This window comes from Schistocerca nitens, chromosome 2, assembly GCF_023898315.1.
Source record: "Schistocerca nitens isolate TAMUIC-IGC-003100 chromosome 2, iqSchNite1.1, whole genome shotgun sequence".
Classification (NCBI taxonomy): domain Eukaryota; kingdom Metazoa; phylum Arthropoda; class Insecta; order Orthoptera; family Acrididae; genus Schistocerca; species Schistocerca nitens.
Genome location: NC_064615.1, coordinates 240341719 through 240413807, shown reverse-complemented (window position 1 = coordinate 240413807; position 72089 = coordinate 240341719).

Here is a 72089-nt window from a genome sequence, read left to right as displayed (position 1 = left end):
TGGAGCATACAGCAAGCAATATTTATCCTTTCTCGTTCTGTTCTATCACAAAAGAAACAAACCTGCAAGCTAATTTGAGTCACAAGGAATTAAATATCTTATGAAGTGGCAATGTATACGTGAAAGTATGTGATAGTGTATAATTCAGATATGTTATTGTTCCTAATGACAATACATTAAGTATATGTATAAACATTACATATTGTAAAACAGCATCACCGGAAGATCTTTGCTACAAAAACATCTTTAGTTGGTATTCCATGAAACCATCAAATAGCACAACAGAATTAAATCTTAGGACAAACTTCGAGTCCACGTATTTAGGTTGTAATATGTCTCATTTTGAAAGCAGACATACAGATAAAAAAGTGGGAATACTGCAATAAGTGTGAGGCACAATCATTAGAAATTTTAAATAAGAAGGCGGACGCAGAAACAGAAACGAAGTTCTATGAAACAATAGCGCCAACCAAATAACCCGCCCAGACAGCCGTGCACGTTAAAGTGCCCCCTTCGGCGACGAAGACGCTCATCGGCCCCAATTGGAATCTACTCAGTTGATTAACGAAGAAGGATGGTGCGCCAGCCAACCTGGATGTGGTGTTTTCTTTGTAGTGGGTTTGCCACATGCAGGTAAATGAATATCTGACTTGTCCCCTCGTCCATCCTCAGGTGCAAGTTTTTCAAATATTTGTAACAATTTACTCTAGACGCAGACAGATGAGGTAAACTGCTTCCATGCTGGGGAGAGGGGCAGTGGGGTAGTGAGTAGCAGATTGATGACCTCAGATGTTTAGTCTTCTTAGACCTGCAATCAGCAGCTGCAGCAGCCACTAAAGTACGAAGGTGAGACATCGAAAACCACGAAAAATTAGAAACATCGTACACACAGTCATCTGAAACAGATCCCAGACGAGAGTTGCAGGCGTACAAAGACTTGACCAACAGAGGTTAGGTTAGGTTAGTGTTGTTTAACGTCCCGTCGACAACGAGGTCATTAGAGACGGAGCGCGAGCTCGGGTTAGGGAAGGATGGGGAAGGAAATCGGCCGTGCCCTTTCAAAGGAACCATCCCGGCATTTGCCTGAAACTATTTAGGGAAATCACGGAAAACCTAAATCAGGATGGCTGGAGACGGGATTGAACCGTCGTCCTCCCGAATGCGAGTCCAGTGTGCTAACCACTGCGCCACCTCGCTCGGTCTTGACCAACAGAGAAACTAAGATATCAGAAGACACTTCCATACAATAGCCGTTCATGGCATAACGAAAAATTACGCAGAAAACTGACCGGCACTTGTGAGATGAAAGAGAAATATGAGACTATAGTTACAGCTAATTAACAGAAAGAAGTCAGAACAGGTCTAAGACGGAATACATGCTTCATCATGACGATTTGATGATGATGATAATGAGGATGATGAAAATGATAAACATAAAGACTGCTGTTTTCGAAGTAGAAGCACATATACGGCTGGCTGGCAACTGCTGCTACTTTTCAGGATTAAAAAATGGTTCAAATGGCTCTGAGCACTATGGGACTCAACTGCTGTGGTTATCAGTCCCCTAGAACTTAGAACTACTTAAACCTAACTAACCTAAGGACATCACACACATCCATGCCCGAGGCAGGATTCGAACCTGCGACCGTAGCAGTCCCACGGTTCCGGACTGCGCGCCTAGAACCGCGAGACCACCGCGGCCGGCCTTTTCAGGATTAAACTACAAGTTTTAATCTACAACGTAATTGTGCATATGAACATGTAAAGAAAAAATGCCTTCTGTATATCGTAGTTTCCTTTCGACTTATGAATATTTTTTAATTGATATATTTGTGCAGACATGCTTCAGAGAAACAACCAACGTTCACTGCAGTAGCTTTCCAGTGCACATTCGAGTCCTGAAGACAATGTTATTTCCAGGTCACTTCTGAGGTCAGATTATACCTGATGCAGTTCAGCTTGTTATCTTCAAGGTCACCTGCCACCATGCTCCCCCAGTCCACTATGTCTCCCCACCCTGCTGATACACCTGAGGCAACTGTATGTGGCACATTCAAGGTTCCCCTAACTCTACCCTTCCCCCTTTTATCTCTGGACCAATAGGAAGGCTTAAAAATGCGGCAAAGCCCTGCAGCAATATGAACCAAGCTCCCCTTTCCGCTCCCCCCTTTTAATGCTAGAGCAATTGTGTGGGTCTCATTATTCGATGCTTGTAGGTTGTAATGAGAGAACTTGAAAGATTGTAACTCTAATTTACTTTGCTGAATAGCGTAAGATTGTGACTTGAATTTGGTATGCTGAAATCGGGTGCTAATTAGACCATGAAAGCGGGTTACAAGCCGTTGAGCTGCCTGGGGAGAAGTTAACCGTGCGTTTACTGGGCCACTGTTTCACGACTGGGTAACTAGTCTAGGTTTACCACCTTACCAATCAGACTAGCATTGATTATAATCTTTTACAGTCATACAACAACCGGTAATATATCTATATAAAAGGAGAATTTAAGTAAAAAGAAAGAAATCAGTTTATATTTGCAAATTTATTTTAAAGATTGTTCATTGAAATTTCAGCATATTATACGTGAGTTATAACTGAGCTGGTGCCTTATTTACGATTGTGAGACTGTGAGATTGGAATATTACGGAACACATAAAATATGGAGCCAAGACTGGGAGACTGGGTACAACACTGCATTCATAAAACAACACACAAAGAACATTGAAACACATGCAACAGAAAGTTAACCACAACCAATAGATTCAAATTTTCAGTTAAAGAAATTACTTTCGTAGCACAATCCTGTCCGTCTTGTAATTACCCTTCACGTGGTCAACTTGGTTTACAGAAAGCGTATAACTCCGCAATAATTTAGATAATAAAAATAAATTAGATCAAAAACCAAATTACCAAACAAAAACCTCGAACTGGTTACTAACGTCTTACTATTAACCTGATGGGTCAAACAGTTATATAAGCACGTGGTACTGGTCTCACAAAGTACACGCCACGTGGATTGAACATAAAGAAAAGTTGGTATATTCAAAGTCTTTTCAAGACGATACGTTATAATCACACAAGCATTTGCATTTAAGATTGATCTTACTTAGAGTTACTGACCAACACGTGGTTCCACTTTACTCACAAAGTAGTAACAAAGCAACTACCGCCAATTAATCTGAACTGGACACGAGAATTACACTCCGCTGCAATTAAAGATAACCTTAGCTATTTTAAAGCTAACCCGAAATAAAATGATTAAATTCTCAGTTAAGCTGAACTTAACAAATCCATTGTCCTACGGACTTAACAGACACGCGCTTAGCCGGAGATCTTACCACTTCAGACGCTCGCTACCGCCAGACTGCTACTGCTGGACTGCCCTGCGCTACTACTGGACTCCAACTGCCGACTACCACTGAACTACCCAGCGTGCTCCTGAGAGTCGCTCACAAAGACCAACGGAAGGCGCCAGAGGGGCAGCTTCCTATACCAACATGACAGGGGACGGACCGGACCATACTAAGAATGGAAACCTCTCTGCTTTCAGGAACCGTAGCTACCTGTTTCAACGTTGGTCCTACTGTTCTCTAGCAGACAGCCTTGTCTGCTACCCTCAAGCATGCAGCTACAAACACATTTGATCATTCATCCTCTCACACAGAAGGGAAGGGGGATGACAGTATCTTATCATACACAGTATATAAAAGAAAGCGGATGTAGGTTCCGTATGAGACTGTGTGACATGAATTACATATAAGAATTACATATAAACTGTGCTTTAAAGTGTAGTAGTGTGAGAGATCGTTCTTGTTTACATGTAAAAGTAACACGTTCCACTACTCAGTCTCCTCCCAGATAGTCAGAAACGCCACAGTAAATTTAGAAGAGGAATTTATTCCTTAAAAGACAACAAATTTGAGAAATTAAACATGAAAGGAATCCAACAGAGACCTTTCAAACTATTGGCAGAAGAGTTATCCTACTTAAAAAATTACGGCAGATAATACCGTAATTTACGAGGTAGGACACTTTCACATTACAATGAGTGGCTGAAATACTATAATTTAATGGTATGCAAAATGGCAGAATATATAAGCCCTCTAGGCGAACTGTGTGAAACGGTGTCACCCTACTTAAAAATTAAAGCCAATATTACCATAATTAACGATCCAAAATGGCCACCTTCAAGTTTCATATCTTAATTATCACAATTGGGGCAAATTACAGTATGACCTTGATAATCCAGTATGCTCAGGGATCTTCCAATGCCAGATTATGAAATAGGATTACTATCAAGTTCATTTTTAAAAACTTGGTTAAAAAAATGGTTACAACAAAGATACAGTTTTAATGTACAAACAAATAACTATTATATACTGTTACACATAAAAGGGGAGATTAGAGCATAAAAAATTAAAAGTGAGTATTACTTTTCTGTAAAAACGAAATGGAATTGAAAATCGAATACTGCATACTGCTCTGTTAGTTCATTTCTAGCCTCGAAGTCTTACAAAAAATCAGTACATACACAAATAATTTTTTGTCACCAGTTATGAACTAAAATAAGCATCGTTGATTTGAAAGCATCAAGAACAAACTAATTAACAAAAATTATTACCTAGAATTTGGTGCAGTTTAATTGGGAGCATGTCTTTAGGAATAGCACAGATATCTGAGACTGTCGAGGGCATGGAACATGTTGGACTACTGTCTATCACTGATGGTAGATGATGCAGATATGCTAATGTTTTTCTTGGACTGTGCTTTTTTTCGACATAAATTGCTTTATATGGTGTACAGTTTCAATCTTTTTTTGAGCGTTGTATTTCTGACTACTCTCAGCGAATTTCTCAAAATTGCATAAGTATTCTCAAGTCCCGGCCCAAGAAATATGGGTTTTAGACGCTTCTTCTTCGTTACTCTCAGTTTCTGCTGCCTTCTGTGGGTAGAAAACACTTTGTAATATCATATCGTCAGTCAGATAGTTAAATATCTGCCGAAGCCGATCCATTTGTCACCTTCTCCTGCTGAAAACACACTTAAATTTATCACTCATACCATTTCAGAGCTGTCAGTTATCGACTCGTCATCATTTACATCGCTATCCATTTCGGCTTCTTCGACCAGTTTAGGCCATAGTTTTCTCGAGGCCTACTTCAGTGTTTTATTTTTGGCAGAGGTCCAAGCAATTTCATCTGTGACAACAGCGTCTTTCATGGTGAAATCGCATTGGAACTCTTTGACACTGCAATCTGAGCTTAGCAGCTTTTGTACAAACGTTCCTCTGTAGCAGCACCTGAAATTGTGTATGAACCCTTTATCCACGGGTTGAATTAGTGAGAGCCGGCCGCCGTCGCCGAGCGGTTCTAGGCGCTTCAGTCCGGAACCGCGCTGCTGCTACAGTCGCAGGTTCGAATCCTGCCTCGGGCATGGCTGTGTGTGCTGTCCATAGGTTAGTTAGGTTTAAGTACACTACTGGCCATTAAAATTACTACACCACGAAGATGACGTGCTACAGACGCGAAATTTAACCGACAGGAAGAAGATGCTGTGATATGCAAATGATTAACTTTTCAGAGCATTCACACAAGGATGGCATCGGTGGTGTCACCTACAACGTGCTGACGTGAGGAAAGTTTCCAACCGATTTCTCATACACAAACAGCAGTTGACCGGCGTTGCCTGGTGAAACGTTGTTGTGATGCCTCGTGTAAGGAGGAGAAATGCGTACCATCACGTTTCCGACTTTGATAAAGGTCAGATTGTGGCCTGTCGCGATTGCGGTTTATCGTATAGCGACATTGCTGCTCGCGTTGGTCGAGATCCAATGACTGTTTGCAGAATATGGAATCGGTGGGTTCAGGAGGGTATTACCGAACGCCGTGCTGGATCCCAACGGCCTTCTATCACTAGCAGTCGAGGTGACAGTCATCTTATCCGCATGGCTGTAACGGATCGTGCAGCCACGTCTCGATCCCTGAGTCAACAGATGGGGATGTTTGCAAGACAACAACCATCTGCACGAACAGTTTGACGACGTTTGCAGCAGCATGCACTATCAGCTCGGAGATCATGGCTGCGGTTACCCTTGACGTTGCATCACAGACAGGAGCGCCTGCGATGGTGTACTCAACGACGAACCTGGGTGCACGAATGGCAAAACGTCATTTTTTCGGATGAATCCAGGTTCTGTTTACAGCATCATGATGGTCGCATCCGTGTTTGGCGACATCACGGTTAACGCACATTGGAAGCGTGTATTCGTCATCGCCATACTGGGGTACCACCCGGCGTGATGGTATGGGGTGCCACTGGTTACACGCCTCGGTCACCTCTTGTTCGCATTGACGGCACTTCAAACAGTGGACGTTACATTTGAGATGTGTTACGACCCGTGGCTCTACTCTTCATTCGGTCCCTGCGAAACCCTACATTTCGGCAGGATAATGCACGACCACATCTTGCAGGTCCTGTACCGGCCTTTCTGGATGCAGAAAATTTTCGACTGCTGCCCTGGCCAGCATATTCTCCAGATCTCTCACCAACTGAAAACGTCTGGTCAATGGTGGCCGAGCAACTGGCTCGTCACAATACGCCAGTCACTACTCTTGATGAACTGTGGTATCGAGTTGAAGCTGCATGGGCAGCTGTACTTGTCCACGACATCCAAGCTCTGTTTGATTCATTGCCCAGGAGTATCAAGGCCATTATTATGGCCAGAGGTGGTTGTTCTGGGTACTTATTTCTCAGGATCTATGCATCCAAATTGCGTGAAAATGTAATCACATGTCATTTCTAGTATAATATATCTGTGCAATGAATACCCGTTTATCATCTGCATTTCTTCTTGGTGTAGCAATTTTAATGGCCAGTAGTGTAGTTCTAAGTCCAGGGGACTGATGACCACAGATGTTAAGTCCCTCAGTGCTTAGAGCCATTTGAACCGTTTTGAATTAGTGAGGTGACATTGGCACGAAGCTATAGGCAAAAAATATTACGTGACACAAGATCCGAGTCTATGGGGTGAACTCAATTGTCAAGGATGAGAACCGCCTTACAGTTAGTCATATATTTCGCGAAATTTTCTCTCACAGCCGGAACGAAATGGTGAAAGAACCAGTGTTTGAGCAACTACGGTTTCATCTAAGCATCACTCCGTGCACCAAAAATAGCCGTGCTAAAATTCCGGAACACTTTCTGACGGATGCTGGGCTATCGCATGTGACGGATTATCGAGAGTGTGGTTATCGCGGTCTTAGTGCAGTGAGCATTTTCAGCCTATGCTACAAGACAGCGGTTAGTATTATCATAACTTAATAGATTACACACCTCCATATTACAGTGTGTGGTTGGAATACTAAAACTTAATGGCATAATGATATATTACGCAAAAACGCGGAAAATGTTAGTCCAGCTGATGAACTGGGTGACACTGTGTTATCCTGCTTAAAAATGATAGCCAATATTACCACAATTAATAGTCCAAAATGCCCACCTTCAAGTTTTGTATCTTAATTAACACATTAGCGACGAAGTATTGAGCATTATCTGTTAACACTCCACCTCTACAATTTTAGCCAATTATTCCACAAATACCGACTCTCAGTACAAGACTGACCATTCGTAAAAATGCAGTAAATAAGCTATTGATATGAGGAACAAGTCCCTGTATTATTAATGTGTGATGTCTTAGTTCGTTAAAAACAGTGGCATAAGTAATACACATCCCAATGTTGTTTACAGTTCTGGTCTACTTTTCTCTAAAGACACGAATTTAAGAAAACAGACTGATCAATTGCCACAGCACATTACTTAAAAAATTACATCAATATTCTGGTGAGAGTTGGTTACATAAGTAGCAGAACAGGATATTTAAACCAATAAACTCTTGTTATACACTCCTGGAAATGGAAAAAAGAACACATTGACACCGGTGTGTCAGACCCACCATACTTGCTCCGGACACTGCGAAAGGGCTGTACAAGCAATGATCACACGCACGGCACAGCGGACACACCAGGAACCGCGGTGTTGGCCGTCGAATGGCGCTAGCTGCGCAGCATTTGTGCACCGCCACCGTCAGTGTCAGCCAGTTTGCCGTGGCATACGGAGCTCCATCGCAGTCTTTAACACTGGTAGCATGCCGCGACAGCGTGGACGTGAACCGTATGTGCAGTTGACGGACTTTGAGCGAGGGCGTATAGTGGGCATGCGGGAGGCCGGGTGGACGTACCGCCGAATTGCTCAACACGTGGGGTGTGAGGTCTCCACAGTACATCGATGTTGTCGCCAGTGGTCGGCGGAAGGTGCACGTGCCCGTCGACCTGGGACCGGACCGCAGCGACGCACGGATGCACGCCAAGACCGTAGGATCCTACGCAGTGCCGTAGGGGACCGCACCGCCACTTCCCAGCAAATTAGGGACACTGTTGCTCCTGGGGTATCGGCGAGGACCATTCGCAACCGTCTCCATGAAGCTGGGCTACGGTCCCGCACACCGTTAGGCCGTCTTCCGCTCACGCCCCAACATCGTGCAGCCCGCCTCCAGTGGTGTCGCGACAGGCGTGAATGGAGGGACGAATGGAGACGTGTCGTCTTCAGCGATGAGAGTCGCTTCTGCCTTGGTGCCAATGATGGTCGTATGCGTGTTTGGCGCCGTGCACGTGAGCGCCACAATCAGGACTGCATACGACCGAGGCACACAGGGCCAACACCCGGCATCATGGTGTGGGGAGCGATCTCCTACACTGGCCGTACACCACTGGTGATCGTCGAGGGGACACTGAATAGTGCACGGTACATCCAAACCGTCATCGAACCCATCGTTCTACCATTCCTAGACCGGCAAGGGAACTTGCTGTTCCAACAGGACAATGCACGTCCGCATGTATCCCGTGCCACCCAACGTGCTCTAGAAGGTGTAAGTCAACTACCCTGGCCAGCAAGATCTCCGGATCTGTCCCCCATTGAGCATGTTTGGGACTGGATGAAGTGTCGTCTCATGCGGTCTGCACGTCCAGCACGAACGCTGGTCCAACTGAGGCGCCAGGTGGAAATGGCATGGCAAGCCGTTCCACAGGACTACATCCAGCATCTCTACGATCGTCTCCATGGGAGAATAGCAGCCTGTATTGCTGCGAAAGGTGGATATACACTGTACTAGTGCCGACATTGTGCATGCTCTGTTGCCTGTGTCTATGTGCCTGTGGTTCTGTCAGTGTGATCATGTGATGTATCTGACCCCAGGAATGTGTCAATAAAGTTTCCCCTTCCTGGGACAATGAATTCACGGTGTTCTTATTTCAATTTCCAGGAGTGTATATCAAATCTACGTCACCCCTACATTACTAGTGTGTAACGTAATAGTGAATGTGTCAAAATGGGCACGTTGTTCTACTGGCGTTTACCGTAGGCACTATGCACTATCCAGTATTTGCAAAACAGGTACATAAATAATAAAGAATTTAAATTTTAATTAACTACAAATACGAGAACGCACCTCCCATTACTGTTTACAATTTTAGCTGATTTTTCCACCAGTATCCACCCTAATTACGACACAGAACAGTTAACACCGTGAAACGAATAAAATGTTGCTTCAAGTAACATGTCCCTGCATTATTATTGTGTACTGTCATATGCTACATACAATGGTATGAACAATCCAATGCATAACAAGTATGTTTGCGCGGCTATCCTCCGCAGCAAGTACAGATTTTTTTTTCGTAAATAAAACCGCTTTTTCTTGCTGAAACTTATTTTTCCCAGACGCGTCTCACCTTTTTCTTACTCTAAGGCATCTTCAGTAGGATTTAGAACGATACAGTTTTTATTTTTAGATTCTCAAACAGTTCACGTCGCGTTTTTATGTAATTAAGTAATTACTTACAGTGTTTTGGCATCTGCGTTTCCTTTGATCTGGTATGGAGATCGCACCACCACTTCATTTCCGAAACATAAGCACAACCTTATATTCTGAACTTTGCCTCTCACATTGTTCACTATGTCTCTTCTTATTCTTTGTGGTTCAAGGTCGAAAGGCACAGAAAAAAAGTTCAAGGAATGGAAACTGCTTTTTTTTGTACCACAAAGGAGAAGGAGAAAAATGGTGAACAGTGTGAAAGGAAAAGTTCGGAATACAAAATTGTGCTTAGATTTCGGAAATGAAGTGGTAGCGCGGCCTCCAGACCAGATGAGAGGAAACAGAGATGCCAACAAGCAGTAAGTTATTACTTATTTACACAAAAAATGCGACGTGAACTGCCCACTGAAGATGCCTTAGAGTAGGAAAACGACGAAAAGCATGTGGGAAAAATAAATTACCTGGCAGCAAGAAAAGGCGGTTTTATTGGCAAAAGAAATAATCCAAAACATGATCGCCTCCTATTGCAATTTAAAAAAAATTGCTACATTTTTTTGCTGATATTCTCCCACCAATATTCTATAGATGCACACAGATACGGAAAAGAACAATTACCACATTAACTATTGCTTTTTACCGAGCCTACAAGGAACTGCATTGCAAACGTCTCTGCAGGACCTGCCACGCCCACCACCCATGCCACCAACAGCCCCCGGGAAAATTCTCCCATGGCTGTGACCAAATACTTCCTACAAAGCTGTTATTATGTACGTATCTGAGACAGTTAACGACTCTGAACCTCTCTGTACCTCACATATGCACAGTCTAGCCCGCGGAAGTACCTTCTCGCCTACATCTGCAATCAGCATGATTGACAAATTTTTTGATTATATTCATCCAAGCAGTCAGTCCATTTTAATGTCAACCAGTCCTACTTCGTGGAAAGAGTGTATTCGTTTATTTAAAGTAAGATGCGTGACAATGAATGTTAAATGTTAGACTACGTGGTACCGACAGGCGCTGCCTGGCTGTTACAAAAAAAAGTGGCTCTGAGCACTATGGGACTTAACATCTGAGGTCATCAGTCCCCTAGAACTTAGAACTATTTAAACCTAACTAACCTAAGGATTGTTGAGGCTTTCGTGGCCACTTGTTGACAAACTGCCTGTTGGCTTCTGTCTCGGGTTCTTCGGCCGACGTTCATCTAATGATTTTTCTGACGTTTCGCCAGCACGAGTGGCTGGCATTGTCAAAGCTTCACCCTCCATTGCCGGTGGTGAACTGGAGCCGAGCTCGCGGGCGCAGACTATATGTACCTGGCGCGCCAACGTCCGAGGGCTTCTCCGCGGTCATTTCCGGTGCGGTTCTCCTCTTGCTACCTGCGACGGTCGTTCGCTGCAGTACGGGAAGGCAGGATCCGTTTACCTTAAGGCTTTCCTCTTTCTTGTTCAAACTGTTCGCGTGTTTTTGTATTTCTACAGCTTCTCTGAACAAGCGCGAGTGATAGTGGTTCTCTACAGCCAGAACTTCCGTGTCGGCGAATTTTATTACGTGGTCGGTCTCATTCAGTGCGTGTTCTGCCACAGCCGATTTCTCCACCTGCCCCAACCTGCAATGTCGCTTATGCTCCTTGATCCTGGTGTTAATGGATCGTCCGGTCATTCCGACATAAACTTTTCCGCATGTGCATGGTATGCGGTATATTCCCGATATTGCAAGTGGGTCTCTTTTCTCCTTCGCCGATCTAAGACACTCTTTGATCTTCCTTGTCGGTTTGAAAATCGTCTTTACGTTGGCGTGCCAGGTACATATAGTCTGCGCCCGCGAGCTCGGCTCCAGTTCACCACCGGCAATGGCGGGTGAAGCTTTGACAATGCCAGCCACTCGTGCTGGCGAAACGTCAGAAAAATCATTAGATGAATATCGGCCGAAGAACCCGAGACAGAAGCCAACAGGCAGTTTGTAACCTAAGGACATCACACACATCCATGCCCGAGACAGGATTCGAACCTGCGACCGTAGCAGTCGCGCGGTTCCGGACTGAGCGCCTAGAACCGCGAGACCACCGAGGCCGGCTCCTGGCTGTTACAGATTACGTTAGAGAGGAAGAGTCCTTCGAGGTAAAGAGGCATCAGCTGTCATAGAGCGCAGAAACTCAGTGGAGAGCATTTGGTTACATTCTCAGGAATATTTTGAAAGATGTGTGTGACCCAGATCGGTACCTACCGATAGTTCATATGCTAATTGTTCTGTTCCCTGTTTACATGCATCTTTGGAATATTGGAGGGCTGTTTCAATAAAAATGTTGTACTTTTTTTCAAATTGCAATAGGAAGCGATTACATGCTTGTTTGTTTATGGCATTGTTTTTATACTTAGAGTACGTATTAGTGGAAAAATTGGCTAGACCTGTAATTGGCTGAAATTGTAACCAGCAATATGAGATGGAGTGCTTACAAATAATGCCCAATACTTTGCGAGTAATTAGTTTAATTAAGAAACAAAACTTGAAAGTGGTCATTTCGGACCATTAATTGTGGCAATATTGGCTACCATTTTTAAGTAGTGTGAAACCCTGTCCCATAATTCACCTGAAGGACTAATATTTTCCACCATTTTGCAGAATATGCCATGGTGTTATTAAATTGTTATAATTTAGCTATAAAGTGTAATATGAATGTGTGTTATGTCACAAACTATGGTATATTTCCCAACGTTTTTTAAGTAACTCTGCTGCTGATAGTCTTCTTACTACAGCGTTCAGACTTCGAATGATGAGGTCAACGCAATTGCTGTGATAATGAAAGGGGCCGGAAAGAGGGTGAAGCTTGTTTCTTACTGGTTCAGAGGCTTCCTGACTTTTTTGGCCTTCCTACTGGCCCAGAGATGAAGGGGGAGGGGAGCAGATATGCGACAACGCCACAAGAAAAAGAAGAATATTTTAAAGTCCACTTTAAAACTTGCTCTCTTAGCTCCCTGTGTTTTCTGTACAAGTTGCAGATAATCTGTTGGTCTTTGTATTTTATCCCTGATTCCTTTACAGGTACAATATTCTGAGCAGAATCAGCATTGAAATGCCTTCGAAATTAGACCTAGTAAGCAGATTCAACGACGCATAAGTAAATTCCGTTTTCACTGTTTCCCTGAGACTGCGACACAATCAAAAGAAGTTACAGGTTTATATAATTTTACTCCAATTCGCGTTATTGTAAATATATTAATCTTATGCCACGGATCATTACCTGAGGAGCTCTTTCTTTAGGTTAGGCATAGTCTTACTGTAGTTTTTACGGCACAATAAAAATGGCTCTGAGCGCTATGCGACTTAACTTCTGAGGTCATCAGTCGCCTAGAACTTAGAACTAATTAAACCTAACTAACCTAAAGACATCACACACATCCGTGCCCGAGGCAGGATTCGAACCTGCGACCGTAGCGGTCGCTCGGCTCCAGACTGTAGCGCCTACAACCGCGCGGCCACTCCGTCCGGCTACGGCACAATACAACGGTTGCTAGTTTCCAGTAGGGTGTCTGTACACTATCGTCCTCTAGTATCGAGGGAGGCATACGAATAAATCCCATTTCTTTGAAAATTAGAAATAACAGGGGAGTGTCGGCATTTAACTACCTATTCACGCCATGGCCATTAGAGACAGCGTAATGTCTCATTTTTCAGAAAGTAAAGACATGACGGGAAACATTAAGGGAAACTGTAGTAAGGATGGCTGTACAACGATTTGTACACCTCTCCTTCCGGACAGGAACCGAGGAAGAGGTGCCGAGTGGTGGATATAAATGGAATAAATAAGTTTCAAGTAGAAGTGCTTATCTACACAGTGAAAATACATAGAAAATCATTTTTTGCTAACAAATTAACAGAGACACACAGAACGCTCCTCCAGCTGTAATAAGTAAAAATAAAAATATGTGGGAATAGCAAAACTGTGCTGAAATGGAATAATCAAATCATAAAGAATTATCAATAAGGACGTGTCACTTGCACGAAGCATAAGGTAAAAAGCTAAACTATCCTTACTACTACTTACTGCAGCACTGCAGAAATGTCGTTTCAGACGAGTTCGGTTAGCTCACCCATTTGCAGTTCACTCCAAAGTAAATTCACGATTCCAAGAGCACCACGAAAGCAATGTCACTTCTACGACTACAGCGTTGAAATATTATATACTGAGGCATTGAGGGCGTGTTATTCGTTGTCTGCTAATCGATTAAATCCTCTTTCCATGTGAGTTTGCCAACGTTAACTAATTTCCCACGTCGTTCCTAACTGCGACGCTTAATCCATTTCGTCAACGAGGCAATTGTTCTTCCACAGAGTTCTACCAACGCCGATACTATATCACGCACGCACGCGCTCGCACGGACATGCTCGCACACACACACACACACACACACACACACACACACACACACACTCATACACACAAACACAATCGCGCTCGTGCGTGCTCCAGGGAGCACATACTTTCATGAATAATTGAATTTCCGACATCTATCACGTAGAGTCGCCTTCTGCGGCGATGTGTCGTGGTGTGACTGACCAGGAGTCGCTGAAAGCATTAGGAACGGCTAAACTTGCGAGACGGCTCGATCGCTTTCTATATCGCACTGAACTGTACGTCTGCATCTAAATACATGGTCCACAGTCCACTAGCCGCCATACGGTGCATGGCGGAGGGTATCTTGTATCACTGATAGTTATTCCCTTTCTTGTTCCACTCGTAAATGGAGCGATAGAAAAATGACTGTCTTTATACCTCTTTTTTTGTCTTACTTTGTCTTCGCCGCCCTTGGGCGAAATGTATGTTGGCGGCAATAGAATCATTCTGCAGCTAACCGCAAGTGCACGCTCTCTAAATTTTCGGAATAGTGTTTCGCAAAAAGCAATTCGTCTTCGCTCGAAATATTCCAGTTTGAGTTCACGAACAATCTTCGTAATATTCGTGTCTTGAAGAAACCTACCGGCATAAAATCCAGCAGAACGCCATTCATTACCACATTTTTTCTTGATTATCCATTCCAGTCCACTTTGGTTCTAACACAAATGTACCGCTGGAAGTCACATTCACGTTTATGGTCCTTATTTCACACATGCTTTAGATGGCTACATGCACGCTAATGTAAATGCAGTTTTACTAAAATATATCTTTCCACACCCAGTCAGATGTCCTTTACCTTTTACAGCAAAAGAGCAATGAGTTTTCGTTATGTTCATTCTGTTCTCTCTGATTTTATCATCACGTTTGTCACATTTTACTGTTAGCTCTACTACGTATACTAAACCCACATACTGCTACTACTGCTAGTATTATTATTAAGTATTATACAAAGTAATTTTTTTAACAGGACAAGAGAAATTATAGTAACTAAAATAAAGGAAAAAATCGGGTATTGCAGTAAGAGGGGTAATGCACAACAAGGCCTGGGTAATATTATGAGTAGTATCTGCAGTTCAAATTGATGAGTAACAGAACTGTGCCTGGTCATTCAATATTAAGCTTGGGCATGAGGACATACATTAATTTCCATTATTTCAAGATAGTTCATCTTTTCTCCTTCATTAATGTGTTGTAATACTTCATGTTGCACCTTGTAACTATGACCTTCTTCAAGCAGGTGGAATGAAAAAGTACAGTCTCCTTTTCTATATTTCCTACTTCTGCAATTCTCCTTCAAGCGGGTGCATATTGCCCTGCTAGAGTGACCTCTATACAATTTGCCACAATAACAAGTGATTTTGTATTTTCGCAAAGCTGGAGTACTGTCTTTACCATCGGGCAAATAGGCCTCGAATATTGTTGTGCACTTCAAATAATGCTTTAAAGTTTTTCGTTTTAAACTTTCTGGCTACAACGAGTGAAACCTTTCCTAAATATGGAATTTTTGCACCAATTCTTGCTTTCTTGTAGTGGTGATTTGAGAACAGGCTAAAGAAGAGAGTACACGTATTGTTTCTGCTTTTTTGCCGGCCGCTGGTGGCCGAGCGGTTATAGGCGCTTCAGTCTGGAACAGCGCGACCGCTGCGGTCGCAGGTTCGAATCCTGCCTCGGGCATGGATGTGTGTGTTGTCCTTAGGTTAGTTAGGTTTAAGTAGTTCTAAGTTCTAGGGGACTGATGACCTGAGATGTTAAGTCCCATAGTGCTCAGGGCCCTTTTTTTCTGCTTTTTCTGCTGTGTGGAGTCCATCAAGGTAGGAGGATAGACTTTTTTGATGCTGTTTGTCTGATTGCATTTAATTCCATTTGAAAGTCGTCTTCACTCATGAGGATGAATATGAGACGATGAATCATTTAATGCAAGGAAGCTTGTTTATGGGTCACTGGGTGTTGAGAATTGGCTGGTATCTTGTAAATCTTGAAAGTATGACTGTGATCACTTATGTCTACGGTTACATGGGAATAATTTATTCAGTTACCCTCGAATTCCACGGAATTTTTGAGGGTTGTCTGCTAGTTCCGGCACGTAAGCACAACAAATCAACATACCTAAACCAGTGTCCAACCTTGCAAGAGAGTGGGTTATTTTCCAAAAACTGTTTTTCATTCATAATGTTGATTTATTCGTAATCACTGGTCGCAAACAGAACACTCTCATTAGCGTAGCCGGCTTCGGGAATGCGTAACCATCTTCATAGATTCTCCTTCGTGTTAGATCGTAAATTGTCAAAGGTAATCGTTAGGGCACTCCGGAACGTCACTGTAAGAACTGTCAGTATGGTTCTTGATGAAAAAAATCCAAGGAAGAGTACCCCCCATTTCGAACGAAATACAGCCCTCGTTATATATGACATAATCCTCGATGGACCTCAACGACTGTTGACTGGCATTCAGATTACCATTCGACTAGCCAACTTTCGGTTTTGGGTGGTTTCCCTCAAAACATGAAACGAACTCAGGGACCGTTCCTTCGAAAAGATGATTTACTACCTCGTGTCTGTGGTCGAGAGCTTCGGCTCCGTCTCCGATGCCCACGTCGTCGAATCTCAAAATATTTCTTCAATTCTTCCCAGTGATTGATAATCCGGAATTGTCGCATTGCGTGTGGTGTCTCCCGTTATTCCACTTCTTTCGCTTTTCAACCGTAGGCCAGCGCATTTACACTTGAGGTACTACTGCCTGTAGTTTATGGCTGCTAGTTCATCGAACAGCAGTCAGAACACTGCCTGAGCTTACGAACGTACCCGCAGGTGCATGATAAGCGCAACGGAAAGACAGCGTGTCGAATGAAATATGGTCGTCCACGGGTTTGCAGACGTGCAGGATGACCATGGAGCTATCTGATCGAAAGTTTTCTTGTTGTGGCGTAGTGCATCGCAGGCCTAGCATCGATTTTTAAAAAGTGGATAGTCTGCTTTCAACTGTGTAATGTGGTCCTGTACTGCTTAGTATCTTACGGTGATTTTTATATCTCTAATTGAGAAAAAGAGTCGATAGAGTATGCAGAGGAATGGCCTTCCCCAAGGAAGTGTACTGGCTCCAATATAATACACACATCAAAAAAAATTTTGCATCACCCCGGTTCCCAGAACTTCTGAAGATAGACGTTGACTGTGGATATTCTATCACAGACGCAGTCCCTTTGACGTTCAGAGATATCACTAAACCCGCCCAAATATGTAAACAACCATGCATGAGCAGTGAGTGCCTATTAGAAGGAGGGGGGTCCGACAGCCGATCAGTTCCCGTCTTTCCACCAGGAAAGGGGTACACGGCTCGTGTTGTCTGTAGTTCAACCATGCCCAGACGGTCAATACCGCGGTTCGATCGCATACGTATTTTTGCTGTGTGCCAGGAGTGAACCAAAGCGATGTTGTTTTTTGGACATGGAGGAGAAACAGAGAGATAGGAAATGTCGATGACATGCCTCGCTCAGGGCTAACACTGCAGTGGATGACCGCTACCAGCATGGCTCGGAGGAACCCTGACAGCAACGCCACCATGTTTGAGCCGTTTGCGGCTCGCGTTGATGCCGTTCATAGCTTGACATCTTGTAATAGCGATAGTGGCGTCTCTTTTTCTTAGTGTGTTCACTGGCGCCACTACGTTTGCTCGCCATCTCTGTCCGTGAGTGGCAACAGCAGTGCTTATCGATAGCGCGTACTGTGGTACCATAATTGGAACGGCCGCTAGTATTTCCGGGTAGTCGAGTGTGGAGCATGGGAGTTGGGGCGGAGCAGCAGTGAGGTCCGTACAGCCAGTACTCGCCCGACCGCTGGCGACACACATGCACTGTCCGACGGAAGGATGTGGTCGCGAGAGTGCACCACCACGTCAACGACTGCATTCAGCAAGTTTTAGTTGAATGGACCGTGATATTCGAGCAGTGCAACTTTCACTGGTGTGTGTGTGTGTCCTCCCGTCGATGTGGCCTCATGGCAATAAGCTGTCAGTCGACGATTTATACTGGGATCTTTCCTGTACCTGAGTTGAGTGGGGACGACCGTTGGTTGATCGTTCGGTAGGTCGTCGCAGCTGACGACGTGGATTTGGTCTTCCGACCGCTTCTGGCTTGTCCGTGTTTGTGCCGACTTACAGTTCGTCCGTGTTGTTTCACAGTGACTGGTTTTAGTATTGTGAGTTGTTGGTGGAATTGTTTCCCCGGATCCGTGTGTATCTTATGGTTTTGAATGAGCAGTTATTTTAATGCTATCTGCATACTGGATTTGGGGAGTGGTTGCGAACGGACATCGGTTCAGCTGGGGCGCAGCAACGAGCAGGTCCATTCAGCGCAAGGCCAAGCCGAGTTCGCTGGCGGCGTGCTGCCACTGCCGGATCGAGGAGGGGTAGCTGCGAGAGCGACGACTTCGTTGCACACCGAACCCTGGACAGTTAAGTTCAGTGAAGCGTTAACTGCTAATGAAACCTCGACTATTCCCAGATCTCGCCTTTGGTCGGCGGGTTGTTGCTCCCAGGGCCGCTGAGCCTGGCGGCAACGAGTGAAGTGTTTCGAGGCAGTGAAATATTACAGCTGTCTTTCTCTATTTGTTATTCATCATTGAATTTAGTATTATTCTTATTAGTGAAGTGCAACCATCGGTATTTTTTGCCTTGTGGCCCATAACACCTGCCATGAATGTTAGCGTACTTTTCCGGCAGTGTACCTTTCTTCGTTGTGTTGATGCTGTCCGACATGGCGTGTAGTTCAACAGCCTCTTGTATTGTACTGTGCATATTTTTTTGGGAGGTATACCTCGATTCTTGTGTTTCCTTCGGCCTTGGGTGTTTTCTGAAGACGTAGTACTGTCTGTCTCTTCCCCCTTGCCTGAAAATGTTCCATCGTTGTACTGGTGATCGGGCGTTAGGCGGATTGGTTAGTCGGTCGGTCGGCGCTTAATCTGCCTCCAGTTTGAGTTGCCATCCTGTTACGTGAGTACAACTCTTGGCTGCCTGTCTCACCTTACTTTATGTTTGAGTTAGCTTCCCAGGCCGACCCTTGGAACACTTGCTGTGAACCACTTGTCCTGATTCCGTAGATTGTGATGTTTGTTTATGGATATTTGTAATTTTCTAATTATTGTTTGTGAGGCCTTGAGCCGAGCAATAATTTCACTTCTTTCATAGTAAGGCCTTCAGCCGTGTTACAATAAGTTTTTTTTAAAGCAAACTTGTTTTAAAAGCAAGGTATTTGTTGAGATATGTGCTATTTGGAATTATTTTCGTGACTTATAATTCAGGCCTTCAGCCGTTTGTTATTTGAAACCGTTAGTGGCCTTCAGCCGAGTAATAATTTCACTTCTCTTATAATAAGGCATTCAGCCGTGTTACGGTTTGTTTTAAAACGAAGTATTATCTTAATATGAGCTTGTTCTTCTGACTTCTAATTCAGGCCCTCAGGCGTTTGTTGTTTGAGGTTATTGTTGGTGGCCTTTTTCTGTTATAAAGCCTTCAGCCGTCATACAGTCAATTGTGTTTTTTAACAGATTGTTTTAAAATTTTAATTTCTTTAAATAAAGTTTACGTATTTGTTGTGCTACCGAGAGTAACTGATTACGACCCTGTCCACAACGATAACCTTATCCTGCCCCATTCTGAGAAACCAGCTCTCAATGTTGAATAATGCTTTTCTTGCAGTCACAGGACGTCGTGTTACGACTCAAACTGTGTGCAATAGGCTGCATGATGCGCAACTTCACTCCGGACGCCCATGGCGAGGTCCATCCTTGCAACCACGACACCATGCAGCGCGGTATAGATGGGCCCAACAACATGCCGTATGGACCACTCAGGATTGGAATCCCGTTCTCTTCACCGATGAGTGTCGCACATGCCTTCAACCAGAGAATCGTCGGAGACGTGTTTGGAGGCAACCCAGTCAGGCTGAACGCCTTAGACACACGGTCCAGCGAGTGCAGCAAGCTGGAGGTTCCATGATGTTTTGGGATGGCGTTATGTGGGGCCGACGTACGCCGCTGTCACGGAAGGCGTCGTAACGGCTGTACGATACGACCGATAATGCAACAATATTGGCAGCATATTGGCGAGGTATTCGTCTTCATGGACAATAATTCGCGCCCCGTCGAGCACATCGACTAGAGTGGCTAGCATGTTCTCTAGACATGAACCCTATCGAACATGCCTGGGATGGAATGAAAAGGGCTGCTTATGGACGACGTGACCCACCAACCACTCTGAGGGGTCTACGCCGAATCGCCGTTTAGGAGTGGGACAATCTGGACCAACAGTGCCTTGATGTACTTGTGGATAGTATGCCACGACAAATACAGGCATGCATCAATGCTAGAGTACGTGCTACTGGGTATTAGAGGTACCGGTGTGTACAGCAGTCTGGACCACCACCTCTGAAGTTCTCGCTGTATTGTGGTACAACATGCAGTGTGTGGTTTTCATGAGCAATAAAAAGGTCGGAAATGATGTTTATGTTGATCTCTATTCCAGTTTTCTGTACAGGTGCCGGAACTCTTGGAACCGAGGTGATGCAAAACTTTTTTTGATGTGTGTATAACATATTGAACTCCAATATAATATAACATACCGACCTCGAGAAATTGTTTGTGGCGTCACACAACAGGAAAATTACCAGTGAGATCGAACGATGGTGGGAGCCAATAACTAAGCGACATACATAAGTAAATGATATCAGACACATAAGGTTATGAAATTAATGGGTTGATGCACGAATGTAGCAGATTCCTTAGATGATTAAAACATGAAGGAAATATTATTTTGTGGTGACTGTACTCACAACTCCAGAGAGGACCGTACCACAGTCGATAAGCCGCGCTCGAAACATTCGTAGCGCAGCAGCTGTATGGGATGGCAGTACGAGCTATAACGAGATCCGCCAGGGGCCGCAGGTGTGAACCCATGAGCATCATGTGTGTCGAAAGCAGTTGGTCGATGGCTCCTGAAATGCTGGAGCACTGAGCTACGGCGGACAGTTCTCTTCAGTAAGCCGGGTCGTGTACAGTTACCGCCAAGTCTACAAGTTACAGTGTTCGTCCTTCCTCTCCGAGACTTAGGCAACGTACGCCAGCTCTGGTCTCTACGTAGCCATTACTCAGAAGCACAGTGAGAGGACTTTAACATTTTAGAGGACTTGTAATAATTTCAGAAGTCTAATTGTGCTGGACATTTCACAAGAAGGGCATCATTTAAGTTGAGTATTTCTTCATATTTAATAAATATCTCTTTATTACTAATTGTAGGGAATCTTCCTGATTGAAGATAACCTACGCTGTCCTCCTGCATTTCCAACGTATTTCAGTACTGTTTACACAAACCAAAACAAAGTTCAAACCTCAGCGCCGGTTTGACTCAATTATTAAGGGTGTTGTGTCTTGTCCACTCGTCTAATACAGGGTGCCTAGGATCCTTAGACATCAATTCAAACAAATTATATTAATAAAGTTTATTACAAAAAGAAATGATTACAATACCTAACTTTGTGAACTACAAAAGTGTCGCAAGCAATGGGCGAAGACAAATAAGAAGGCTCTTCAGTATATACTGTCTCTATGCTGTTCATTTTTGGAACACAACCTACTACCAGCTTAGAGCAAGAAGTGATGACACTTTCTGCAGGACCTGACTATCATTTTGCAGGACAATGCTCAGGCACGTACTGTGCAAGCTGTTACTGATCTGTTTGACTGATGGGGCTGCTAAGTGCTATACCACCTACTGCACTCCCCTGACTTAAGCCCTCGTGAGATCAATTCGATTTCTAAACTGAAGGAAACACTTCACGGCATTCGCTTCAGAACTGCTACAAATTCGTCGGGCAACAGACCGCGCCGCTCGAACTGTCAACACAACTAGCACTGCTAAGAGTATCCTACGCCTTCCACATCGCCGGTAACGGGTTATACAAAATGCTGGTGACTACTCTGAAGGCCAGTAAAACTTGGAAACACGTATCAATTTTATACGAGCTGTAAATAAGTAGTTGCCACTATTGAAGTTCCAACCCTCGTACAATTCGAAATACAAGCAAAACAATATAGTTACTAAAGTCACTGTTGTAGCGTTTGTAGAACGGCTCGTCTTCAACTGGGCTGCGGCCACGCGGCACGGCGCTTATGTCCTCTTCGTGTAGATGCCACTGCTGTATCGTTGTCGTCTTAGAGAGGGTGCACACTATAGACTGAAGCCATCTCGTAGCCCTCTCTGCTCTACAGTTCTTGATCATCCTGTTCGTACTTGACATTACCCTGGAACAATGGGGAAGAAAGGTGAGGGGGATGAATCGTCTCATCATTCTTCATTATCTTGTATGTCCATCCTTGTGGCTGGAGGTATGGGGGACTACGGCTGTTTATTATTGTAGGGAAATGGGAAGGAAGAAAGGAAGTTCTGATCAACTGGTTGAAGGACTTATGAGGAAATGTTACTCATACAATCGTGAAATAGTTTCCAAGGAACTCTTATTTCAAGGAAATGATGTGTACTGGCTAATCATTCATTTACTATCATGCTGTTTCTTCATGTGCTAGTGCTGTTTACATCAATTCACGTGTAGCTTAGTGTTAATTATGAAGAAGTTTCAACCATCGTATACTTATCCTTCTCTAATACATGGAAATATCATTATTTATACTTTCTTGTGACACAATAAAAATTAATTGTTTTTTTTAAAAATCACATGCTTAAATGTTTATTTGTACTTTGCAGTGAATAGGTACTGGCAAATGTCACGGAGCTATACTGCGACAATGAATATTTTCGTTTTTCATTTGCCTTATGACCTATGTATAAATATCATAACTAAATTGTTTGCTCGAGCTACGGTCCGTTTCTTCGTTTGGTACCTGTTACTCTCGACGTAATTCTCTTCTGCGCCATGATGATGCCCTGGTCGCTGAAAGAAAAAAAACTTAAAACTAATTGCATTACATAGCTCGATGGCCACTGACACATTTTGTCTTTACAATCGTCTTCAGACATTTCCATACTTGGTTAAATTCATAGACATTCTTTTATTCTGTTACCCTTTATGATCATTTACCCTGCACGGAGTACTATTTGACATTTCCTACGACATTTTATCGTTTCTTCTTAGCTTACACGTCTCGAATATTTCTTCATAATGCTTCCTTTTACTTGTAAATATGTTGTATATAGCTTAGTATTTAATTAAATCTCTGTGTGCGTGTTTCAATAGGTTCCTTAGTTCTTAGACAGTAGATGTAATTGCTTTGTATTTCCCTTTACTTTGTATTTAAATTAGGTGCTTGTACAAATCGCAATCCTGTTTGGTTACGCCTTCTGCCAGCCTGTCGTGCATGCACACAGGTCAGTGCCTTCTCTCCTACTACTGACGCAGGCGCGAATTGTTGAGCGTGCACAGCTAAGCCATAAGCTAATTATGTTTATACTTTCGCTTTGCTTGAAGCGGTGTATTACTTCTCATTCCTGTTGATTTTATGCTTATGTGTACAAATCAAAAGAATTACTTATACCTATACACATTACTTTATCCTAAAATACTCTCCAGAAAAAAATTACAGTATGCACAATTATCTTGTGAGACGAAGAAAAATGTTACCTTGCTCCATCATTCTATAAAAGATTTTATATCTTTGTGAGGGTGGAGACCCTTGTCTCATCCTGTTTTCTCATAAACTAATCTGTACATTCTAGGGTAAGTTATTTTGGAAATTATATATGGTCCTGAATAGAGTAATTGCCACTTCTGATTCATTTTGCCAATTTTTGTCGATTTAGGGTGCATCCATAAGAGGACCCGTTGCCCTTCAAAAAGTTGTGTAACACGTTTCAGTTTCTTATTACAAATTTTCTTTCTATACTCGGCGCTGTTTTCGAGTGTAATCTTGTCTTGTTTGTGGGTAATTTTGGTATGGGCGATTCCCACTCATTAGTTTGTTTGGTCTGGAACATCATTTCATTAGGTGTGAAACCTGTTGAAGAATGTGGAAGTTTATTAACAATTTACATGAAAGGAGTTATTTATTCTACCTATCGGGTGTGTTCGTCAGGGGTGTATGTCCTAATAAACCGATTAAATTCTTTAAAGACTCGTTCTACTGGGCTTGCTTCCAGGTGAAAAAAAATTACACTGGTCAACACTCATTTTCTTGCCAAGGATATTTGAGTGGCTTTAGGATGGGTTAGTGGTGCTGAGGACGAATATAGCAACCATTTATGCAGTTTGGCTCTAGTTTTTGAGATAATGCATGATTTATTCAAAAAATTAGAAAAAATTGCTAATACTGAACTCGAGCGCTACAAACTACAATGAAAAAAGAAAATAATCTTTATAAATAGCTTCTATGAAAACCTGATAGGCATTTGTCCACGTATAAAACATAATTGAAAAGTTTCTCTATAAGTATATCATTTTCCGTCCATGACGAACCGCTTCCTGCACGCTTTCCTTTTATAGGTCTCTTCAGAACAGTCACGTTGCAAATTCCAGCAATAATCTGCCATCATATGCCTGTCCCATCTTCCTTTATATCTTTCCTCTATTCCTTTCATATCTTGATGGAACCGCTCTCCTTGTTCCTCACTGAAATCACCTAGATTACGAGGAAATCGATCCAAGTGGCTGTGAAGGAAGTGCAATTTTATGCTCATGTTAGCTCCTAAGTTTTGAAAGTTAGTGAGCATGTTTTTGACCAGTTCCTCGTAATTGGGAGCTTTATGATTGCCCACAAAACATTTTACAACAGCGACAAAACTGTTCCAGGCCGATGCTTCAGTGACAGTCATGACACTTGTAAAATTGGTATCGTTGATGAGCCTGCGAATTTGAGGACCATCAAATATTCCTGCCTTAAGTTTTTCACTACTGAGTCCAGGGAACGTATTGCAGATGTATGTGAAGCAATTACCATTTCTGTCTAAAGCTTTGGTGAATTGCTTCATTAGTCCTAACTTAATATGTAATGGTGGAAGAACAATCTTGTCCCTACTAACCAGAGGTTCATTAATGATGTTTGCTTCACCAACAGCCATATGTTCCCTTGGAGGCCATGTTTTCTGCTTCCAATGTTCGTGCTTTGCCCTACTATCCCACATGCAGATAAAACATGGGTGCTTTGTGTATCCACTTTAGCCGGCCGAAGTGGCCGCGCGGTTCTGGCGCTGCAGTTGGAACCGCGAGACCGCTACGGTCGCAGGTTCGAATCCTGCCTCGGGCATGGATGTGTGTGATGTCCTTAGGTTAGTTAGGTTTAACTCGTTCTAAGTTTTAGGGGACTAATGACCTCAGCAGTTGAGTCCCATAGTGCTCAGAGCCATTTGAACCATTTTGTATCCACTTTGTTGTCCAAGCAAGAAGTTCACCATTTTCAAATCAACACAAATCAACCACTGGTGCTGCATATACTGAATTTTCTGCAGAACCATCTTGATGTTAGCATATGCTTCACAAAGTTTAGTTGAGTGGGCAATTGGAATAGATGCGTAACGATTGCCATTGTGTAGTAGAACACATTTTAAACTTCTAGTGGAACTGTCTATGAAGAGACGCCAGTCCTCTGGTCTATATTCCGGCAGCCCCAATTCAAGTAAAAGTCCAGGTATATTGCTGCAATACACTATAACCTCTTCTTGGTTGAAGTATGGAAGAAGGTTTTCTTCTCTCGTCCGGTAAGCTGTTATTTTAACACTTGGATGAAGACAGTTCTTTTCCTTAAGCCTGGATGCTAAGAGTTCTGATGCTTGCTTTGAAAGATTGAGTTCTCGTATCAAGTCACTGAGCTCCTTCTGGTCGAACTGCTGGGGTTGTGTCTCACGTCCTTCGTATTCCGAACCACTACTTGTACATTCCTCGCCGTGCACATCGTCATCTGATGATGTTAGCGTGGGTAATGTTGTGAAGGTTGGTACAGGAACATCGTTGCTGTGCACCACCGGTCTTCTTGCTGACTCCAAATCGGGATATTCCCACTTTCGTTTTTTGAACCTATTAAAACCTTTCACATTAACAATGCAAAAATAGCAATCATCTGTATGGTTCTTCTGCTCTCGCCATACCATAGGCACTCCGAAGTTCAATCTTTTCCTTTTTCGTTTTGTCCACTGCCGTAAGCACTCCACACAGCATTTACAAACTTTTTGGGGTGCCCACGCCTTGTCTTGATCTCCAAGTTTAATTCCGAAATATGCCAGATACGCTTCCTTCACAAAAGGAGTGATATTCTTCCTGTTCTTTTGAAGAACGTATTCACCACAAATGTAGCAGAACTCATCTGGATGGTTCACGCAAAGACAGCGTGAAGAACTCATGTTTTCCTAAAACAAAATTGCACAAATACTACATATTATGCAGAACTTTCTTGTATTTGCATGTCAATCACATCCAACAAACATCATTAATTGTTTTGTGTGAAATGAATACTCACCTCTAATTTGCTACGTCACGATGAAAAGGTTCTATCTCCTTGAAGCTGCACTGCACATGTGTGTGACTTTCGACCATCGCCATTTTTCTTGTTTACACTGAACGCTACCTATCGGCTGTTGCGGGGATTACCTCGGCCAACAAATGAATGTGGAGTACCGCCGAATTCAAATCTGCAAAACCCTCAATATCTTCAACACACGCACCGCGCAACAGGACTGAACACATGCTGATAGTGTGATGTTTGTATGATGCAATCCTCAACCACACAGATGCACTCCCTGAGCACAATTGTTTAATAAAGATAGTACAATATCACTAATTAAAAAACAGGTAGCAAATACATACATTACACCATATATGGACCCTGCAGTCGATATTATCCACATGAAACTCTCATTTCCACAAATAACCTATATCTCAAAAACAAGAGCCAATTTGGAAAAAGTACAAATATACTCGGAATGAGTATCATAACAATATCCCATTTTCGTTCAAACTTCCCTGGCAACGAAAAAAAAATTTTATTTTGTAGAGCTGTGTTATTAATACATGTTTTATGCCCCGTGAGATTATAAATTGTTTCCACTTTTTCCCAACGAAATATGAAGCATTATCAGTCAGTAGTATCTTTGGTTTACCTAATCTTCTCAAATAGTATTACTCAACCCTTTTCCTTATATTTGTGGCTGTTACATTTTTAATGGCATAAATTTTGATATGTTTCGAGAAAATATTGTATAGTGTCACTACGTATCTTACACCCCCCTTACGTCTTGGATATGGACCAGCTCTGTCCAGGGATACTATATCCAGAGGGTTTTTGTGAGTATTAGGTGTAGCTCAGTATATTTTGACACACTACACTGTTTTGATTTTTGACATACTGCACACTGCCTTAATACATGTAGGACTCGCCTTCTCAAATTTGGAAAATAACACAGTGTTGCCCATACTTCATGTGTGTGTCTTATAAATTCGTCGATATAATGTTAAGGAATACACACACACACACACACACACACACACACACACACACACACACACACACATACGCACGCACGCACCATTAATCAGATTTTTCATGTTTCCCATGAAACAAAACGCCCTTGTACTCCTGATACCATTTACTTACCTTTCCACCTTGATCTTGCTTAAGGTTTTGCATGACTTTACTCCATCTGCGATCTTGCTGTTATATAATTTTCATTTGCTTACGAAACTTATGGTAATCAGAAGACATAATTGAAAGAATTATAGAAGAGCTATCACAAACGAAAACAGATGATAGGGTAATTCTCGCAGGGGATGTCAACGCTAGAATAGATAAACCAAGCATAAAAACGGAACTGATTAAGGAGACACTAGAAGCAGCTGGATACTCTCTCATTAACGATCTCAACATGGAAATTTACATTGCTCCGAATGGAACCAGCACCATAAACCTAGTCTTCTACAGAGGAACAGACATCAAGTCACTCAACCAAATCGCACTATGGAACTCGGCCATAGCTCCGATTAGAAAGCATCTACCAATCTCAACAGCCTTTGAAATCACTGGCCGAAAACCAGCGCCCATGCCGCCAAAGAAGAAAATATCTAGGAAATTAGATATGGAGAAACGTGGACACAACACCGAAGAAATAGACAAAGCGAGACAGTTAATATCAACAACACGAATTAACTAAAGCAGTAGAAATATGCAGGAGAACTCTACAAACCTGCCAAACTCAGAAGAAAGAAAGAAAATCGCAACCATGGTTCAATAAGGACTTCTATAACGAAGGAAAAAAAACCTGCTAGCACTACATCGAGCGAAGGATACAAATCACCCAAATGACCTATTCCATTATGCTGAGCAAAGAAGGAAGTATAAGACACTAATCAAGAAGACAAGGACAGAATACATTGAGGAAGAAGCCAGGTGGCGCGTAACAAGGCCGAAACTGACCCATTCATAGCGCTCAGGAAACCAAAAGTCCCAGCAACAAATACTATCTTAATGGAATCGTGGGAAAGCCACTTCAAAAACATCCTCAACCATCAAAGTTGGCCAACAACTTTTGAACTACCTCCAGATACAACGATGGCAAATCACACCCCCATAACGAAACAGGAAATACTTGAGACAATAACAACAGCAAAAAACGAAAGGCCCCAGGCCCAGACACCATCTATACTGAGCACCTAAAGGATTCACTTCATGTCATGCAAGACTACTGGGTAGAACTATTCAACCACTCATGAAAAACACCAGAGCAATGGAGGTCATCATTAATCAAGGTGATGTTCAAAGAGAAAAGAGAACCCTGCGATTCTGACTCATACCGAGACACAGAACTCGAAAATACATCCTTCAATATATCCATGAAACTCTTAACAAACAGACTCACAAAAATGATAGACTCACTAATACCAGTGACTCAATTCGGCTTCCGAAAAGGAAGAAACATGCTACATTCCGTAAGCTACCTTACTGAGCGAGCACAAGACACACTCAGACATCCAAAAAAGAAATACTTTGTAGCTTCGTGGACTACCGCAAACCCTTTGACCTCATCGACAGAGCGACGCTAGTCCAAAAACTACACACCCATTGGCAATCACAATCTCAAATATGCTCAGATACAACATAACCCAGACAAACAGAGTTCTACAAGGAGATCCAATTAGCCCAACGTTATTCAACATCATGACCGTAGACATCACAGACATAATCAGACACACCTCACCATCACTTACTCTCTATGTGGGCGACATAGCAACAGGCTCAGTAAACGCAGAAGAGCTCCAAGGGGTCCTCACCAGGTTCACATCGTGGGTTGAAAGAAATGGATTGCAAATAAACCACAGCAAAACCAAACAAATGACTTTTAGGAAAGAAGGGAAACACGCTCCCAGAAATACAATGGCTCTGCACAATAACCCTTTAGAGGTAGTGCCAAAATTTAAGTATCCTGGAGTCACCCTGCAAACCACCTTGTCATCCTTCAGTAACCATGTCAAAGAAAGAGCGGCCGCAGCAATAAAAGCCATCTCCCACATCCAACAGCCTCAACAATTATCACTGGATACAGCAATGTTACTGTTCAAGACAGCCATTTCCCCAATAGCTAGCTACGGGATCAGCATCACATGGGAAAAACTCACCCTAAACGACCTGCTAACAACAGAAAAAGTCAAAGCTCGCTACATGAAAAGGATTATAGGCAATCGGAACGTCAGCACCCTCAAGGCTAACATATTAAACACGGTAAACTACTTCATCGACGACATCAAAATTCAGCTTTGGCTGCAAAATACCAAGCCCTACGAGAAAGCACGTCAAACCCTCATCGAGAAGTGCAGAGCCATCTGGTCGATTTCTACCCCATAGACGCCATAATGACGGAAGAATGGAAACAAGCAAACTACTAGCTACGACACGTAGTCAATCTTGGTGTACATGTTATCTAATTTCGTGTTTATGTTACATAATAACTGCCTTAGCAGTGCGTCGTCTGTACTACTGTGATTGCTGTCAGCTGTACTTTCCAAGTTAATGTTTGTGTTGTGAACAAGTGGTGTTTGTAACGTGTTGTCAAGATTCATAATTGTATCGCTCTCCAGTGTTTCATACACTAGTGACATATCGCTCTGGGAGAAGTGTGACATTGTCTCGTCGATTGTAAACATTGTGTCATCAAGGTTAATCTGCTGTAGAGTGTCACTATCAGTTGTCACACCTGCGACGCTCATCTCTGACCTACTTAAACTTTCTGCGGTAGGCACTGAAGCAAAGCAAGGGCTGTATCATGTATGAGACACAGAGTCGAGCGAGTGTGCCGGACGTACCCCAGTTCAGTGCTAGTATCACCACGTCACCTTAACGCGTCTGCGGGTAGCGCACAAGTATTGCACGAGAATTACGTATGAAATTAAAAATCAAAATTTATGTTTAAAACTTTGTTAAAATATAGTTCAGTGTAATAATGTTCAAAATATCAAGTCTTTATGTTCTAGACTTGATAGTTTTTACGTAAAAATGCCGTTTTAAGAGAAAAATTAGAGGCGCTAAACAATAAAGCTAGAAAGCCAGAATTTGGTCAGAAGGTGCAATTAGAATTCATAAATAAGTGATGAAAGTTTCCAAAACCATATAACAAAAATTAACACCAGAATCCACGTTTTTAGGAAAAGTCAGAGTCATGAAAATTTGTTTTATGCTTCAGTTCACCCCAAAAATAATAACTGAAAGGCCATATTAAGCTACCTCTTATAGTTTTTGAGTAATTAAGTAAAAACCAATTTTGTAACTAAAATATACCCAATTGTTATAGATTAAGTACCTGTAATTTTAATGATAGAGAATTTTGGTTAAAGTGAATGGTAAGACAACCAAGTGATAGAGCTATACAAAATCCGAGAGTTGTAGTATTAATAACTGCTGACATAAGTTCTAGTAAAGATATGGTTTAGAGGTAACGATCTACTGTTAGTTCCATTATAAGAATTCTAGAAGGCAAAGTTTTCATTCTAGCGAACTGAAACTTTTTCTATGTTTTCAAACAACATAACTGAATACAAAAAAAATTAAGAGGTTTCTGAAGTAATTTGTAACTATATTATTAAAGGTTATGTGCCGGAGAAAGCGGTCGTTCGGAGGCTGCTGCAGTATGCAGATAGCCGTAGACAACAGATGTTCCCTCGGCCGTCCACTCCGGCACCTATATAAATACAGCACGAGAGGCAATAGAGAAGGTTCTCTTCGCACTCAGCCATGTCCGTCAAACGTCGGATCGCGTTCTGCCTCGGATGACGTCAGAGCCGAGCTGTGACAAAGCGCGTATTCTGCGGTGAACTTGCGAGGACTGTACACCATCCTGGATATTGGATCGCTTAGAATTCGCCAAAGTAACTGTTAGTGTGCCGTCCGAGTGAATTACAATTCCGCGTGGCAAGTGGTGACTTTATTTCCACTTTAATGGCGAGCATTAATTTTGAACATTTATTGCAAACTTTCGTTTGAGTAGTTTTAGTCAGGGCGAAAGACAATCTGGCAGGAGCGTACTGTAGAGGTCGCCTCTGAATTGCTAAATGTGTTGTTAGAATAGAAAGACTTGCTTTCAATTGATAATAGTGAATTTCCAAGTGTTGTATGTGAGAAACTTTACGTAACGTAATTTTGGAATGGAACTTTGTACTTTTATTTGAAATCATAGTCCTGATCCCGCAAAGAAATAGGAGAATGGAAATTTTTCTTTCAGTGGGCTGGACGAGAATGTGGCCATGCACACTGGAAACTAAGGTCAGTATGTTTCCCTTCGCTTTCTGGCTGACCACTAAATTAGTTGCCAGGCTTGCGTGAATAAGACGGCATTAATCATTTTACCCGCCGCCCCAAAGCATGCACGGCGCCTGAACTTCAATTGTTCGATTGTGCAACACTACGCCATCTTGGCTAATTGCGTTTTCGCTATTGCTATCAACAATGGAGATATGTTTTTCTACCATGTTGTATGAATATGTAAAAATAAAAATTTCACAAATAACGGAAAAATTTCGTATGCTGATTATTACACTTGATGAAAATTTGTAACTCACGCATTGTCAAAGCCTGTTTTACGTCTACTATAACACGCAAACTATTGTACTACAAAACTTTATGCTCGTCTGACAACGCGTATAACACTGAAAAATTCCTGTAAATTTTCCGCAATAAAATTCAAGGAAGGAATAATGAGGAAAAGGTTTCTGACTACATCAAAAGACTCACTAGCAAAAGTAACCATGCAAGCAACTTGCGTAGCCGTCCTACCTTTGCTGCGCCTAACAAAACAGTTTACTACTGAAAATTTTACGTAACCTGGGACCAACTCTTATTTCTTTCCAAAATTTCTTCCCAGTTTTCAGCTTTTTTGCTTTACTTGCTCCCAGTTGTGATTCATGCAAACAGAAAATACAGATAGTGAGTTTTTATGACTAACGACAATGTCATAGAAATTTCTTACTATAACAATAGTTAACAAATGTATTTACGACCGGTGTCCTGAAGTCGTAGCACTTAGGTCACCACTTTTATTGTAATAATAAAAAAATTAAAATAGAAAAATCAAAGGATAGTACAATTTCATTATTATTAAATGTTCTGCGTGTACGAAATTGTGGTATTCTTCATTCACTTTACCATGCATCGCTTCTTTTTTTCTGTGTGTGTGTATCCATCACTACATACATATTTTAATTATATTTGGCGTCTTCTGAAGGCTTCTCCTTCTTGTTAATATTGCGAGTATATGACCGTGGACTTACTTTCCTACATTTCAATTGTAGATGCAGGCAGCCGACTTCAGGGACACCAGTGCCCCTCAAGATGATATAAAACATGAAGGAATTTCCTTCCAACTTGGCTCCACTTCACTTCAATAAAAATACTTAATGCTGTTATTAAGTCTTATCTTATTCAGAATCACATATAATACAAAACACTCGTAGCACGTCATACTCCGAGCAAAACATCTTAACCATCTTTCTACATACGAGAGAATGAAACAAAATCATGTTCAAAAAAGTGAATGATGTTTTTAGGTCATTTGCCTGCACCTTACCGCGCATTCATAATTAATGTCTTTGCCGACGCTTATGGTCGGTCTTTGATTCTGTCATTATCGCTGCTTCATTTTTTAGTAAATTTTAGCTTTACCATATCTGGGGGTCTTTAACCATGTACCTACACAAAGAGCCCCCATGTCCTCTCACTTACGTGCTGTCTCACCAAATGCCCCACTTCCCCCTGTCTCTCAGCTCAACTATTCTTGGAAATTTTCTTCCTCTCGGCGTTGTCAATGGTGGACCAAATTTTTAATTGCCCCAATGTCTGCTGTTTCCTGACCACGCCTCCCAGTGCAGCGTGGAAATCCTTGATCTTGGGCGAGCTGGTTTGTGACGCGGGAATTGTCGTCTTCCTCACAATGTCACATTCTTACTATGATTTTCTGCATTCCGAAGTTGTTATGAAAGCAGCCACACAACACTTCCTTGTAACCGCTATCTCCGCGTGAGATATGGACAGATTCATGTTTGTGCTTCGTCTCAGAGTCTGCTGACGTCTGCGATTTATAAGGAACGTCCTAACTGTTCACGTCTTCGCGCTTCGTGCACGCTGCTTTTGGGGCCGTGGGGTGCTGGAATTATTGACATGTTCCTGCTTTCTAAGCCAGGTAAAGCGACTGCTGCCACGCCAGAAGAACTCACATGCTTCCTTCTGTGCATTCTTGACATTCGATCCTAATGGCTTCAGAGGTCCATCAGTTTTTAGCACTCTTCTCAAGGTCCGTCTGGCTCTTCGCAACATGTCCTTTACTAAGCGAGGCGAGGGTGTTCCCCTGGCTACCCCGTGTGTGGTTGCAAAATCGATCCTATATTCACTTCTCTTGTGCTCATCGCATAGGGTTGGCTTTCTTGTAGGCCGCTGGCGGTGTGAGTCAGCGAAGGTGGTCCACAGCAGAGTTAGCACAATATACTCATATATAAAAACGATTAGCCATTCGTTACTGAAACCTTGTCCTTCATCTATACAGATGACAACTGTCATTGCTCAGAAAGCGACATTTGAAGAAGTAGAAACAAAGCTAATATCTGCTCTTGCTGTCTACAATGGCGACAACCATTTGAAACCCAATCTGCATAAAACTACACAGTAAGCAGACATGAAGAAAGCAGAACATCAATTAGGAAGAACGCAGTCTAAATCACTGTGTCCACCCCAATACCTACATTACAAGCTGGATCATGCCTTAACTTACAAACAACAACCCAAAGACAGCAGACAGAACGTATGTAACAGGAACAACCTTATCTGCAGACTGACAAACTGCCGTGGATGGTGCAGCCCAGCATCCTCTGCACGTCCACACTTGCTCTGTGCTTCTCTACTAGAGTACTCTGTACCACTCTGGAGGACTATGTTGCACTTGCTAAACAAGTTACATGGCTCTTCAAGAGACAGGACGCGTAGTAACAAATTCAGCAGATCGTGTATATCCACCACGACTGAAATCCAGAAAAGGCTTCCTTCTTACAACAGCACCAATTCCAAGTTCAGCACGAGCCTGCCCAACTGAGCTGTGGAAAACAACAGAGAATAATGGGAAACAGTAGAGAAATTGTAAAGAAGCTTCCATCTCCACCATGGTACTTGTAACACCCTCAATAGGTTGCAAACAGGGCTGACAAGATGTAAAACTAGCTTTAAGAAAATTGGGTATTGGTGATGATGAATTTTGTGAATGTGGGACAAGCATGACTCTGAATACTTGCTGGTCTGCATAAACTGAAGCTACCCCTGTGACACAGAAAGAATGTTTGCAACAAACGACCTTGCCATCCAGTCTGCAGAAAATTGGACTCATAAAGTATGAAATTCTCTGCACTGAATATTAGATTGTACCTTTTATTATATTGTGTTTTAGTGCTCTTTGGACTCATGTAAATCAATAAAATTTCTGGATATTGGTCAACATGGACTGTTAATAATATGATATTCAGTATGACGTTTTCCTTGCAGTTAAATGCACAGCGACTACAGAAACCAATGCAATCCACCTACTGAGGTTTGAAGTGTGTACTGTCTATTTCCTAGAGTCCCTTCAAGCCAAAGTTCCGTCACGGCAGCACTTGAAAAGGGGGCTGCGACACGGAAACTTTTTTTTTCGCCACGAATTCCTCTCCAGTGCGAGCCTCTTCATCACAGAGTAACACTTACAACCTATGTCCTCAGTTATTTGCCTCCCCATTCCTTACCTTACCAGTCAAAATTCTTGTGTAACGCACCACCTCAAATTCTTCGATTCTCTTCTGTTCCGGTTTCCCCACAAGACATGTTTCACTACCATACAATGCTGTGCTCCAAAAGACATGTTTCACTACCATATAATGCTGTGCTCCAAACGTATATTCTGTAAAATTTCTTCCTCAAGTTAAGGCTAATGATCGATACTAGTAGATTTCTCTTAGCCAGGCTTGCCCTCTTTTTCAGAGCTAGTCTGCTTTTTTTGTGTTCCTTGCTTCGTCCCTCACAAGTTATTTCGCTGCCTAGGAAGCAGAATTCCCTAACTTCATGATCACCGATTATGATGTTAAGTCTCTCGCTGTTTTCATTTCAGCTACTTCTTTACTCTCACAGTTCTTCGATTTAATCTCAATCTAAACTCTAAACTCTGTACTCATTAGACAGGTCATTCCATTCAACAGACCATGCATTTCTTTTTCACTTTCACTGTGGATTGCAATGTTGTCACCGAATTTTATTATTCTTATCCTTTCACCTTCAGTTTCATTTCCACTCCTGAACCTTTCTTTTACTTCCGCCAGTGCTTCATCGTTGTGTAAATTAAACAGTAGTGGTGAAAGACTATATCCCTTTCTTATACCATTTTTAATTTGGGCACTCAGTTCTTGGTCTTCCATTCTTGTTGTTCCCTCTTGGTTCTTGTACAAATTGTATATAATCTGTCTTTCCATAAAGCTTGTCCCAATTTTTCTCTAAATTTTGAACATCTTGCAACATTTGACATACTCGAACGCTTTTTTCCAGGTTGACAAATCCTAAGAAAGTGTCTTGATTTTTTTATGTTCTTTCGATTATCACCTGCAACATCGGAATTGCCTGTCTGGTGCATTTACATTTCCTGAAGCCAAACTGATTGTTATATAACAGATCCTCAATTTTTTCCATTCTACTGCTCATTATTTTTGTCATTGGCTGTGCAATAATTCTCACAGTTGTCGGCTCTTGCTGTCTTTGGAACTGCATGGATTATGTTTTTCTGGAAGTCTGATACCATATTGTAGGTCCCATACATACTTCAAATCAATATAAATAGTCTTTTTCTCACTTTCCACAGTGATTTAAGTAATTCTGATAAAATGTTATTTGTTCTTTCTGCCTCATTTGATCTTAAGTCATCCTAAGCTCTTTTACATTCTGATTCAATAATAGCTCCATGATCTCTCTCCTAATGACCTGTTTCTTCTTCCACTGTCTCATCAGTTCTGCCCCTAAAAGATGCCTTCAGTTTACTCTTTCCACCAATCTGTTCCCTCCTTTGGACTTCCAATGGCACCATCTCTGCTTTTGATTTTGCCAGAGGTTTTTCTGACCTCTGGATATGCTGAGTCAGTCTTTCCAACAATCATTCCTTTTTCGATTTCTTTACATTTTTATGCAGATATTTGGTCTCAGCTTCCCTTAAAAACAGTTTACCCATATGAAAATACGAATTCTGCAGATAAATCATAAGAAACTAAATTGCCTAAAAAAGTGTTTTTATTCAATATTGACTAAAGAGCATGTTTCTGATGGAGATTATGAAAGAGCAAAAACAGTTTCGAAAAAATTCAATAGTAAAAATTTAGATGCATATATAAAACTTATATAATATATCTGCTGTCTTACTTTTAGCAGTTATTTTCGAAAGTTTTAGATACATCTATAAAATCTTAAAAACTTGATCCATCTGAGTATTTTACAGTACCTGGACTAGCTTGGGATTCTATGTTTAAAATTACAAAAATTGAAGTAGATTTATTACCTGATTGTGATATGATTTTATTTCTTGAGAAAGGAATTTCTCTAAGTGTCAAAAACTATGCAAAGCCAAATAACAAACATATGAAAAATTTAAGCCAACAAAACAATCGAATTATATTGCATATTTAAATGCAAATAACTTACGTTGTGTTAAAATGTCGCAATTTTTACCATTTCAGAAATTCGAGAGGGATTATAAAAATGGTTACATTTCGAAGTTCATTTAGAATATCCAAGACAATAACAAGATTTACATAAAGATTTACCTTTAGTGTCAGAAGCAGGAAATAAATAATTAACAACATTAAATAATAAAGAAAAAATGTTGTACATTATAGAAATCTTACACAATATTTAAATCTTGGATTAAAATTAAAGAAAATTCATATCATTTGAGCAATCACAATGGTTGAAGAAATACATAGATTTTAATACAGAAATGAGAAACAAGGCAGCTAATGAATTTGAAAAAGATTTCTACAAGTTAATAAATAATTCAGTGCTAAAATATATGGAAAATATTAGAAATAGAGGAAATATTGATATTGTAACACATTGTATTTCAAAACCAAATTATGAACATACTACATAATTTTCAGAAAATTTAGTAGCAGTTCAGAAGAAGAAAATAGAAATTTTAATCAATAAACTCACTTAAATTCATATGAGTATTATAGATATTTCGGAAACAAAAATGTGTGGTTTTCATTACAATGTTATGCAACCAAAATATGGTAAAATGTTGATTTATGTTATATAGATACTTATGTTTTCATTTAAAATATAAGAACTGAAGGTTTCTATAAATATATGAAATCAATGATAAATGAATTTCATAAAAGTAATTATCGAAAACACAATATTTATGGGCTTACTCAAGTAAATAAAAGAGCTTTAGGAAAAATGAAAGACAAAAATTGTGGAAAAAATACATCAGAGCAAGTTTGTTTAAGGTCAAAAATGTATGCTTATAAAGTCGAAGATAAATAATGTAAAAAATCAACAGGAGTTGAAAAAACTGTTGCAAAAATGAATTAACTTTTGATGATTATCAAAATTGTTTAGATGACAAAATAAAAAACATTATAGAAAAATGAATTGGATCAGATCATTTAAACATGAATTATATACAGTCAAATGTAATAAAGATGTATTACTTCCTGATGACGATATATATGTTGTATTACAAGGTGGAATTAATACTTTACTAAATGGATATTACAAATTAAATCCAAATTAAATAAAAGATGATGAAAATGGTATCTTAAAAGAATTAAACAGTTGCATAGATTAGACAAAAAAGATTAAATAGGAAATATAAAATAAAAAAATTAAAATGAAGATTAGAAAAATTTGTTTTTAATATTTCTCATGATATGGCATTTTTTAATGTCTAGCTAAATAAAATTTACGAACACATTTTCCACAAAATATTCAACATTTTTCTCATGATCACTTTTATATCTTTTAGTTTTTTAAGCTATTTTCTCATCTTTTGAATGCTACTGTTATGGTTTGCTTGTTTGAATGGTAAAGAAACCAGGAACAGTAAGACTGCCACCTCATATAAGAGGCCACAAGTGACTGAAATACCACCTGAGCCATACTTCACTTCAATATAACTGGAAGCTGCTATCAGTTCCTTGAAACCCAGGAAGGCCGTGGGTCCCGACGACGTCATTAACGAATTTATACAGAACCTAGGGCCATTGCTAAGGAATGGCTTTTAGAACTCTATAATCTCTGCTGGTCAAACAAGACGATACCTAAGCTATAATTGAAGGCCAAGGTAGTAGCTATCCCAAAACCAGGTAAACCAAGAGATGATGCTAAGAACGATCGTCCAATATCGCTGCTGTGCTGCCCTTTCAAGCTATATGAACGTCTTATCTTGAACAAAATAGCACCACAATTAGAAAGGCAAATCATTCCACAACAAGCAGGATTCAGACCAGGTAAATCTTGCACTGGCCAGGTCCTCTGCCTAACACAATACATAGAGGACAGTTTTGAGAAGGGATAAAAAACTGATGTGGTGTTTGTCGACTTATCAGCAGCTTCCGACACGATAAACCACAAAATCCTCCTGGGAAAAATTTTCAAAATGATGGGAATCTACCACCTTACTGAAGTTGTGAGATCGCTGATCTCCAACAGAAGATACTATGTGGAATTTCAAGAACAAAGAAGTCGCTGGAGGAACCAGAAGAACGGGCTCCCACAAGGTAGTGTTTTGTCCCCCCTACTTTTTAATCTGTATACAAATGACCAACCAGTTGGACCGACGACAAGAAGCTTTATCTATGCTGGTGATGTGGCCATTGCATGCCAATCTGGATTAATCAAACAGATTGAGAGAAACCTAACAGATGCCTTAGAAGTACTAACTCAATATTACAACGGGAACCAGCTTCGACCTAATCCAGCAAAGGGGCAGACTTGTTTATTTCATCTAAACAACAAGGAAGCAAACAGGGAATTACTGCCCAACAGGGAATTACTGCCCAAACCCAGTTTATCTTGGAGTCACGTTAGATCAAACATTGTCTTACAAGAAACACGTAGAGAAAACTAGAGCGAAAGTCAACACATGGAACGGCATAATCCGTAAACTTATCAACTCACACTGGGTTCTACGTGCATCATCCCTGGCATTGCGCTTTGCTCCAGCTGAATATGCATACCCCGTCAGGAGAAGATCGACACATGCTCAGAAGCTAGATACAGCACTGAATGCCTCATATCGATTAATCACGGTATGCTTGAAGCCTACAAACCGTTATCTCCTTTATATGTGTTCTGGAACAGCCCCCCATAGATCAGACGGCAAACGTTGGCGATGGCCGAACGAAGCAGGCAGTGCAAAGATAGAAGATATCCCCTGTACGCACATCAGCCAGCGGAGGCAAGACTTAAATATAGGAAAGACTTCATAAAAGTTGAGCATCCACTAACTGAAAGCCAGTCTACAACTAGAGAATCAATGTGGAAACAGAAATCGGATAAAGGTAGTCTGAAAAGTTGGAACATTAAAGAAAAACTTCCTGCTGGATCACAATTGGAATGGAGAGTCTGGAAGAGCCTAAATAGACTTAGATGTCAAATGGGTAGATCACAGGATAACCTGATCAAGTGGGGATACGCTGAAGAAGAGCCCCGCCAATGTGGAGGAAAACAAACCATGACACACCTGTTGACCTGTCCATCTTTGCTGGCCCCATGCACTTTCCAAGACCTGTGGTTTGCCAACGACACTGCAGCGAAGTGTGCCGAACACTGGAGAGAGATATGAGCCTTGCTTTAGACAATAATGAGGACTTACAATATGTGAAGATCATGAATGTATATATGAATGAATAACTATCATTTACTTGTATTTGTAATTTAGTATATATAGCGTATTAATTAATTACAGATGTAGCTCAGACACGATTAAATAAATAAAATACTGTTATGAATACACTCAGATGAATTTTTAATTTCCTTTTCACAATCTTTAGTTAATAAACGGAATAATATACCACTTAAGATAAGGTCCCCTTTGTTGTTTTCTTTGACAATCTTACAACCTGGTTCTCTAAGTAAATTATATCTTGTTATTTTAAATACCTCATGAATTCCATTTTCTTCATTGCACAGTGGACAAATTATTTTATGATCACTTTCCATTTATAAGGGAAAATATATATTCAAATTTAAAAATAAAAAAATATTTTCAATATGAACGAAGTCACTTGTAGACCTAAAAAGTAATAAACTCTTTTATAATAATAAAAATCTTTGACAATTAAGGATAAAAATAATAATCCATGTTTTAAAGTAAAAGATGTAGTTATACTTTTGAATATAATGAAACTGATAATCTTTTAATCCTACTGATAAAGAAGATAAAAATATTCGAATACTTACACCTTTCCAATTTGGACATATTAAAAAGTAATGAAAAATCTTCCATATTTACTAACAAATCTGGATTATATTCTCTGATTTTAAAATTTAAAAAAGGGGAAGCAAAACAATTTAAAAAAGTGTTACTCATGATGTTTTACCAAATACTCGAAATATGGTGAATATAAAATTAGAAAATAAATGGTAAATTCCAGTCAAAATCAAATAAAATATTTACGAGAAATAAGTAATCTGGATGAAAAACAAATAGAAAATTTGTAAGAAAACGTTAATAAGGCTTTAGATGTAATTCACAGAAGAAGTGAAAAAATAAATATATATTTACCACATGTTCGTCATTTAAGTGATGATAATTTAGACATACTGTTGTTATTTTAAGACAATATGATTGTAATTTTATGCATGATTATTATGTATTTGAACATAATTAAAAACGTTCCTAATCAAATAGATATTATCAGAAACAACCATCCAAATTGTGAAGCATTATTAAGAATGAATTATGTACCAAATACAGTAACTTTATATAAAATAAGGAAAGAAAATTTAAGAATTATTTACCATCGATATTACTTCAATATTTTAGGTAATTATACATGAGAACGATTGATTGAAACTATTAACAGACTAACAAATGTTTCTTATAACATAAAGCAAAATTTCCAAATACTTTTTTCTTTGTCAAATTTAAAAATACGTTCATAAGTATTTTTATTTGGATCTTATAAACAAATCAAACAAATTCCATTTTTTGGTTCTAACAACTTCCTTATTTAAAACTTCTCAGCAAGGTAAACATCTGGAATATTCGTTTTCTATAATTCTTCTCCAAAATAGTATCGTTTTATTTGTTCACCATTTAAGTCTTTCAATGTATATGGCATTGGATTGGAATAATTAACATTTACAATTTCGAAAATTTCTGTTGAACAATTTGATGTATAGCCTATGTCAAAACCTCCTTTAAGTTTACTAAATCTAAATTTGGCTCCAATTGTATATTTCAATTAATATCTGGTAAATTTGTTAGGTAAATAGTTTTCAACAAGTTTCTTCATTTTCTTTTTTATGTCATTTGGGGACATTTTTGTCATTGAATGTTTTGTGTAACTGCAATGATCAATTAATTTAGAAAATAAATCGACCCATTTACAATTACCTTGAACAGAAACTGTCTTCCACATGTTTTCTGTAAGTGTTCTATTATTTTTTTTAACAAGAGATGCTTTTAATATGCTAAAAGTTGAATATGTTTCAATGTTACGTTTTTCATTAATTCTTGAAATTCATCATTATAAAATTTTTTGGGCTCTAGAGATAAATATTTCCTCAAAACAATCAAATATGTTCTTATCTGTTTTATCCTTAACTGGAATAGCCCAAGCAAAATTTGAAAAAAACATCAATAATAGGTTACAAATAATTATATCCTTTATTTATTTTTGAAATTCCTTCCAACTTTCCTGGATCCATTTTGACTAAATCAGCTTGCCATAAATCAACAATTCCAGAAGGATTTATTGTTAAATTTCTTTCTAATTGTTTTTTATAATTCCCTAATAATTTGTTTGCAAATACTTAAAACTTCACTTACAAATTCTTAACGAATTTACTGTTTTTTGTTTTAAAAATTTGAACAAAGAGTTTAAAAATTCATCAATTGTAAAAATTCTGTTTAGGCTTTCGCCCTCAAAAAGAGCTTTTTTAAGTATATTCATAGAAATTATGGAATTTTTGTTTAATAATTTGTTTGTCACACACTTTTTCTTTACGATAAGTTATATCGTTTTTGAGAAATAATCAGTAAAATATTTTTCTATTTCTTTGTTGTAAAGTAATTAGTCTGATTAGTTTTACTGACATAATTTTTCAACTGTGTTAAAATACTTGTATCTTCAGGTCTTGTTACAAGATTTGACAATTCATTCTGTAAATAGTGTTTGTTAACAACATCATTTGCGTTTATTGTCTCATTTAAATACACAATTACTTCTACCTTTAAAGCCAATATAATCTTTAATTGCTTTAAAAATAGCATTAATTTCTTTTTTGAACTTCTCTAATAAGCCATTTACTTTGGGATCCACTGATGATTGAAATGCTTTGATTTTTCAAACTTTAAAATTTATTCATTATTAATTTTTGGATCAAATGGCTGAAAATCGTTTATTTTTTTCTAAATCATTAGTGAGTTTATTTCCAAAGATGTCCACTTACAATTAATGGATAAGAGTTTTAAAACAAATAACGAAAAAAATCCACAAATTACATCATTGAAACTTTGTATTGTCTCGATATTGTAGTAAAGATCATTCTTTCCCAAATATTTGACTTCTTGTTTTGGAATATTTCCTCCATATTAATCAAATTAAAGTTTTATATCTTTATTTTTGTAATAACAAATCGAATGAGTTTTAACATGATCAGAAATATCTCTATTTATTATTCCACATTCTAAATTTTTTGATTTCTTAGTTAATTATCAATCATAAAATGCCACCAAAATCATTAAATTTTTATTATTTAACTAAGACTTATTAAATTTTCGGATTTCTTCTTTGAATTTTTGCACTACATTTCCTTCCTTTTCCACTTCCAAAATATTTCTTTTTTGTTCTTCTAATTCTTTTCTTATTTGTAACTGCATTTGCAATTGCTACATTTCCAACAGCAAGTGAGCCAGTTGTTGCTAACTAAGGTAATGCACCTAATAAAAATGATGATAATCCACTTTCATGTTTTGTTTATTTGTTATTTGTAAAATATTTAACAGTTCTTTTCACAGTAGGAATAATTAATGAAACACGTTAATTCCCATCAGTTTTTCTCTTTCTTTCTTTCTATTTTCAATATCAGTTAAAAATAGATCAATACTATTTAATTCATCATTACTTAATTTTATATTAATTGATTTTGTTTTATTTTTACCACTAGGCAACAAATTATAATCAATCGAAAATTATTCAGTCATATTGATGAAACAACAATAAAAGAATTTTTATAAACTCCATCCATTTTTATCAACTTCTAAGCCCTTTTCTAAGTTTCGTTTTCCATACATAATTCCTCTAACTGCAGTTCTAGCAGTTTTTTCTCGTAAAGAATCATCACTTGCATGCATTCTTTCTTTTGCAGCTAACTGAGGTTTTTTATCTGCTTCATTTCGTTTTTCTATATCTGTATTATCTCTATAAGTAATGTCATGTTTTTTACATTTATCATCTTAGACCACAATAAATATAACCAAGTAAATGCATTTCAATTGGTTATTTGTGAATTAGAGTATTAACTAAACAGTTTCCATATTTTTCGCTTTCCCAAAATGTATGTGGTGAATTATTCAAAAATCTAATCAAATGTGGGGTTCCTTTTGCATTATTAATAATAAAATCACATAATTTGCTAGTTAATATTTGCAGTATTATTATGATAATTTTTATTTCCAGCTAATTCTTCACTATGAGTTACTGTTAATCCATCATTTAAATCTCTAGGATCATTCATCCAAATATATTCTCCACTTGATTTTTTTTTATTGCTTTCATTGTATAGAGCATTTGAATTGAATTAAATTCTTGTGTAATTTTGTAAAGCAGTAATTGGTAATTTTCCAGTATATTTATAAGGACCAATTGGATGATTAATAAATTCCAAAATTCTTCTATTTATACTTATTTTTTAGCATAGTTCCTTTTTCATTTAATTTTCTTTCTTTTCTATAATACTCTAATAAACTATTTATTTCTGAATCACTTAATGTGAGGTCATATTAGGAGGATTATCATCAGTCCATTCATGTACTGGAATATCATTAAAGTCATTTAAATAATGTTAATTATATGGAACCATTTGTTCTTCTACTTCTCTATTTTCTTAAATGGCTATTAAAACATTTTCTCTTAACTCTTCAACTCCTTGGTTAATTTTTTCGATTGTATCGATAACTGGTTAATCTTCTTTCTTAAATTTTTCATATTATTTTTACAGCTGCTTTTCCATTTTCTTAACTCATCTTTTAATTGTTCTTTTATTATTTTATTTCCTTTGGCTTCTTCAAACGATTTCTGGAAAGTGTTTTGCAAACATTTACTAAGATAAATATTATGATAATCATTATGTTGTACATTTAAAAAATTGTTAATCTTTTCCTGAAATTTGCCTTCATTAACTTTGCTTGTCATATCTATTGCTATAAAACCAAATCCATCTTTATTTCAACGTTTACTAAATAATTGTTTAAATTCATCCAGTTTTAAACCTCCAATTTCAAGATAAATATGATTTCAATTTGTATCATCTTGTCCAAAAATTTTTTAAAAAATTTAAATTAAATCTCACTAATTGTTTAGGAATTTTTGAATAATGCTGAATTAAATAAAAACAGTAGAACAATCGCTTCCTACATGTCTGCCTCTAGTAAAATATTCTCTAACTATATCTTGACTTCTGAGAGTAAAATCATTAAAAATTACAACTGAATTTTCTACACATGGAATAACTTCATCATTATTTTCAATAAAACATACGATTTTTTCTTTCATTTTATCTTTAGTTTTCACAGTTTTTTATAAATTCTTGATATTTTGTTTCATCTAAGTTTTAGAATAAACCTATAGATGATTTATTTTTTCCAGTTTATCCACTCAGGTGCTAAAATGTAATATCAATCATTAATGTTTTTTTCCACTTCCACTTGATCCTATAATTGCATACGGAATTGAATTTGGTAAAAATTTTACAGGTTTATTTTTCGATTTCTTTTCTGTGATTCTTATATTTGGTTCTCAATCTGTCGTTTATTTAAATATTTCTTTCCACTATGAAAGAGTAGATTAATTCAACTGAGTGATAATTCTTCTGTTCTGAAAAGATGATCAACTGTTCCTATAAGAAAATCTTATAAATATTTTTCACTAATTGGTTGTTATTCATGTTTTATAACTCTATATATCACTTCAAAAAATAATTATATTGCAATGGAGAATCAATAGAAATTCCTGTTGGTCAATATAGTTTTAAAAATTCAGACGAAAAATCTAAATATTCATATTAAACCACATATAATTTTAAATAGATTTGTTATCAAAAGTGATAAAAAATTATTTATGGATAAAAACGATTGTTATTAAAGTTTTAGGCTTTAATAATCAAATTACTGAACCTAATATAAAACTGTTGCTAAAAAATTTCCTAAAATTCTACCACTTGCATTAAATAATATAATTGTAATGTGGCTAATGGAATATTTGTTAAACATAATGAACATTTTCATTGAGAAACTAATATTATTGCTTAATTTAAACATAAATTTGTATTTGGTGGTTCAGTTACTTATGAACCAAATCATCCTTTAAATATTCCAATTTTTAATACCATTTGAAATTTAGAAATTACTATATTTGATGAAAATGAAAATTTAATTCGCTTCAATGGTATTAATGTAACAGTAATTTTAAAAATGAATCAGTGTATTTTTTCCTTACTAAACCATGAACCAAACCGAAAGTTATCAATTTTACCCATTTCCTATTAATGAAACAATATAAAATTATTTAAATCTTCCTAACAAGGAAACTGGAATTAATATTAATATCGGTGATGGCTGGATTCATCACACTTTTTTATAACTTTATATGACTTTTACGGTTATTCATACAGATGGAACTGATTTTGCTACATATGATGGAATATCAATAATTAAATTAGTTGACAATTATGTTTTAAAATTGTTTCATGTTATTACTATTAAAAAAGAAAATTATATTAAATCTTGAATTGAATATCCTATTATTTCTTCTTTAACTCTTATTCGTTTAACTTCTTCACTTTCGAATGAATTAAATATGGAAGGACATATTCTTAATATTGGAAAAATTAAAACTAAACAAAGTTAAGTTCTTTATATTCCAGAATTATATGGTGGACTTTCTTAGATATTATAAAGAAATTACGTTTAAAGTTGATTTAACTGTTATCTTTACTTGGAGTTCTAGAAAAGATCAAGAGGGATCCTTATTTCATTGGACTAGTGATAATGACAATTCTGCAGTTCCAAAAGACAGTAAATTTGTTTTTAAAAGTATGGAATGTCATGTTCCTGTTATTAAATATGAACCATAATATTCATTTTAATTAGAACAAGAAAGACTTAAAAATCCAAAAATTCTAGTCTCTTTCTTCAAACTACAAAGTGTTGGATTTGCTGGTTTACAGGGAAAATGAAAGTTTGAACTAGATATTACTAATTAATATAATTTTATTGAAATTGGTATACCATACCTTATTTTTGTTGCTTTTCAAACTAATCGAAAGTATAATCAATTACTTGATTGTTCTTTACTTTATCATGATAAATGGCACAATATCTATGTTAGAAATGGAAGAAATGAAGTTTTTCCTCAAGAATTATAGAATCTTGATCCGCCAAATAACTTCTTAAAAGCTTTTGATTCTTTTAGAGATTTTAAAAGAATAACTGAATTAAGTAATGACATAAATGGAAGTCCTTTCAATTTTACTCAAAATTACCTAAATTATGCAATTAATATGACTAGAAGAATGAATGTTTTAACTACTAAAAAAACAATGAAATTCTGTACATTCTTTAACAAGTACATTCCAAATGATGCCATCCCATATGTAAAAAGAATTTAACCAATGATTCTCAACATAGAATGCTTACTGAAAATTTTTAATTAAGTAAATGAATGAAAAATTAGAAAAATTAAAGATCTTTTATGTTCTTGTTTTCATTTCCTTTTGAAATATTTTCGTAAATCCAGAGAAGATAAAACTGAAAACTCTAGTTCTTCAAAAATTAAAATGATTAAAGATAGAAACGAGTCATCCTCCTTTCAAAGATTTTAATTACTTTAAATTTTTTTATTTTAAATAAAGATGTCCATGAACAGTAGCACTGAAAATGTATTAGGTGAACTTAGCAATTATAGTAATGGTTGCTCCAAACTGTTCAGAGACGCAATTTCAAAAGCTTAATTTTTACCTACTAATTTTCAAGATAAAATTTTAGTACTCTTAGATGAAAAATATAAAATTACTTTCCAGGCCGATAAAAATGATGATGATAATCTAGATAGACTTGTAAATTTTGTTTTTTTGATGTAAAAAGTAAATATAGATCGACCTGTTCATGTTATTGAGTTTGAATAAATTTTAAAAATTTTGTATCTTTACTTTCAATTAAATTAAGATTTTCTTTGCTATAATTTTCTAAGTTTTGTAAATAGCTCAGCTTGCTTCACGATTTCTTTTTCCATTGTATTTACATAAAATTTAATTTTTTGAAATAGGGGAAATGAATTTTTTGGTTGGAAAGATTTGGGAAATTATATCTTTGCTCAGCGTCTTGGCAATTTGACTTGGAAATGCTCACTGTGTAGAACTCTGAAACACATACTACTGCCAAAGGTTGTTTTTCACTTTTCTATATGCTGAGTCAATCTTTTTTACAAGTATTCCTTTTTCGATTTCTTTACATTTTTCATGCAGGCATTAGGTCTCAGCTTCCTTGCACTTCCTGTTTATTTCATTCCTAAGTGATTGTTATTGTGTACTTCTGAATATCCTTGAACATCTTTTTCTTCTTTCATCATTCAACTGAAGTATTCGTTCTCTTACCCATGGTTTCTTTATAATTACCTTCTTTAAACCTATTTTTTTCTTTCCATCTTCCATGATTGTACCTTTTAGAGATGTCCATACCTCTTCAAATGGAAATACCCAAGAAAAAATTTAAGTACAAATAAATAAAATAAAAACTATGTGCAGCTGTGGAAGTTCTGTTTCCAAAAAGATTGGCATCTGTTGTGAAAGATTTCTGCATTCATTGTTTTGGCTTTCTGGGGACATGCGGTGCAGTCACATTAATGTGACCACCGTCTATCTTCAATGTCAACATGCAACAACCACTCATAGATGGCGGGTAGCAGCAATAGTAGTCATGGGTATCAGGGGAAGGGGGGGGGCGGGAAACAGTGCAATCATTGTACTGTGGGATTGGAGTGATTTATCTGAATTCCAAAACGAAATCATCATTGGCTTTTGCGCCAAGGGTGATAGCATTGCCAAGACAGCTAAGTTTGTAAACTGTTTGTGTGTCGACATGGTTACAATATAGCATGCATGGCAAAATGGCGCTACCCAAAAACAGGCGCCATGGTAACTGCAATGCACCAGGTACCATAGATGACAGGAATGAACGACCGCCATGGAGATGTGTACCGGCGAGCTGACATGCAAGTGTTGAGCAAATGACCACCCAGACAAACCAAGAAGCTACTAACAATATCTGTGCAGAAACTATTCAGCGGATGTTCCTAAGTATCTGCCTCCACAGCAGGTGCATAGTTCATCCACCCACTCTCGGGCTTCAAACGTGGTCAGGTGTTGGGTGTCACTTAAGTCATACGTCTGTACACGAGATTTCCACACTCCTAAATATCACTAGGTCTACTGTTTCCGATGTGATAATTAAGTTGAAAGTGAAGGGACATGTACACCACATAAGTGTACAGGCCGACCTCATCTGTTGACTGACAAGAGACCAGCGACAGTTGAAGACGGTCGTAATGTGTAATAGGCAGACTTCTATCTATCCAGCCCATCACACAGAAATTCCAAACTGCATCAGGACCTACTGCAAGTACTATGACATTTACGCGGGAGGTGAGAAAACTTGGATTTCATAGTCGAGTAGCTGCTCATAAGCCACTCATCACGCCGGCAAATGCCAAACGACGCCTCGCTTGGTGTAAGGAGCGTAAACATTGACGAGTGATAGGTGGAAAAACGTTGTGTGGAATCACGGTACACAATGTGGCGATCTGATGGCAGGGTGTGGGCATGGCGAATGCAATGTGAACGGCCCATGTCAGCGTGTGTAGTGCCAACAGTAAAATTCGGTGGCAATGGTGTTACGGTGTGGTCATGGTTTTCATGGAGGGATCTTACACCCGTTGTTGTTTTGCGTGGCACTATCACAGCACAGACCTACATTGATGTTTTAAGCACCTTTGTGCTTCCCACTGTTGAGAGCAATTCGGGGATGTCGATTGATTCTTCCAACATGATCGAGCACTTGTTCATAATGCACGGCCTGTGGTGGAGTGGTTACACGACAATAACATCCCTGTAATGGACTGCCCTGCACAGTGTCCTGACCCGAATCCTGTAAAACACCTCTGCAATGTTTTGGAACGCCGACTTTGTGCCAGGCAGCACCGACTGATATCGATACCTCTCGTCAGCACTCCATAAAGAATGGGCTGCCAATCCCCAAAACACCTTCCAGCACCTGATTGCACGAATGCCTGTGAGCGTGGAAGCTGTCACCAAGGCTAAGGATGGGCCAACACGATGCTGAATTCCAGCATTACCGATGGAGGGCGCCACGATCCTGTAAGTCATTTTTAGCCAGGTATCCGGATACTTTTGATCACATAGTCTATTACAGAATATTACCACACCTAGTTTGGATGTATTTTACTAAATGTGGCATCAATGAAGCAGAATGCTCCCCTTGCTTTATAAGATTAAAACTGGAGGAGCTGCAACAAACTTAAGAAACAGGAGAAAACTTAAAACTTACACAGTTCACTCACAATTTTGAATAAAACTACAAAGCAGCTAATACGCTACCTGTGTCTACATAACATACTTTTATCAGCTTTTAACCCTTGAAAACGGATAAATTAAAAAGAAAAGTAGAGTTCTTGAGCCTCAGTTTTCACCCCTTAGCGACGACAATTTTGAGAGGTGGCATGAGCCCCCTCTCATATTTCTGTCTTACTCTGAGTAATTCGATTTTCCTCTCTAATTGCATGCGGTGAAAAGTCGCTATTCCTTCACACGTGGACTTCCCATGCAGCATCTCTCGTCACCCGGGTGGTCCGGTGACAGGTGGGTTCTGCTGTTCTTGAAAGGGTTAAGCTGATGGGTGTGAGGGAGTCGAGTGAATGCTTTCCAGATGTCGACGTTGTCATAAGAGCGGCGGCGACACGCCCACAGGGGCCTGATAGAGCAGCTGGGCTAGAGATTCCGTTACTTTGCAGAAACTTAGTGAAAACACTTTCTGATGGGCTACCAGTGAGGCGTGGGAATGACTTCGTGTTCCCAGGTAGTCTTGGCGGGCAAATTCCCGCGTTTTCTGCAAAATCATAACCGTGATTGGTGGGATAGTACTGCATCGGCGATAGAGGGGTATTTTCCGCCGGTTTTCGAGTTGCTGATTGGAACGTTTACCACGGCCACTGTCGTGGGGGCGGGAATGTGCTGTGTTCAGCTTGTATGGGTGCTCTTGAGAGAGTCGGCTCTTGCGTTTCGGTCGGAGTAGGTTACAAGACTGAGCTCTCGTTGCTCTGGACAGCCTGCCTTCCGTTGGCTGTCTAATATACTTCCATTTAATTATAACTGTTTGACGAAGTTGCTGAAATTTTGCATTCAACGTAACTTTCCGAGTTGGCAATTGAGCGTTCTGTGTACAAGCGGCCTATGTTGTCTGTCTTGAGCAGTTTTGGCTAAAGTTGACTATATCAGAGTTACTGTGTGACTTCGCTTGTTAAAATCAATCACTGTACCGTCAGTGATGTGATTGAGTAGTGAGCCTTCTTCGTTTCCCTCAGAGGCGCATTTGTGTAGCTAGGAAGTCTTTAGTCTGGAACAACCAGACCAGGATACTTTGTTTCGGGCTGTACTCGCGACATTATCATCACCACGACGGGACGTCGAAGCAACCAGCCATCACCTCCGGTACGCCAGATCGTGTCCTTGCATTTAAGAAGACAGCTTGGTAATGTATGTCCGCAGCACCGGCAGTTTAGGGAATTTTGCTAGATGATAATTAGAGCTCAGCAGAGCGCGCCTGTTCGTCTTTTCTAACGTTGTTCTGTCTTGGGTGGTCATTGTCTGAGTTCTCACTACTGTAGCAGCAATTAATATTGGGTTGGCTGGGTGTTTCTCTTAAGATTTGAGTTGCAAGGAATTGGCTCCACATACCACTTGGTCATAAATGTCACAATCTAGTTTATGGACAACTTCACCTTCACAGCATGTATTTGAGTATCCAGTTTGATGTATTGTAAATGTTTCATGTGTTTTGTTTATTATTTTGAGCTTAGTCATAGTAAATCAAATTGCTATTTTGGACAGAACTTTCATTCTGTGGATCGGTAAAGCAACCCTTTCATTTCTCACTACGTTAATGAAACTTTCCTTTATCAAATTAAATTATTGCAGGTGCCAAACTCTTTTCTACTCCACTTGTAGGGTCGATTACAATCAGTTCACGTTTCTTCTTAATCCATGTGCAACAGCAAAAGTCGGAGTTAGAAAAGGGGGGGCTTAGAGCATCATTTCCATATGAAGATTCTAGAAGAATTTAGTGTTAAATACACTGCTAGCCCCGGCACCTCGCATTTGTAATGTACAAATAGTAGTATGATCCCCGATTACAATAGGAGTTTTGGGTAGAGTTTCAAAGAATTAGAATCAACAGGAGCATACTGGTCATTTTTGTACTAGTCTATCAATACTCACTTTCCGATAAAAGCAGCGAACAGTGGACAGACTATGTATTCTTTTATTTACCTATTTAATTTAATATTTTGATTCTATGTATCTTGAAACTGAGGGAGTATAAATTTTTCAGTCTGTGCTCGATTAGTACGTTTATTACAGGAAATAACAGTGTGAGCGTGTGGGGTTGCTATTCTGTCATACTACGCAATGGATTAATCTGAGATGTACCCTTTACCCTGTGACTCCTGCAAGATGCAATTTCCACCCCCACACTACTACAGAAGAGCGGAATATGATTACAACAGGAATAGAAAACCGAAAATCGGTTATTTCAGAAACAGATAATTTTAAGCGGTATTAATAGTCCGGTTGAACCGGCGTTGAAAAAAAAAAGATATAACCGAAAAGCGGTTGTTTAATCGACAATCGCTATCCCCAATTTACAGTTACTTCAAGGAATCACGCCTAAAACTGCTGTTCTAATCGTACAAGATGCGTAAATTTACTATTAGGCGTAATCTCTTAACACAGCTAAACCACTGACTGGCTGTCAAGAATCAAGTTCCATCCTCTACTAATTTCATCCTTCAAATTTAACTAAGCCCCATATTGAGAGTTGAAGAAACAACACCGAGCGGGCAAAGTACTGAATATGACACGTCTCACCAGTGTAGAACATCACTCAAACCTGAAGTTGTCTCTGTACATCTAGAGATCCTGGCTACCAGTCCACAAGTTGCGGCATAATCACGTTAAGGTAGTCCAGTTATCCAGAAAATGTTTACATCATTATAAATCCAGTCACGGACCACAAACGTTTATCGATTAGATTATTATTTTCAATCAACGACCACCATTTTCAGACCTAAAAATAAGTATACAGATGTAGCTTGACATACAAATATTTTCAAATTACACAAATACTGAATCAGAAATCATCTTAAGAAAATGTGACAACATTTCCATACCCGAGTATTGTGTCATTACATACACACAATGTCCCATCTAACTTTGCCACCATTTAAATTTTCGAAATAAAACAATAGCGAAAAATATAATTGGCCAGAGATGCACCTTTATCAGGGGCTCACACAATGGGCAGGATATGCACAATCCCTACAAGTAAACAAACGTCACTCTTACGACATTTTTAATTGCACATGAATATTTTCTCTACCGAAATGAGAATTGTAGGTACAATCAGGGATGAAGTACTTGGTTTCACTACGATATACCTTATACTTCCTGGAATACTTAGTCGTTAAATAATGGAAACGTTGCCACAGTTTCTGTCGTGATGCTGTAATGCAGTAATGTAGGATGCCTGGACTGTCCTGAAGCCTGTTGTAGGCAGCCCTTGCTCTGTGCATTACGGCAGAAACTGTGGCGCCGCTGCTGTCCTTTCAGATAGTATGAGGTTCAAAACGGTGAAAACAATTCTGCCGTCACTGATTGCACCTCTGGTTTTCATTTCCGTAGAAAAGACAGACGTGTGCCATTTTTTTAAAAAAAGTAGGTTTGTGCTGAATGTGACGTAAGTGCCTACCTGGATAATTGTGTATGTCACATATTGTTTCATTTCGGAAATCCGATCATGTTCAGAGTTAAACAGAGCACTTTGAAGACTAGAGATAGGACGTTGATATTCACCGGATACTGGCTTTAGTATGTTTCGAGACCTACTACAACTTGTACATGCGAGATAGGATCGATGCGTATAAATCGCTAGTGGCGTCCTATGGTATAGCCATCCATGCTGCATTCACCTGCATCCAAAGTTGATCTGTGGTGTTTGGCAGTGGGTCACTACGCTACTCATTTCCGATTGGCCGCAAGTGTGTTGAGTTGGCGCACCAGGGCAGAGAGCTGACATACTGTTACAGCAAAATGGTACGTGTTAGTGGAGTAACATGTGGTCGTGCATTGTCTTGTTGAAAAATAGAGTGTGGGGGGCTGTGCAGAAAGGGTATGCTACGGGTCGCAGGATGTCATTCACGTAGATCACACTGGTCACAGCACCCTGGACATGCACCAATTGTGATTTGTGGTTCTGCCCAATAATACCCTACACCATAAGGCCTTGAGTTGGTGCTGTATGTCTTGAGCGAATGCGGTCACTGCCGCTCTCTCTGTCTGCGGCGAACCAAATTGTGACCATCATTTTCAAACAAACAAAACCTGGATTCGTCCGAAAACACTATCTGATGCCGTTACTGTCCCCAGTGAGGTCGTTCCACACTCCATTGCCGTCTAGCATGTTTATGCACGTACGTCAAAGGTAAGACGAGAGGTAGACGACGCGCACGTAACCCATGTCGTATTAAACGGCGACGGACTGTCACCCCTGCTACTGTACGATGTGTTAGACTGTTCCATTATTGCGCCAGAGCCGAGGAGATGCAGATCTGTCCTGTAAAGCCATTCGGATGAAGTAAGTATCTGTCGGTCTTTTCTAGGGTGGCGGGGGGGGGGGGGGGGCGTGGTCTGGGTGGTGCGACCAGACCCATCTCATTGTGTTCTACGGCCTTCTGCGATCCATTTTGCACATACTATTTTCACTGCCGAAACACTCGGTCCCACACGAGCAGCAGTTTCCCGGATGGCTGCATCACATTCTCTCATGCAAGCCGATAATGCACCCTCTTTCAAACTCACTGATTTGGCGATACGGTTCTCGCATACATCTGCGAGCCATCCTGCACGTCTCCTCAAGTCACCTTGAACCCGCGGGGCGACATGGTTCAAATGCTAATTATTTTTGCATACTAATAAACATGAACTGTGAATATTAATGTCTTCTCAGTAGTCGTTCGAGGTGTTCTGTTTTTTTTTTTTTTTTTTTTTTTCTCGATATGAGTGCATATGAGGTGGCAGAGTTAGTTGGAACACCCTGTATAAATAGTACAGTCATATCAAAGAGCCGTACCAGATGAGTCACAAATGTACAAATTTTGAGGGCCATGAACATCGCTGCGACACACCTATTGATACTCTGAGGCTGCTAGTTATACTGCCTTGCATCGACGAGCGACGTGTCATTCAGAACTCTTCGTTTCCAGCCAGACTCCGACAACCTGCAGTTGCCTTAGACAGTTAGGAGCCGGCACCTCCGCCCACCTTAAAATGGTCCAAATGGCTCTCAGCACTATGGGACTTAAGATCTGAGGGCATCAGTCCCCTAGAACTTAGAACTACTTAAACCTAACTAACCTAAGGACATCACACAGAAGTGGCCAAGCGGTTCTAGGCGCTACAGTCCGGAACCGCGCGACCGCTACGGTCGCGGGTTCGAATCCTGCCTCGGGCATGGATGTGTGTGATGTCCTTAGGTTAGTTAGGTTTAAGTAGTTCTAAGTTCTAGGGGACTTATGACCTCAGCAGTTGAGTCCCATAGTGCTCAGAGCCATTTGAACCATTTTTGACATCACACACATCCATGCCCGAGTTAGGATTCGAACCTGCGACCGTAGCGGTGGCGCGGTTCCAGATCGAAGCGCCTAGAACCAATCGGCCACACCAGCCGGCCATCCACCTTACCCGAGCCTGTAGTATTAAATTTCATATTAAACGGTGGTTGCCCAAGAGCAAAAAATCTCCCCAGGGCGACATGGTGGAAAATAGTCCATCTTCGCATCGTTTTAAAGAAGCTAACTACATATTTTGTAGTAAAGAGAATATTCACAATTGGAGTTCCGGCTTGTGTTTTGTCCATTGTGTACCCAGGCGGTTAACTCCGTATTTTTGGCGACGAGACTGGACACGCCTTAGTCAGCCGGTATGTCTGTTGTCTCCACAGGGATCCGGCGCCGCGATGGCGACGGCTTTTCGTTCCGTGCCTTTGTAACCCTTGGACTCCCCTTCTTGCTTTACGACTCACACTGCTGGAAGGTGATTTTCTCCTCCTAGGGCCTGCACCGGTTATTTCTCGCCACTAGAAGTGCTCGTTACGTTGCAAATGGCACACTCAGAATACAAAAAAGATTTTTAGTTTTTAAAGCCAGCGCATCGTAAAATTTTAATACACTAGCGCTATTGTTTAGTTGTTTACTTTTATTCCACCGAACCGATACGTTTGTTACATATGATCAGAGACTCTGTTTCTTCATATCCAGGACTGTTTAAAGAAGAGTAGTTGTATCTTTGACAAGAATTTCCAGTAGTATCTGTGATAAAAACCGAAGGACCCTTCATTAACAAGAGAACCGGATTTCGCATTTCTCCGAGCCTACATACTGAGTTGTCCTTTACAGGAATGAGTAGACATAAATTAATTATCACAAGTTGTCATTCTCATGACTGTTTTTCATATGTAAGAAGCAGCATGCTCGGAGGTTAACATACGATTCTTGTAGCTTCGTATATTTATGACACAGAAAGACATGCCATGTGTGATAGATGCACATGATAACATGTTTATTAGCTGTAGATACCCTGTCCGTGATATGCAAACCTTTTTTTAGTGATGTCTGCAGACGGGAGAACGTAATATTTATAAACCTTCAGACCAAATAATGGTTTTGCATTAAATAATATTAAAAATGATCTTGTTGCTGGATTTTACTAGAAATCCAATGCCTGTATTACATATATAAACCACAGAGGCTGCGAAGCCGTAGTAGATGCTAAAAATATTCACTAACGATTCATCCAGTGTTGTGTCCGCCCCGATATCAATCCTAAGGGCCCGGGTTCGATTCCCGGCTGGGTCGGAGATTTACACCACTCAGGGACTGGGTGCTGTGTTGTCCTAATCATCATAGAGTGTCGCCTTGCGCGTCGAGCGAGCAGGTAGTCGTTAACTTCCGCCTGTGCCGCAGCGCCGCTTGTGTCGAAGCTACTCAGTCTTGTTGGTGTATCGGCCGGAGTCACATCTTAGTTGCGTAGCGGACTTTGTTGTCGTTTTCCTCTTGGCGGCGGTGTTTTCTGCCCGCGACATGGTGTCTGTCGAGTCTCCTAAATCTGCTCCTCGTCGAGCTACTGTTCGTTTCAGTTTTGACAAGAGTACGCGTCGTGTTCAACCTGATTCCTTAGAAATTCACGATTAGTTGGCTGATGTTACTCGTGTTACAGCTGATCGGGTAGATACTGCTTAGTTTGATTCTGATTTGTATGCATTCTTTGTGAAGTTTTATGATCGCGTTCAAGTAGAACGGCTTCTCGCTCGGTTTGGTTCTAAAGTGTTGTTTACACATCGCGATGGTTCCGTTAGTCAAGTGTGGTGTCACCGCCAGACACCACACTTGCTAGGTGGTAGCCTTTAAATCGGCCGCGGTCCGTTAGTATACGTCGGACCCGCGTGTCGCCACTATCAGTGATTGCAGACCGAGCGCCGCCACACGGCAGATCTAGAGAGACTCCATAGCACTCGCCTCAGTGGTAAAGCCGACTTTGCTAGCGATGGTTCACTGTCTACATACGCTCTCATTTGCAGAGACGACAGTTTAGCATAGCCTTCAGTCATGTCATTTGCTACGACCTAGCAAGGCGCCATATTCAGTTACTTCCAGAATGTATTCTGAACAGATAATGTTGTGAATCATGTACCGTCAAGAGCGACGTTCATCATTTATGGATTAAAGTTAAGTATCAAACTAATTAAGTCCGCTTTCTGAATTCTAATTTTTTGGCATGTTCCAGAGCTCACGTCAGTATAGTCCTTCCCTCCTTACGCCAGCCTGCGTGAGCTAAAACGCGTGCATTTCGGCCTCCAATCATAAGACGGTGTTGGCATTTCTGCCAACCCAACATCAAGTCCTCCTTGAAAATGTGGCACTCGAGTATACTCCGGTTAGAATTTATAACCTTCCTCTTGAAGTGGACGATTCATTTCTGAAAACAGCGTTGCTTCCGTTTGGAGTAATACGGCATATCCGATGGGAACGCTGGTCAGTTAGATTATATAATGGTAAGACAGAGATTTAGGAACCAGGTTTTAAATTGTAAGACATTTCCAGGGGCAGATGTGGACTTTGACCACAATCTATTAGTTATGAACTGTGGATTAAAAGTGAAGAAACTGCAAAAAGGTGGAAATTTAAGGAGATGGGACCTGGATAAACTGACTGAACCAGAGGTTGTACAGAGTTTCAGGGAGAGCATAAGGGAACACTTGACAGGAATGGGGGAAAGAAATACAGTAGAAGAAGAGTGGTTAGCTCTGAGGGATGAAGTAGTGAAGGCAGCAGAGGATCAAGTAGGTAAAAAGACGAGGACTAGTAGAAATCCTTGGGTGACAGAAGAAATATTGAATTTAATTGACGAAAGGAGAAAATATAAAAATGCAGTAAATGAAGCAGGTAAAAAGGAATACAAACGTCTCAAAAATGAGATCGACAGGAAGTGCAAATTGGCTAAGCAGGCATGGCTAGAGGACAAATGTAAGGATGTAGAGGCTTATCTCACTAGGGGTAAGACAGATACTGCCTACAGGAAAATTAAAGAGACCTTTGGAGAAAAGAGAACGACTTGTACGAATATCAAGAGCTCAGATGGGAACCCAGTTCTAAGCAAAGAAGGTAAAGCAGAAAGGTGGAAGGAGTGTATAGAGGGTCTATACAAGGGCGATGTACTTGAGGGCAGTGTTATAGAAATGGAAGAGGATGTAGATGAAGATGAAATGGGAGATATGATACTGCGTGAAGGGTTTGATAGAGCGCTGAAAGACCTAAGTCGAAACAAGGCCCCGGGAGTAGACAACATTCCATCAGAACTACTGACAGCCTCGGAAGAGCCAGTCCTGACAAAACTCTACCATCTGGTGAGCAAAATGTATGAGACAGGTGAAATACCCTCAGACTTCAAGAAGAATATAATAATTCCAATCCCAAAGAAAGCAGGCGTTGACAGATGTGAAAATTACGGAACTATCAGTTTAATAAGTCACTAACGCGAATTCTTTACAGACGAATGGAAAAACTGGTAGAAGCCAACCTTGGGGAAGATCAGTTTGGATTCCGTAGAAATATGGGAACACGTGAGGCAATACTGAACCTACGACTTATTTTAGAAGCTAGATTAAGAAAAGGCAAACCTACGTTTCTGTCAGAGACAGCAAAGGACTTGGAAGAGCAGTTGAATGGAATGGACAGTGTCTTGAAAGGAGGATGTAAGATGAACATCAACAAAAGCAAAACGAGGGTAATGGAATATAGTTGAATTAAGTCGGGTGATGCTGAGGGAATTAGATTAGAAAATGAGACACTTAAAGTAGTAAAGGAGTTTTGCTATTTGGGGAGCAAAATAACTGATGATGGTCGAAGTAGAGACGATATAAAATGTAGACTGGCAATGGCTAGGAAAGCGTTTCTGAAGAAGAGAAATTTGTTAACATCGAGTATAGATTTAAGTGTCAGGAAGTCGTTTCTGAAAGTATAAGTATGGAGTGTAGCCATGTATGGAAGTGAAACATGGATGATAACTAGTTCGGACAAGAAGAGAATAGAAGCTTTCGAAATGTGGTGCTACAGAAGAATGCTGAGGATTAGATGGGTGGATCACATAACTAATGAGGAGGTACTGAATAGGATTGGGGAGAAGAGGAGTTTGTGGGACAACTTGACTAGAAGAAGGGATCGGTTGGTAGGACATGTTCTGAGGCATCAAGGGATCACCAATTTAGTATTGTAGGGCAGCGTGGAGGGTAAAAATCGTAGAGGGAGACCAAGGGATGAACACACTAAGCAGATTCAGAGGGATGTAGGCTGCAGTACGTACTGGGAGATGAAGAAGCTTGCACAGATAGAGTAGCGTGGAGAGCTGCATCAAACCAGTCTCAGTTCTGAAGACCACAACAACAACAACTCTTCCTAATGATCAGGAGATGCTATCCGACACCGGCACTGCATTACCTGTCTCTTCTGTACCTGATGTTGCTGTTGGTCGTTCTGAGTTGTGCTCCCCGATTTCGGATACGTGCAGTGGCGATGGCTCCTCTATAAAATCGAAGCTTGACGTGCCCCCAACTCCTCCACATCAAGAGTGTATGTTTTCACGGAGTGTTGTGGAACAGCGTTTTCAGCCCGCACGTGCAGCGGCGAGTCGTAAAAAGAAACACGAAGATTCCTCGGCGTCCGGTGGGGAGGATTAGAATTACACCATCCTTCCCCCGCCTCCGGACGTTGAGGAGAGAAGGACGTGATGAGTGCTTTTTCCTTACAAGGGAACCTCCCCATCGCACGCCCCTCAGATTTAGTTATAAGTTGGCGCAGTGGATAGGCCTTGAAAAACTGAACACAGATCAATCGAGAAAACAGGAAGGTGTGGCACTACGAAAAAAATTAGTAAAATATACAAACTGAGTAGTCCATGCGAAGATAGGCAACATCAAGGACAGTTGGAGACAAGCAGCATCGTGGTCCCGTGGTTAGCGAGAGCAACTACGGAACGAGAGGTCCTAGGTTCAAGTCTTCCCTCAAGTGAAAAGTTTAATTTTTTATTTTCAGTTTATGTGACAAACTCTTATGTTTTCATCACTTTTTTTGGGAGTGATTATCACATCCACAAGAAAACCTAAATCGGGCAAGGTAGAAGAATCTTTTTACCCATTCGCCAAGTGTACAAGTTAGGTGGGTCGACAACATATTCCTGTCATGTGACGCACATGCCGTCACCAGTGTCGTATAGAATATATCAGACGTGTTTTTCTGTGGAGGAATCGGTTGACCTATGACCTTGCGAACAAATGTTTTCGGTTCCCATTGGAGAGGCACGTCCTTTCATCTACTAATCGCACGGTTTTGCGGTGCGGTCGCAAAACACAGACACTAAACTTATTACAGTGAACAGAGACGTCAATGAAAGAACAGACAGATCATAACTTTGCGAAAATAAAGAAAGTAAAATTTTCAGTCGAGGGAAGACTTGAACCAAGTACCTTTCTCTCCGCAGCTACTCACGCTAACCACGAGACCACGGCGCTTCTGACTGCACAAGCTCCTTGATGTTGCATATGTTGCACGTGGACTACTCAGTTTGTATATTTTATTAATTTTTTTCATAGTTTCACACAACTTCTTCCTGTTTTCTCGATTAATCTGTGTTCAGTTTTTCAAGGCCTATCCACTGTGCCAACTTATAACTAAATCTGAGGGGGGTGCGATGGGGAGGTTCCCTTGTTAGTGTTGTTTTATTGACCTTACATGTGCTAACGGATGCAGGCGTATCGTTACGCCAGTTTATTTACGATTGCCAAGCCGAAATCGTGGGTTTACAAGAGTTATTATTTGATGTGTTTTGTCTTCCTGGATACTCTACGTTTTTCAATGTCACGCCTGAAAATTCTGCCGGTATGGCTTTGCTTTATCGAGATTGAATCCCGCTGACGGACTTCGAAACGCTAGATAATGGTCGTGGTATAGGCTGTAGTTTTTATGACCTAAACTTAATTGTTCTTTACGCTCCGTGTGGATCCCGTCCTTCATTCCATCGCGCGCGGTTTTATAAGGAAGAAGTTGTTTATTTACTCCGACGGAACCCGCGGAAGGTTTTGTTAGGGGGCGATTTTAACTGCGTCTTACGCCGTGTAGATCAGACCCCTAATTATACATTTTGTCATGAACTTAATGATATGATGACGTCCTTGCATCTCCAGGATGCTTGGGTTTGCAGATATCCTACATTGGTGCGTTTTACGTTTCTTAGAGCTACTTCAAGTAGCCGACTGGACCACTTTTATTTATCTGCCCCCATATGTAGTCAGCTTCTATCGATTGATGTAATTCCTGCCAGTTTCACTGATCACTGTGCTGTTTCCATGACTTTTAAACACGTCCCGCAGCGGGTCCATCTTTCGCGCCCTTTGTGGAAGCTAAACACTCTACATCTCACGAACCCCTCTCTGGAAGACATAATCGCAGACGTATGGCGGCGGACAACCCAGTCCCAGACGCGTTATTCCTCACTTCTCGAATGGTGGGTTACCTTTGCTAAACCCCGGATTCGAAATACACTCAAGCATTTTAGCGCTGAAAAAGTAGCTGAAATAAGGCGCACAAGGGAATTTTATTATGCAGTCCTTCGCGATCTTTACGATAATGCTCGTGATGCCCCCTTGAATCGTCAAAGTCCACCGTGTGAAGGCAAAACTTCTCCAACTCAAACGTAGGCAAATGGATGGGGTCAGACTGCGTTCCCAGCCTCGTTCAGTCGTACAGGATCAGTTGACCTCTCTCTATCATCATCTCCGGCTTCACAAGCGATCTCAAAGGACGTGTCTTTCTACCATTCGTTCTCTAGATGGGTGTGAGTGGTCCTCCCAATTTGATATCATGCGTGAACTTTACCAGTACTATTCCGAGCTTTATGCTGAAGTGGATTCAGACGGTCCACCGTCTGTTGATTTCACCTCCCTCCTTGATCGTTTTGTTACACCGGCTCTCCAGGAAGAATTTTTCTCTGTATTCCATTGCGATGATATACTGAATATTGTGGCTCGTTCTCCCTCCCATAAATCACCTGGCCCCGGTGGCCTTCCCAAAGAATTTTATATTCGATTTTGGGCCTTAATAGGAGATACGATAACTTCCATGGTGAATGAAGTGTTCCACGGAGGCCCTCTCCCGCCCAGCTTTAAGGTTGCTAAAATAATCCTGATTCCCAAAAAGCCGGGACGTTTGCGTGTGGATCAGGTCCTCCCGATAACCCTCTTCAACTATGATTATAAAATAGTGGCGCGCGCGGTCAATAGCCGACTATCGGTATTGTTGACTACCATCATCGCGAGCCATCAAACTTGTCTTCCAGGTCGTACTCTCCTGACTCCCGTTGCTGAATGTCGAGATTTAATTTCTATTGCTTCCACCATTCCCGTGCCAAGCGCTTTGCTTTTCATTGATTTTCTCCAAGCGTTCGACCGCGCTAATCATGGATTCCTTATTCGAGTATTGATGACTGTTGGTTTTAACGGTGCTGCACGACGGCTGTTTAACTCTCTAATCACTGGTATTCGGGCGTCCATTGACGTAAATGACCGTCTTACGTCCCCCATCACGGTGTGTCAGGGCGCCCTTCAAGTGAGTCCATTATCTATGTCGCTCTACGTGCTGTTTCTGGAACCCTTATTGCGAACTATAGCTGCTCGTTTGGGTGGCTGGTCGCTGCTGGGAGAAAGGTTTGCCTTTCGTGCATATGCTGATGACGTTATGGTTCTTCTCCGAACCCATGATATACCACTGCTGAAAGAAGTTTTGGATGCCTTTTGTCGTCTTACGGGAGCGCGGAAGCAGAAATGTCGCTTACTCAGTTTGCGAGGATTTGACGCAGTTGAAATTCCATGGGCTTTGAAGGTCACTCGATATCGATCGTGCGGTGTTATAATTGACAGTTGTTCGCTAAAGTTGGCTACGATAAACTGGAAGTCTGTCTCGGATAAGATTCAGGGAGCAATCATTGAACACGAGCGTCGCTCCCTCTCACTTCTTCATGAGGTTCGGGGCATGGAAACGTATGTGATAAGTAAGGCTTATTTTATTGCACAAATCTTTCCACTCCCTGCGATGGTGTACCGCAAGTTGCAAAGTTTAACTGGCAGGTTTATCTGGCGGAACCCTGTATTTCGCGTGCGTTAAGCGATCATGGTGCGCCCCCGTCTGCTGGGAGGTTTGGGCCTCCCTGGCATTCGGGTGAAGGCTTCTGCCTTATTCATCCGTTGCACCGTTTTAACATGTCAACGCCCCCCCCCCCCCCCCGGTCCCTTACAGCTCGCCTTTATGACTGTATCTGTTTAACACCTCTAGTAGATATTGGTAGGATTAGTTATAAACTCCGGCACGTTAAGGAATTTTTTCTTGAGGTCAGTTATTTAGGAGTAAATATCCTTTCCCAAGCGAATCTTTCCCTAAAATGCTGTTAAGACACTGGCCAATTCCTCATAGTATTCCCTCTGTGAAACCCCTGTCACCAGAAACGAATTGAAAGATAGTTTGGTCTAACATCAGCCTCCCGTTTTTCCGATGGAAGTTGCGTCCTCGTGGTACCAAGTTGTTCATGATGTTGGACCTACCAACTCGTGACTTTTTCGTATTGGCCTTAGTTTAATGGATCGCTGCAATCGTTGCCATGAAACTGATATATTATTCATCCATTGATTTCCTGCGGTCATGGCCATTGGAGATGGCTTCGCCGACAGCTGGCTTTACTCCTCAGGACGTCGGAGGCGGCTATCTCGGGGGAGATTCTCGTGCGTTCCGATTCAACCTTCTTTCCCCGATCGAAGAACAATACCATCATGTGGCTTGTTGAACGTCCACTACGTGATGGTGAGTGGATATGACGCAGATCCGTGTGCCTTTTCCCAATATATGGCCACCGCCCATGGGACGTGGCTCAGGATTCATCGTTATCGTGAATTTTTTTCTAATATGTTGTATCCTGTTTTTCATCGACCATCGACAAGGCGTTGGATGAGTTAACATTTCCACTTTTTTTTTTTTTGACACTCTTGTATGGATTTAGATGTTCCACGATGTAGAAGTGACGGAGGAACGGATGTGTGGGCACGTTAAACTTAACGCCCCATTCCTTCATATACTTTTTTCTAATTTCACCTTTTTGTAATTGTCAGGATGACTTCTTTTGTTTTATTTTAATTGATTGCCTTCAGTTAGTGCTTTGGAAACAAAAAAGAGTGAATATTTTCATTTTTTGAAGGAATACACTACAATTTGACTGAAAAAAAAACAAAAACTAGCTCCGAGGTAACGTAGTTGCCTAACAGGTGCAAGCTGCCTTCGTTAAAAAAAAGTGCAGTGTATAGCGCTTTGGGTTAGTGTGCAGGAGGTCGAGTGTTCTATCCTGGTTTGGGGCGTATTTTTTTTTTAATTTGATAATATCATTCTGAAAAAAAAAGATAGCTGAATGGTCAGCGTGACGGACTGCCGTCCTAAGGGTCCCGGGTTCGATTCCCGGCTGGGTCGGGGATTTTCTCCGCTCAGGGACTGGGTGTTGTGTTGTCTTCATCATCATTTCATCCCCATCCGGCACGCAGGTCGCCCAATGTGGCGTCGAATGTATAAAGACCTGCACCAAGGCGGCCGGACCTGCCCCGTAAGGGGCCTCCCGGCCAATGACGCCAAACGCTCATTTCTATTTTTTTCATCCATTGATGTGAGGCATATTCAGAGACAAAACGTTGGCGGCTGTTTCGAAAGCCCAAGAGGACCGGAATTTATTGAGTTTTATGAGCTGTTTAGGGTGTTCCAACATTCGTCATGTGATGCTCAGTCCAATGTCTTTCTCTGTCCGGTGACGTCATTCTCAATTACAAGCAATCGTCCCTTTGAATTCCTCTCTGATCAAAGTAGGCCTCCGTATTTTATTTCTAGGCCTCCGTATTTTATTTCATTTAAGTTGCTCTTCCTTTCTGAAAAAAAATATTTTTGTATTTAAACATTTCTGTGGACCGCGTACACAAGCGCTCAGTATAATCCGATTACTCTACTGAACGCTAGTCTCATGAATTTTTAAATGGTGAACGTCATCAGGATGTAGCGATCGCAGTACTGTTAATAACACAAAAAAGTAATATTCGTGTCAATCGCGAGTATCATGAATTTTTATTTCTTGCACTCCACACCGTAAGGTATCTGCCGTACTGCCTACTTATCAATTTGTCCAAAGCGACAGATGCTCTTATGATCAGCTATAAGAGCGTTAATGCTTGTTTTAGTGGTTCAGTTGGCCACACATCACATTATACACAGAAATGTCGCTAGTGGATGACGTACGTCTTTTGCTGTTTTCGGAGAGTCTTATTTTCATTAGAAATTCGTTTTAAGCCCATGCTTTGCTAAATCCTTTCCAGTGTAGTCGCATTAATAAATGAAAGAAAAATCTTTCCCTCTGATAGCTGTTGTGAAATGTGACAAAGAAGTTTATAGAAATTCCGACTCCAAGACAATAAGAAATGACTTCATTCAGAGTCTGCGAAATTGCGGTTATTTCGAAAAAGATCGTGTAGTCGGCAGAAACTGATCGGCAATGTTGCCCTAATGACATCAGTGTCCGTGAGAAAGGCAATATCCTTCGACGCTCCATCGATGCAGTCTGCCCTTTCACCTTCCCCAGGAGAATGAACACGTTCTTGACGCTCACGTGTGGCAGTGGCTTTTGATGACACGTGATACCTCAGCGGCAGATGAGAGGAACTGTGTATAGGACTCCCTCATTTCCCTGGGGTTGAAGGTCAATTAGCATCGTCGCTAAGTATTCTTCTCTTTGGTATTTGTGCGTCACGTTTTGTGCTCGTTATTCTTTCACCTTGGCTGATGAATCTCCTTTTCTTCCCACACTGTTCGTATCTCCATTGTCAGTCGCAGCAAATCTGATGTGATCATCAGCTTTTCCAGTAATTCCTACTTCTAGCACAACAATTCACGCTGAACAATTTTAAATCAGACGAGTCGTAGAGACAAGGGTGAAACTTCGCGGCAAAATGTAGCGCAACAGGTTCGTAGCTTACTTTATAGCTTTAAAATGAAGCTAAACCAAAAATAACTTTTTCCCGAATTCCCAAAACAACATAGTGATGTGTTAATGCCACGATAAAATGCTTTTGACGGAAATATTATGAGCTGTTGCAACCATTCGTTTTGTGTGTCGAATACTTAGTATACTGCAGTGCAGCGACATACTTAAGATTACTATACTGCAATGCAGTGACACACTTTTGATTCTATATTTCAGTCCCCCCTTTCTTTTATTTTTTTTAAGTCATCAGTTTTCTGACTGAGTTCATGCGGCACGCTATGGATTCCTCTCCAGTGCCAACCTCTTCAACTCAGAGTAGCACTTGCAACCTGCATCCTCAGATTTTTTGCTAGATGTATTCCAACTCTACCTATACAGTTCCCTACGGTAAATACACTCCTGGAAATGGAAAAAAGAACACATTGACACCGGTGTGTCAGACCCACCATACTTGCTCCGGACACTGCGAGAGGGCTGTACAAGCAATGATCACACGCACGGCACAGCGGACACACCAGGAACCGCGGCGTTGGCCGTCGAATGGCGCTAGCTGCGCAGCATTTGTGCACCGCCGCCGTCAGTGTCAGCCAGTTTGCCGTGGCATACGGAGCTCCATCGCAGTCTTTAACACTGGTAGCATGCCGCGACAGCGTGGACGTGAACCGTATGTGCAGTTGACGGACTTTGAGCGAGGGCGTATAGTGGGCATGCGGGAGGCCGGGTGGACGTACCGCCGAATTGCTCAACACGTGGGGCGTGAGGTCTCCACAGTACATCGATGTTGTCGCCAGTGGTCGGCGGAAGGTGCACGTGCCCGTCGACCTGGGACCGGACCGCAGCGACGCACGGATGCACGCCAAGACCGTAGGATCCTACGCAGTGCCGTAGGGGACCGCACCGCCACTTCTCAGCAAATTAGGGACACTGTTGCTCCTGGGGTATCGGCGAGGACCATTCGCAACCGTCTCCATGAAGCTGGGCTACGGTCCCGCACACCGTTAGGCCGTCTTCCGCTCACGCCCCAACATCGTGCAGCCCGCCTCCAGTGGTGTCGCGACAGGCGTGAATGGAGGGACGAATGGAGACTTGTCGTCTTCAGCGATGAGAGTCGCTTCTGCCTTGGTGCCAATGATGGTCGTATGCGTGTTTGGCGCCGTGCAGGTGAGCGCCACAATCAGGACTGCATACGACCGAGGCACACAGGGCCAACACCCGGCATCATGGTGTGGGGAGCGATCTCCTACACTGGCCGTACACCACTGGTGATCGTCGAGGGGACACTGAATAGTGCACGGTACATCCAAACCGTCATCGAACCCATCGTTCTACCATTCCTAGACCGGCAAGGGAACTTGCTGTTCCAACAGGTCAATGCACGTCCGCATGTATCCCGTGCCACCCAACGTGCTCTAGAAGGTGTAAGTCAACTACCCTGGCCAGCAAGATCTCCGGATCTGTCCCCCATTGAGCATGTTTGGGACTGGATGAAGCGTCGTCTCACGCGGTCTGCGCGTCCAGCACGAACGCTGGTCCAACTGAGGCGCCAGGTGGAAATGGCATGGCAAGCCGTTCCACAGGACTACATCCAGCATCTCTACGATCGTCTCCATGGGAGAATAGCAGCCTGCATTGCTGCGAAAGGTGGATATACACTGTACTAGTGCCGACATTGTGCATGCTCTGTTGCCTGTGTCTATGTGCCTGTGGTTCTGTCAGTGTGATCATGTGATTTATCTGACCCCAGGAATGTGTCAATAAAGTTTCCCTTTCCTGGGACAATGAATTCACGGTGTTCTTATTTTAATTTCCAGGAGTGTATAAATCGGAATTCACCGTTAACAGTGGTGCTTGTGACCTGTATTACCGTTGCTAAGTAACAACACACAGAATCTGTAATGAAAGTATCCCCTGTGAAATATTCATCCAAAATACACTAACGGAAAAAAAACACAGCACCAAAAGATAATTGATGTAGAGTAATGATGTTTCAAGAATACATTTGTCTAGGTAATATATTTAAGTGATTAACGTTACAGGATCACAGATTAACGTAAGCGCGAGATAAGCCATTGCAAATGTGAAATGGTGGTACACTAATAACCGGTGAAACTGGCAGCATGTTGAATGCAAGTGTGCAGACGTGCATGCATTGCGTTGTACAGGTGCCGGATGTCAGTTTTTGGGCTGGAGTTCCATGCCTGTGGCACTTGGTCGGTCAGTTCAGGGATGATGAATGCTGTTTGCGGATGGCGTTGTAGTTTGGATGACGCTGTAGTTTTCATCCGATGATGTTCCATATGTGCTCAATTGTGAGACGATCTGGTGGTCGAGCTGGCCAAGACAACCCGTCGACGTTCTGTACAACATGTTGGGTTACAACAGCTGTATGTAGGCGAGTGTTATCCTGTTGGAAAACACTCCTGGAATACTGTTCATGAATGGCAGCACAACAGGTCTAATCACCAGACCTATATACAATTTTGCAGTCGGGGTGTGTGGGTTAACCACGAGATTGCTTCTGCTGTCACACAAAATCACATTCCAGACCATGGCTAGAGGTGTACGTCCAGTGTGTCTAGCACGCGGACATGTTTGTTGCAGGTCCTAAATCGGCTTCCTTCTGACCAACAAACGGCCATCAGTGGCACCGAAGCAGATCCAGCTTTCATCAGAATACACAACAGCCTCCATCTTGCCCTCAAATGAACACCACTGAAGTCATAAATGGGGGTGGCTTGGGGACAGTGGAATGCACGGTACCGGGCCTCTGTCTCAGAGCTGTCCTTGAAGTAATCGATTAGTAAAAGTTTTTTTTTTTTTTTTGGTCACTTTGGTGCCAACTGCCGCTCATAGTGCTGCTGCAGATACAGTGCGATGTACTAGAGCCGTACGCCCAACACCATGGTCTTTCCTCTCGGTAGTGCAACACGGCCACGGCCCTCCAGAGCACATCTTCTTGCGACCATACATTATCGTTACCAGCGCTTCCAACAATCATGTACAGTGGCTATATTCCCGACAATTGTTTCTCCAGTATCGCAGAAGGAGCATGCAGTCTCTCGTAGCCATGTTACACGACCCTGTTAAAACTCAGTGAGGTGTTGGTAACGGCGTCTTTGTCTCCTTAAAGGCATTCTTGACTAACGTCATCTCACAACGTCCAATCTCAAAAGTAAGTAATACTCATGACTTCACAGTGTGTATTTAAAGCAAACCTGATTTGCTACTATTGCCACTCTTATGTGACTAGCGTGAAATTTGAATAAACATCATCTTTCATATGTAGACCGGCCGTGGTGGCCGAGTGGTTCTAGACACTTCAGTCTGGAACCGCGCGACCGCTACGGTCGCAGGTTCAAATCCTGCCTCGGGCATGGATGTATATGATGTCCTTAAGTTAGTTAGGTTTAAGTAGGTCTAAGTTCTGGGGGACTGATGACCTCAGCTGTTAAGTCCCATAGTGCTCAGAGCGATTTGAGCCATTTCATATGTAGAAACACGCCTAAGAACTTTCGTTTTGTAAGGTGGCGTTATTTTACAACTTACGTACCGCGTCTACATCCAATACGACTGAAAAGGTAGATTTGTAGTCTTTCATTAAAAACATGTATGTGACTGACATCGTCAAGTACATTTAATTTATTGTATAAAGTCTGCATGTTGGGTAACTGGGGAACCAGTAGAGCTGTGAAACTCGTGGTAGGACGGAAGGACACAAGAAGCTCACACATTCCTTCCGACAATAGGACGGTACAGCCGCTTTCGGCGCTAATCCCGGGTCCCGCCCGTGAGCTGGACCACCTGCAAAATGGGAGCGCCTAACCGGCGAACAGGCTTGAAAGCGCGGCCTGCTCGGCAAAAACACATGGCAGCAGGTACTCGCGTACTTTCCTACGGACATAGAAAGAATTTCCAGAAACTTCGATTTGGATTCTAAACTGCGATTTGTTGGCGTTCCGAAACGAGCGCCTTTCGGAACGATAATTCGCCACCAAGATTTAAGGGGGAGAAAAGACTTTGAGCAGGAAAAAAGGAGAGAAGAAAAAGGGGAGTCGTTGCGGGGTCGTGGAGCAGGAGAGTCGTCTTGTAGGTCCACAGCAGTTGACGGATGTTTCCGGTTGTAATTTTGGTGAAGTGCAATTTTGCTATTATCCCGCTGAGGCGATAAGTCCTGCGGTTATAGCTTCTGATCATTACGGTGATTTTGTTTATGCACCGGCGTGTGGGAAAGTGAATTTACATTGGTCAATCACGTGTTCTACTCCGTTCTGCACTGAGGTTTCACACTGCTCATCGAGACAGTAGTTCGTTCTCACTGTTTAGTTAACGGGGGATGTCAGTCACTCCGCGCCTAATCACAGGTCGCGAGTACATTATAAGGCAGAGCCAGACAGTTTAAGGGCCAGCATTAATACAGGGAGAACTTGAGATTTGTAATCCTTACTTAGTTTCTTTAAATCGTTTTATGATGAATATATGTATTCAAATCACGGCATTTATCCTTTAGTACATAGTATTTTCCTGTACCACTTAATCTTGTCTCTTGCGTACATTTTATAACGTATTCGTTAAAAGGGGGACTGGATTTTGTCGGCTTATCCTGACATTGTATCGTAACCAGAGGATAAGATTAAGAAACGGGTAGGTTATCACGTGACGATTTACATAATTAATGAGAATAACGTACTCCTACTGGGGGACGTATAAGTGCCAAGGCGACTTCAGTAGCGTTAAAATATCCATTGCGCAAATTATCACTTGTACGTACTCATGGCAAGTCTTCGCCATCAATAGCCAATAGAAGTGGAGGTACGTTAGGGCTTAGGTCGCGATTTTTTTCCGTCGGTATATACAAACACGAAAAGAACAAAATATAAATTTGCTAAAGCACTTTCTCATACAGCGT